General features: G+C 55.4%; 3 protein-coding genes across 4 annotated transcripts in view; 2 read left to right on the forward strand and 1 right to left on the reverse strand.

The window, feature by feature from the left end:
* The first annotated feature begins 14455 nt into the window (after window positions 1-14455).
* Window positions 14456-35848, forward strand: COPG1 (COPI coat complex subunit gamma 1). Its single transcript, XM_004613129.3, has 24 exons — window positions 14456-14612; window positions 15471-15523; window positions 16535-16615; window positions 16780-16851; window positions 16956-17035; window positions 19250-19325; window positions 19484-19576; window positions 20080-20166; window positions 21245-21402; window positions 21611-21744; window positions 22329-22396; window positions 22702-22890; window positions 23402-23497; window positions 24486-24729; window positions 24817-24892; window positions 27201-27304; window positions 28444-28569; window positions 29002-29070; window positions 29853-29995; window positions 30217-30388; window positions 31330-31427; window positions 31859-31997; window positions 32717-32815; window positions 35446-35848. The coding sequence occupies exons 1-24, from the start codon at window positions 14576-14578 to the stop codon at window positions 35574-35576; spliced, it is 2625 nt and encodes an 874-aa protein (XP_004613186.2). The 5' UTR covers window positions 14456-14575; the 3' UTR covers window positions 35577-35848.
* A 906-nt stretch (window positions 35849-36754) lies between these two features.
* On the forward strand, window positions 36755-52313 carry HMCES (5-hydroxymethylcytosine binding, ES cell specific). Of its 2 annotated transcripts, none has more exons than XM_055135614.1 (7): window positions 36755-36901; window positions 37132-37326; window positions 44166-44309; window positions 46808-46933; window positions 48241-48422; window positions 50025-50217; window positions 51339-52313. In XM_055135614.1, exons 2-7 carry the CDS (start codon window positions 37144-37146, stop codon window positions 51597-51599), a joined length of 1089 nt encoding a protein of 362 aa, XP_054991589.1. In that variant the 5' UTR covers window positions 36755-36901; window positions 37132-37143; the 3' UTR covers window positions 51600-52313. The 2 variants fall into 2 exon arrangements, with proteins under 2 accessions (XP_054991589.1, XP_054991590.1); XM_055135615.1 differs by having other exon boundaries at window positions 36764-36911.
* Window positions 52314-67710: 15397 nt separating this feature from the next.
* LOC129404251 (histone H1.10) overlaps window positions 67711-68713 on the reverse strand; it is a 1311-nt gene continuing 308 nt past the window's right edge. Inside the window, exon 1 of the mRNA XM_055135780.1 lies at window positions 67711-68713. This exon is cut by the window's right edge and continues 308 nt beyond it. Coding sequence (XP_054991755.1) covers window positions 68011-68640 — 630 coding nt within the window. The 5' untranslated portion in view covers window positions 68641-68713 and the 3' untranslated portion in view covers window positions 67711-68010.

The following is a 68713-nucleotide window of genomic DNA, read 5'->3' on the forward strand; positions in this document are numbered from 1 at the left end:
GAGAGGGAGAGTCTGAGCCTTAAGTTCCTCCAGGTCTTAAAGATCAGAGTAAGCAGGCCCAGGGCTGAGGCACCTGCCGCGCGTGCGGCTGGCCCTGGTTTGATCCCCAGCGTCTCCTGGTTCCCTGAGCACCATCAGAAGCGACGAGAGCAGGGACCAGCACCTGAGCACTGTCTGGTGTGGCCCCCAAACTCCCCCAACATGCCCAGAGTAGTCAATGATTAAAAAAAATATTTTTAAAGAGCTGGAGACTTAGTAGGAGAAGTGTGTGTGTGGGGGGGGTTATCTTGCACGTGGCTGACCTGGGTTCAATTCTAGGTACCACATATGGTCCCCTGAGCCCCGTCAGGAGTGACCCCTGAGCCCGAGCCAGGAGTGACCCCTAGTGCAGAGCTAGGAGCAAGCCCTGAGCACTGCCGAATGGGGCCTAAAAGCAAAACAAAACAAAACAAAACAAAACAAAAATACTTTTTATTTTTTTTATTTTTTATTTTTTTTTTTTTTTTTGCTTTTTGGGTCACACCCAGCGATGCTCAGGGGTTACTCCTGGCTTTGCACTCAGGAATTACTCCCGGCAGTGCTTGGGGGACCATATGGGATGCCGGGGATCGAACCCGGGTCGGCCTCGTGCAAGGCAAACGCCCTACCCGCTGTGCTATCGCTCCGGCCCCCAATACTCTTTAATTTTTATTTTGTTAATTGAATCACAGTGAGGTACACAGTGAACCTGGCACATTGGTGGTGAGAAATTTAAACCGGTGAAGGGAGAGATGTTGGAATGTTATATGACTAAAATCCACCACAAAAGAAAAATAATTTAGGGGTTGGAGCGATAGCACAGCAGGGAGGGCATTTGCCAACCCGGGTTCGATTTCCAGCATCCCATATGATCCCCTGAGCACCGCCAGGGGTGATTCCTGAGCGCAGAGCCAGGAGTAACCCCTGTGCACTGCCGGGTGTGATCCCAAAAATAAATAAGCAAAATTTTTTTTTTTTTTTTTTGGCTTTTTGGGTCACACCTGGCGATGCACAGGGGTTACTCCTGGCTCTGCACTCAGGAATTACCCCTGGCTGTGCTCAGGGGACCATATGGGATGCTGGGATTTGAACCCGGGTCGGCCGCGGGCAAGGCAAACGCCCTACCCGCTGTGCTATCTCTCCAGCCCCAGCAAAATTTTTTAAAAAAGAAAAGAATTTGAATGTATGGGGGCCACCAGCAGTGCTTAGGGACTGAATCTGAGGCTCCTAAATGCAACAGTGTCAGCCCTCTGGGTCATCTCCCTGGTCCCCAACAGGCATTAAAACATGGTAATATTCAGTTTTATATGTGCACTTATTTTCCTCAAGGAGAGGGAGATCTGGGGGGCTAGAGCAATAGCTCAGCGGGGAGGGAGTTTGCCTTGCACGCGGCCGGCCCGGGTTTGATTCCCAGCATCCCATATGGTCCCCTGAGCACCTCCAGGAGTAATTCCTGAGTGCAGAGCCAGGAGTCACCCCTGTGCATTGCCGGGTGTGACCCAAAAAGCAAAAAAGAGAGAGAGAGAGAGAGAGAGAGAGAGAGAGAGAGAGAGAGAGAGAGAGAGAGAGAGAGAAGGGGCTGGAGCGACAGCACAGCGGGTAGGGCATTTGCCTTGCACGTGGCCAACTTGGGTTCGATTCCCAGCATCCCATATGGTCCCCTGAGCACCGCTAGGAGTAATTCCTGAGTGCAAAACCAGGAGTGACCCCTGTGCATTGCCAGGTGTGACCCAAAAAGAAAAAAAAAAAGAGAGAGAGGGAGATCATTTCGTTCTCCTACTAGCCACCACAGCATGATGACACTGAAAGCATTAGGTATGTTGGAAGCTCTGGAGGGGAGGCTTAGGCACCAGGTGTAACGCTTCACCCCCATCTGTGTCTGGGAATAGAGACTCGATCTGGTGCTGGTAGGCAGCCGCATCGGGTGTGCGTGAGTGGGGGTGAAAGAAAAGAACCTCGTGACCCTCACAGGCCAGGAGAAATGCGCGAGTTGGCGCTGTTCAAAAATGTATTCAGGGGCCAGAGTGAAAGTCCAGGGGGCAGGACGCCTGCCTTGCACGCGGCAGACCCAGGTTCAATCCCGGGCCTCCCATCTGATCTCCTAAACATCAGCAGGAATAATTCCTGAGTGCAGAGCAGCAGTAATTCCTGGATACTGTCCCGTGTGGGGTGTGGCCCAACCACGGCCTCAAAAAAAAAAAAAAATTATTCCAGGCAGGGCCAGGAGAAATGGTTGGACAGGCTTTGCATGCAGGAGCCCCAGACAGTCTGTCTGCCCAGCACGGCCAGGAGCCACTCCCAAGTGCAGCGTCGGGGGCCGGGGCCAGAGTACAGCGGGCAGGGCGCTTGCCTTGCATGTGGCTAACTGGGGTTCGATCCTGGCACTCCACATGGTCCCCAAAGCCCTGCCAGGAGTGATCCCTGAGTGCAGAGCCAGGAGTAAGTCCTGAGCACTGCTGGGTGTGGCCTCCAAACTATTAACAACACAAGTCCAGAGTCGGGAGCATCCCAGAGTACCGCCAGCTGTGGCTCCCAAGCCCCACGTCACCAGAGATGCAGTCACTCGGGAACCCTCCCCACTGCAGGGATTCTGAGACCCAAGAGGACTGGGGCAGCGGCTGAAGAGCTAGAACAATGGGGAGGGCATTTGCCCTGCACATGGCCGACCCGGGGTCAATCCCCAGCATCCCACATGGTCCCCCAAGCACCTCCAGGAGTAATTCCTGAGTCCTGAGCCATACATAGCCCAGCAGGTAGGGCGTTTGCCTTACACGCGGCCAACCAGGGTTCGATTCCTCCGACCCTCTGGAGAGCCCAGCAAGCTCCCCGTGGCATATTCGATATGCCAAAAACAGTAACAACCAGTCTCACAGTGAGACGTTACTGGTGCCCACTCGAAGACAGTGACAGAGCCAGATGTAACCCCTGAGCATGGCTAGGTGTGACGCAAACAGGAAAAAAAAAGGGGGGGGCGGAGAGATAATACAGCATAAAGGGCTTTTACCTTGCACATTGCCGACCTGGGCTAGATCCCCAGCATCCCATAGGGTCCCCCAAACACCAGCAGGAGTAACTCCTGAGTGCAGAACCAGGAGTAACCCCTGAGCATCGCTGGGTGTGACCCAAAAGGCTGAAAAAAAAAAGAGGATATGAGACAACAGGCCTAAGAGAGGAAGCTACCCTGACACAGGCCTTGTGGGCGCGCCGAGCAGGAGAGAGAAAGGGAGAAGGCTGATCCGGGACCATTTCCACCCTGAGTGGTCCTTCCCCAGGTCCTCTCAGGGGGTGAGCCCGTCGGGAAGGGAAATGAGGCTTCAGAGACCAGGAAATTCCTCCCTGGCTCCCCTAGCGGAGGGAGTGCTGTGCAGATCCTGCCTCCCTCCCACCTCCAGGGCCTCACTGCGGGGGTCCGTCTGGCCCTGCATTCCAGGGCAGCACGGAGCCGGTCACGTTCCCTCCCGAGTCCCCCTCCCCCTGCACTCACTGGTCCTCTCTGGACCCACAACATCCCTGCAATGCAGGGACGGTGCCGCGCGGCCAGGCGGGCTGGGGGCGGAGAAGGGCTCAGGGTGAAGGTCTGCACCACGCACCTGTGACCAGGCCCGAGGGAGACGCAGCCTGGACCATTTCCTGGGGAGCCCCTGGCCTGGCCGGACAAGCAAACAGAGCCCCACACCTCTGGCTCTCGGCTGGAAACAGGGCATGGGTGATTTAAGCCTGAGATTGGCAGGTAGGAGGGAGAAGCTAGAGTGTTTCCCCACTTCCTGCTGGGGGGTTGCCCACCCCTGCAGCTCTGCTGATAGCTGCCCACCCCCCTCACCGGCTAGTGCCCCCGGGCCAAGTGCCCCACTCTGGAAAGGCCAACTCCTGAGACCTTTGGGTCCCCTCCCTGCGTGCCCCGAGACCTGGCTTTAAACTGTGTGCTTCTTTATTTTTATTTTGTTTCCCTCTGGAGCCACCTCGGGCACTGCTCAGGGCTTACTTCCGGCTCTGTGCTCAGGGATCACTCCCGACGCTGCTCAGGAGACTGAATCTGGGTCGGTTGCTTGCAACGGAACTGCCTTGCCTACTGGTGTCTCTCTGGCCCAGTGGGCTTTATTTTTAATTTCGGGGCCTCCTCTGGCAGTGTGCAGGGGCTATTCCTGGCTCTGTGCTCAGGGAAGGGTCACTCCTGGCAGTGCTCGGGGGACCATGCGTGGTAGGGCGCTTGCCTTGCACACAGCTGACCCGGCTTCCACCCCGGCTTCTCGTGGGCCCTCTAAGCAGCGCCAGGAGTGATCCTGAGCACAGAGCCAGGAGTGGCTTGAGCACTGCCAGGCGGGTGACTCCTCCAAACAAAACAAAATCAAACACCCCAAACAGACCAAACTAGGGGCTCTACTGGACATTCGTACGGGGAACCTTGCTCTCCACCCCACCGTGCCAGGGCCTGACCTACCTGCCCACTTCAGTAACTGATGTTCACGTAGCGAAGCAGGAATACCGACTACCATCTGTAGCCCCCTCCTGGTCTCAAATGCAGTTATTTTGGGGTGGGGAGGGGTTGGTTTGGCCACAACCCAGGGGTGCTCGGGCTTACTCCCAGGCCTGCACTCAGGGATCACTTTCAGCCGCGCTGGAGGGACCACAGGGTGGTGCTGGGATGCTCCGGGCTGACCGCACACAGTGCAACCAACCGCCCTGACCACTGTACCATCTCTCCGGCCTCCAGTCTCCTTCCTTTTAGAACTGAAGCATATTCTCTGCCTGCACAGACCACGTTTGGCGTATCCACTCACCTATCAACAGACACTACGGCGGCTTCCACCTTTGGGCCGCTGTGGACCAGACGGGATGAGTTTGTGCAAACAGCACCGAAACGCCACGCCTCAGGGTGGAGCTGCCAAGTCACATGCTGAGTCCATTGAAAATGTGTCTGAGGGGCCTGGAGCCATAGCACAGCGGGTAGGGCCTTTGCCTTGCGTGTGGCCAACCCGGAATCAGTCCCCAGCATCCCATATGGTACCCTGAGCACCGCAAAGGCAAAAAAAAAAAAAGAAAGAAAGAAAGAAAGAAAGAAAGAAAGAAAGAAAGAAAGAAAGAAAGAAAGAAAGAAAGAAAGAAAATGTGTCTGGGGGGGCTGGAGCAATAGCATAGCAGTTAGGGCATTTGCCTTGCACAAGGCTGACCCGAGTTCGATTCCCAGCATCCCATATGGTCCCCTGAGCACCACCAGGAGTAATTCCTGAGTGCAGAGCCAGGAGTAACCCCTGTGCCTGTGCATTGCTCGGTGTGACTCAAAAAGCCAAAAAAAATTAATAAGTCAATTAATTTTTTAAATGTCTTTAAAAATTTTTTTAATTTAAAAAAAAGAAAATGTGTCTGAGAACGGAACCATAGGACAGCAGCTAGGACTCATCTTACACACAGCCGACCTGGGGTTCAATTCCTGAGAACCCATGTGGTCCCCTAAGCCCTTTCAGTAGTGATCCCTGAGCACAGAGCCAGGAGTAAGCTCTGGGCACCACTGTATGTGGCTCTAAAAAAAAAAAGTGTCTGTTGTGGCCAGACCTAGTGATGCTGGGTGAGGGGCCACTGGCTGCCGTGTGCCCGGGGGCCCGGCAGTCCCAGGAATCTGCTACAACAGAAGGAGCAGCGCCTGCCCGGCCTGGCGGTGTCTCTCTCTGGCCCTATTTTTTATTATTTTATTTTATTTTTTGTTTGTTTGTGTTGGGGCCACACCTGGTGGTGCTCAGGGCTTACGTCTGGCTCTGAATTCAGGGATCACTCCAGGGGGCCTCAGGGGGCCATACGGGGTGTTGGGATCAAACCTGGGTTGTTTGTGTGCAGGACAAATGCCCCACCCACTGTGTTGTTGTTGTTATTATTATTATTATTATTATTTTGCTTTTTGGGTCACACCCAGCGATGCACAGGGGTTACTCCTGGCTCTGCACTTGGGAATTACTCCTGACGGTGTTGGGGGACCATATGGTTCGGGATGGAAACATCTGAAATACGGTGGTGGGAAGGTGTCATGGTGGTGGGATTGGTGTTTGCATATTAAATGTGATCAAATATTGTGAACTACTTTATAAAAAAAATTTAAAAGAATGATGGGAGAGAGGGAGGCATAAAGAGGGGACAGTATCTGAAATAAATATATTCATTAATTTACCCTCCACCTGCAAACCCTGAAGTCTGAAAGTTCATTAAGGGACCCATTGCTGACCTGTCCTATTCTTCAGTTGGGCTTTTGGTTTTCGAGCCACACCCAGTGGCGTGCCAGGGCTATTCCTGGCAGTACTCAGGGGTACCAGGAATGGAAGCCGGCTGGGTCAGCTGCATGCAAGGCAAGCGCCTACCCGCTGAACCAGGTCTTTGGATTTGGAATTGGGCAAGACCTGCAAGGCCCTGATATATCTGGGCTCAGGAGTCGCTCAGCCTGGTGCCAGCCCAGCCCTGCCACACGTGCCGGAAGTCGTGGGTGCCTTCCAAATGGAAAATGGATAAAACCCTCCGTCCGATACTCCCCTGATCCGTTTCTTGTTCCCTTGCAGGCAAGAATACTGATAACCCGTAAAACTGTAGGTGAGGGGCTGGAGTGATGTACAGCAGGGTGGGCACTCGCTCTGCGTGCAGCCAGCCTGGGTTCGATCCCTGGCATCCCATGGGGTTCCCCAAGCAACACCAGGAGTGATTCCTGAATGCAGTGCTGGCAGGAAGCCCTGAGCACAGTCGGGTGTGGCCAAAAAAGGAAAACAAATATTGGAAACAGAGGAGACCCCTGGAGAGCAGCTCTCCCGTGCTGTGTGTCCCCCCTCCCTCCCGAGACCCGCCCCCCCCCCCCCCCCCCGGGCCTGCTCTGCCCCATCTCGGTCCTTGGCTTCACGCAGACGTGACTCCAGGCGACTTTGGTTTCGGTGTTTCTCTTGCTCAATATCTCGGCGGCATTTGAGACCAGCCACCACTCCCTTTTCGTAACCCACGAGCGCGCACAAATGGCCGCATCTTACTCGCCTACTGTCATGTGAAAATCGCCCCAGAAACCCAGCTGCTGAGAACGCAAGGCGATACCGGCCTGGGCCCGGGAGGCAGGCGCCGGAGCCAGCGAGGAAGCGGCAGGTGCCGGCAAGGAGGCGGAGAAACAGAAGCCTCACACACGGCTCTGCTGGGAAGGGAAGATGCTAGAGCACCCTGGGAGACAGTCGGGGAAGCAGAACCAAAAGCCCCACCAGGGGGCTGGAGCGATAGCACAGCGGGTAGAGCATTTGCTTTTTGTTTTTGTTTTTCTGTTTTGGGTCACACCTGGCGATGCACAGGGGTTATTCCTGGCTTTGCACTCAGGAATCACTCCTGGCGGTGCTCAGGGGACCCTATGGGATGCTGGGAATTGAACCCGGGTCGGCCGCGTGCAAGGCAAACGCCCTACCCGCTGTGCTATCACTCCAGCCCGGGTAGAGCATTTGCCTTGCACGTGGCCAACCCAGGTTCAATTCCCAGCATCCCATAGGGTCCCCTGAGCACCGCCAGGAGTAATTCCAGAGTGCAGAGCCAGGAGTAACCCTTGAGCATCGCCGGGTGTGACTCAAAAAGCAATAATAATAATAATAATAATAATAATAATAATAATAATAAACAACCCCCCCAATCACTCTTGGTTAGGGCTTGGGGACCATATGGGGGCCAGGGATAAAACCAGGTCAGCCACGGGCAAGGCGAGAGATCTACAGGCTGTACTGTCACTCCACCCCCACTCATGATGTTCTTGGGAAAGCAAAATCACCCCCCTTGGCAAATACCTGGCAGTTCCCAAGACTGTCTCCTAGCCCTGAGGGGTCCTTCAAACGGGGCCCTGGCATGGGAAATGCGCTCCTGCTGTCTTCCCCCCATGCGAGTGGTCCCTCTGCCATCTCTGGTGAAAGCATTCCGGGAGCCTCTGCGTACAGGGGCACCTCAGCCCGGCGTGTGCGGCCCAGGCGGTGGGGGTAGGTGCAGAGATACTCGGTGGGGATGCCCCAAACCCTTGCTCTCCTGCAGGGGGGAAACCCCCGGGCAGGGCAACTTCTCTGCCCACTGCAGTGGCAGGACACCGCTCCGGTCACCCTCAGCCCTGCCACAAGACACGGAGCTCCCAGACACTCCCTCGGAGGGCGGGCGGGGGCTGGCGCTGATGCCTGGGAACCCAGGTCGGGAAGAAGGGGCTGGGGGGACCAGACAGGCCCTGGGGGTCCAATCCCGGGCTCTGGACTTGGTCCCGAGCACCACCGGGGTCACTCATGGACACAGAGCCCACCTCAACCCCCCACGAGAGACCGACTCCCCGTCCAGAGTTCTTTCACGATACACTCAGCCCCACACCAGGCACCTACTGGCCTTCAGAGCCTTTCGTGGGGCCAGTCCATGTGGGTTCAACCCCCGGCATCCCAGGTGGTCCCACAAGCATTGCCAGGAGTGGCCCCTGAGCACTGAGCCAGGAGTTAGTCCTGTGGACAGAAACAAACACAAGGGGATGCTGTCTTGTGGGGTTTATTTTTGTGGGGGTTTCATTGTTTTGTTTTGGGGACATACCCAGCTGTGCTCAGGGCTTTCTTCTGGCTCTGGGTTCAGGGATCACTCCTGCCAGAGCTCAGGGGACTGGATTAAACCCAGGTCAGCCCCATGCAAGACAAGCGCCCTACCCATGTGCTCTCATTCTGGCCTTTTTTTTTTTTTTTTTTTTTTTTTTTTTTTTTTTAGTAAGCCATCTGTGATCCATTTGTCATTGAAGAAGAGCAGATAGAAAGTTGTTCCCTGTCACTATTCCCTCACCTGAGCACCAACTGAGGGGCAGGTGCCAAGGACATGACAGGCCTGGAGCTGCCGCAGCAGCTTTAGGGACAGAGCTGACAGTAACCAGCGTGACAGCCAATTGCATGCCATTGGGGGCCATGAGGTGCTTTGGCCCAGCAGTATCCTGCGTGCTTCTGTGATGGGGTACTTCGGGAGGAGGTGAGCACTGAAACCCCTTCCTTTACCGCGGCGCATCCAATCAGCTGACGGCCCGAATGACGCCAGAGTGCTGAGTAAGAGGGAACTCCGCCCGCCTTCTAGCTCAAACGTCAGCATTTTACTTACCTCTGGCCTTGAACCGAAACACTGGCTTTTTCTGAGTCAGCCAGCTCACACGGAGCTACACCATCTGCTTCCCGGACGCAGACTGGGGACTTGGACCGGAACTGAGCCCTGGGCGGGTCTCCAGGTCGCTCAGTGCCTCTCCCTGCAGAAGGCTGGTGGTGCCCATCCCCCGTGGGAATCTACCGCCAGGAGGCCACGCCCCCCCACCCTCGGTCCTAGGATGCTGCCTCCCGAGAACGCTGACCAACACAAGCTCAACCTGGGCATCAAACTGCAATCTACCCTTTCCCTTTGTTTGCTCTTTTTCTTTCTTGGCTCTTGGGCCACACCTGGTGGTGCTCAGGGCTCACTCTTCGCTCTGCACCCAAGGGTCACTCCTGGAGGGGCTTGATGGGACCTGGGAACAAACCTACGTTGGCCACTTTAAAGAACTGTCATGATTGGGGGTTGGAGAGATAGTACAGTGGGTAGGGTGTTTGCCTTGCATGCGGCTGACCCGGGTTCAATTCCCAGCATCCCATATGGTCCCCTGAGCACCGTCAGGAGTAATTCCTTGAGTGCAGAGCCAGGAGGAACACCTGTGCAAAGCCAGGTGTGACCCAAAAAGAAACAAAACAAAACAAAAAAGAACTGTCATGATTCACTCATTTTAAATTTTTATTTCTTTTCATTGAATCACAGTGAGAAACAGTAACAAAGTTGCTCATGAATGGGTTTCAGTCACATTCAGCTCCATTCACAGTGTACATTTCCCACCACCAAAATCCCCATTCCCTCCTGCTCCCCCCACCCCCATGGCGGACAACTTTCTACCCTCTTTCTCTGCCTCTCTCTCTCCTTTGGGGCATTATGGTTTGCAATACAGGTACTGAAAGGTTATCATGTGTGTCCCTTTTTTTCCCTTTTTTTTTTTGAGGGGGGGTCACACCTGACAATGCACAGGGGTTACTACTGGCTCATGCATTCAGTAATTCAGAATTACTCCTGGCGGTGCTCGGGGTACCATGGGCCCGTATCGGATGCTGGGAATTGAACCCGGCTCAGCCGCGTGCAAGGCAAACGCCCTCCCCGCTGTGCTTATAGCTCCAACAGCCGCCCCACCCCGCCCCTTTCCAGCTGTTATTGTCATATTGGTCCCTTAGAAAACTAATCTCTTAAGACTATTATTGCCACCAAAGCAAAGGGACCCTGAGATTCTTATCCTGGGGACACTGAGGGCTGGCCAGGACTCTGCCACTGCTCTGAGTCATCCTGGTGGACAGCCAGGACCCTGCAAAGGGCTTCCCGCTCCTGGCAGGCGGCTGGGAAAGTACCTTCCGCCGCGCAGGCTTCTGAGAAACTAGAGAAAAAGGAGACTTGGCGCCACCACGCGGCCAAGTGCAGGTACTTCAAGGAAGGCTGGGAATGTCTCGGAGAGCCGCAGTTTTAGCGTGGGCCCTGCAGTGGCTAAGGGTGGAGGTGAGGATAATAAAAACAATCTCTCCCCTTTTTCTGGGTGGGGGAGGCAGGGTATGGCATATCCGGTTATGTTCAGGGGATCATTTGGTGCTGGAGATTGAACCTGGGCCTCTTGTATGCAAAACATGTGCTCAGTCCTTGGAGTTAGCAACCGACTCTGCTTTTTATTTTTTTTTAAAAAAGTAGCTTTTTTTTAATTGTGGAGCAAACTGACTTCTCAAGGTTTTATTATTATTATTATCATTTTATTTAACCATGCTTGCACAGAAATACAGACCAGCAGAAAATGAATTGAAGAATTTTAGTTACTATTGAAGAAGGAACCTGCATTCAATTTCCATTTATTCCATTTATTATACAATCTCCTGTAATATTATTTTCCAAGTGTGTCTTACAATAAGTATATATTTGTTTTCAGAATAGTCAGATTTTCTGTGGGGGTGTGTGCCAGAGCGATAGTATAGCAGGTAGGGTGTTTGCCTCACACGCAGCCGAACCAGGTTTGATGCCATGCATCTCATATCATTACCTGAGCACTGCCAGGAGGAATTACCCAAGTAACAGAGCTAGGAGTAACCCCTGAGCATCGCCCAGTGTGACCCAAAAAGACCAAAAAAATAATAACAATGGTCAGTTCTTTTTTTTTTTTTCTTTTTTGGGTCACACCTGGGGATGCACAGGGGTTACTCCTGGCTCTGCACTCAGGAATTACTCCTGGCTGTGCTCAGGGGACCATATGGGATGCTGGGAATCGAACCCGAATTGGCGCACGCAAGGCAAACGCCCTACTCGCTGTGCTATCACTCCAGCCCCTGGTCAATTCTTAATGGTTTGCAGAAGTAAGCAGTTTTCAGTTGTATCCACACTAGTTTCAGGAGCTTAAAATAGTAATAATGCATAATAATGTGCATTTGCTTAAGTTTTACTTATTATGTCCTTTGGTTCTTATTCCCCTGAAATTCCTAAGAATGACTTTCTGAGTGAACATCTATCATTTGACACCTCTTGGAATGAAAGTAGAAGAGACAAAGAAAGGATTTTTTTATTATTATTTTTTTAACTTTTTGGGTGCTCAAAGGTTATTCCTGGCTCTGCCCGCAGGAATTACTCCTGGCAGTGCTTGGGACAGCATAGGGGATACCAGGAATTGAAACCAGGTCAGCCATGTGCAAGACAGAAGCCCTACCTGTTGTACTATTGCTACAGCTCCCAAAGAAAGGAGTTTCTTTTTTTTTTCTGGTTTGACTGCTTCACCCTTACAAAAATGTGCATTTCGATGATCGTTAGTTAAACATGTAATCGAGTCCCTTGCAGCTCCTATCTTTATGCTTTAAAGTAACATTTAAAAGATACTCAAATACAATTAAACACAACAAATCATTGGTTTAATTTGAGTATACAAAATGGATCACAACCGATGGCCCTTTAAAAATATGTATAGGGGCTGGAGTGATAGTTCAGTGGGTAGGGTGTTTGCCTTGCACACAGCTGACCCTGGTTCAATTCCCAGCATCCCATATGGTCCCCTTAGCATCGCCAGTAATGATTCCTGAGTGCAGAGCTAAGAATAACCTCTGAGCATCACCAGGTGTGACCCAAAAAGAAAAAAAATTGTGTACATATTAATTAAAAACACCAGTTTTTGAGAAAAATGAGACTAATGTTTATGAAACTACAAATCTGGGGTTAAGTCCTGTGCCAGGTAATGTTTATATGCTTTTAGTTTGAAACCTCCTGGTATGATGTGACTCTGCTTTTTCTAAGAAAAGCTAAAGTGGGGACTGGAGAGATAGTACAGTGGGCAGGGTGCTTGCTTTGCACACAGCTGGCCCAGGTTCAATCCCCAGCACCCCACATGGTCCCCCACACCCTGCCAGGAGTGATTCCTGACCAGGGTCAGAGGTAAGCTCTGAGCATACAGCCAGGTATGGCCGCAAAACACACACCAAAATGTTTCGGGTCAGAGTCCAGAGCAATAAAAGCTTGCTTTGCACCCGACCAACCTGGGTTCTATCCCCAGCACTATACTGAGTTCCCTGAGCACCACCAGGAGTGATCCCTGAGCAGAGAGCCAGGAGGAAGCCCTGAGCACCACTGGGTATGGCCCCCCGAACAAGCAAAATGTTTAGGGACCAGAGCGAGAGCACTCCTTTCATGGAGCACCCCTGTTCAAACATGTAATCGAGTCCCTTGCAGCTCCTATCTTTATGCTTTAAAGTAACATTTAAAAGATAACATTTAAAGTAACATTTAAAAGATAAAGATACTCACGGGCACCACCGGGACCCGTGAGCACTGCCAGGAGTGACTCCAGAGCCAGGACAGAAATCGTACATGAGGGCTACAGGGCTTTGCCTTGCACACAACTGCTCCCAGTTTGGTCCCTAGCACCGCGTGGTCCCCTGAGCACCCCTGGGAGCCACCTGCCCCGCAGAGCCAGCACCCCGACAGCATCACTGGGTGTGGCCCAATATCCCCCTACCCCAAGTTAGAGGGTTTGGTTTTGTTTGGGGGCCACAACCAGGGGTTACTCCTGGCTCTGTGCTCAGGAATCACTTCTGGCAGTGCATGGGGACCACACGGGGTGTTGGGGATCAAACCCGGGTGAACCCGGCCTGCTGTACTATCTCTCCAGCTCCAGGTGTCAACAATCGAGATCTCCGCGGTTCTTCCTGCTCTCAGCCCCGATGCACGTTTAGCTCACCTCAATTACGAGTGCATGTGCCCCAGGATTTTCTCTTCCTTCCTCTCATTACGAAGTCTTCTGCAGAGGCTGAACGATAGAGCACTGTGGGGCGGGCGCTTGCCTTGCACGCAGTGACCCGGGTTCGATCCCCGGCACCTGATAAGGTCCCCTGAGCGGCTGACTGATGGAATTCCCTTAATCACCCCTCACCTGGGCATTTGGGGCGCTGTCCATCATTCAGCGGCAGTGAGTCCCTTCGTCTTCTTTGCGACTGGTGCTTCCAGCTAAAGGGGGGTTGGGGGGGTGCTGGGAAAGTGTCTGGCTGCGGGCCAATTTCTACTCTCCCCCCCACCCCCTCCCAGCCCGCAGCCCTCCCGCGCCTTCACCTGCAGGCCCAGGCCTCAGTGGCGCCAGCCCTCGCGGGCCCCAGCTCTCCTGGGCCCCTTCCCCAGCGCCCTGCCAACCCCGCGGCTCTGCAGGAGCAGCGGGCGCAGCGGGCACGCGGCGGGCACGCGCGCTGGCCTCGGGAGGGGTGTGTCCCGCGTGGGCCCGCAATCCCATGACCCCTGGGTGACTATTTGGTTTCCCCGGGTCGGCTCCTTCCCGGGGGTCTCGTTAGCGAGGCGCGCAATAGGAAGACCTCCCCCCCACACCGGCCCCCCAGGAGTGAGAAAGCGCCCGAGACGTTTCTCTGCGCATCTTCCCCGGGGCTCAGAGCCCTGCAGGGTGCAGGGGTGGGGCGTGGGGGCGTGGGCAGGCGTTAAAGCGCGACTTCAAACTCACGAGCATTTACTGAGCACCTACTATTGCCAACAGACTCCAGGGCAGCGAGTGGAACACAATGAAAGCAGGAAATAAATAAATAAATAAATAAATAAATAAATAAATAAATAAATAAATAAATAAATAAATAAATAAATAAATAGAAGCGGGTGCTGAAACGCCAGGCCGGGGGCGAGGGGTGAGAGTGCGGAGCAGGTGACGGTCACCGTCAGCCCCGCCGTGGCCTCGCCTGCCCAGCCCGTGAGGCCCACGTCGCCCAGCAGGGAGGCAGAGATGCCCGGTCCTCCCGCGCGGGGCAGGGGGGCGGCGGGTCTGGGACCTCCGCGCCGTCCCGCGGCGAGGACAGGGTTAAGCGCGGCGAGGCCCGGCTGAGCGCGGAGTGCGCCTGCGCGGGGGGCGGGCCGCGCCTGCGCACTGCGCCGGGCGACGTGGCCGGCCGGAAGGAGCCCGCTGCGGACCCGCCGCTGGACCCGCCGCTGGACCCCGCACCCGCCCCGCGCCCGGCCGCCGCGCTGCGCCTCCGCCCGCCCCACCATGCTGAAGAAGTTCGACAAAAAGGACGAGGAGTCGGGTAAGGCGGCGGCTGGCCGGGCCTGGTCCCTGCGCTGCGTCCAGCGGCGGGTCCTCGGCGGGGGCCCGGGACGCCCCCTGCGGGGGTCTCCGTCCTGCCCTGCCCCGAGACCCCGGCCCAGGCAGGAGCACGGGGAGCTGGTGGGCCGCGATCCCACGGCTGGCCAGCGGCCGAGCATGCCCCACTGCCCACCTGCCTAATCTCCGCCCGGCTTCCCTGGGTGACCTTGGACGGGTCACGGTGCATCACTGAGCCTCAGTTTCCCTCTCTGTCGGGACGGGGCCGGACCAGTTAACCTTCTGTTGCCTCCTCGGCCGCACCTGTTGGTCATCGGCCCGGCTGCGTTGCCGCTGGCCAGGCTGGGGGGCGTGGACCGCAGAGGCCCCAGAGGCTGTCATTCATTGAGCCCGGCACTGGGCTCGCCGACCGGGTCCTGGGGGTGGGGGGAAACGAGACTTTTAGGGCTGGAGTGATAGTACAGCGGGAGGGGGGGCGTTTGCCTTGCACGCGGGCGACCCACGTTCGATCCCCGGCATCCCGCGTGGTCCCCCGAGCACCGTCAGGGGTAATTCCTGAGCATCACCAGTGTGGCCCAAAAGGAAAAACAAAAATTCTCCCCACCAGGCACCGACGCCCACCCCAAGGGTTCCAGGAGGATGGTAGTGGGACTGCTGGGGAGGTGGGGGGCTTGAGGGTTGCGGGGTGGGGTGGGAGCGTAGCCCCCATGCACCGGAGTGGGAAGTGCTCCAGGCGGAGATCTGTAGGGAAGCCTCCACCTCCATTCCGGCCCCTTTGAGTTTGACGCAGCAGACCCCGCGCCCCAGCCTGTTCCCATTCTTCTCTGTGCTCTGGCTGCAGGTGGGGGCTCGAACCCGTTCCAGCACCTGGAGAAGAGTGCCGTCCTCCAGGAGGCAAGTCTCGTCTGCTCCGCCCTCCGCCGTGGCCCTCGATGCCATCGCAGCGGTGGCACATCAGAGCGTTGTTTTATAGAACGGGGGAGGGGGGGTCACTTGCCTTGTATACCCGCTGTACGTCCTGGCTTCCGTTCCCAGCACCCCACACACGCACACGATAATAATAATAACCATAAAGCACAGAGCCGGAGCCATAGAACAGCAAGTAGGGTGTCTGCCTGGCCCACGGCCAACCTGGGTTGGATCCCCAGAACCCCATCGGGTCCACCGAGCCTTCCAGGAGGAGTGACCCCTGAGCTCAAAGCCACGAGTAAGCCCTGAGCACCACATGTGGCCCAAGAAACAAGACAAAAATGATAATAAAGCACAGTAGGAGAGAAAGCTGTCTCTGGAGAGACTGGAGAACTTTGATCCTGGAGGATACGCTCGGGGCTGGGGAGACAGTACGGCGGGTAAGGCACGTGCAAGCTGGCGGCCCCAGTTCTAACTGGGTACCACGTACGGTCCCCTAAGCACTGCCAGGTGTGGCCCCAAAACTCAAAAACAGTTCATCCTAGGAGCCAGAGCGATACTACAGCAGGTAGGTGCTCCCCTTGCACGTGGCCAGGCCAGGATTGGTCCTTGTACCCCATCTGGCCCCTCCGGCACCGCCACGAGTCAGTCCTGAACTGTACAGTCACTTAGAACCAGCTGCAGTCCCCCCTCAAAGCAAAGCCAAACACAGAGCTCAGCGTGCTTACATGGGTGTTGTTCCTGACTTCTTTCTCTTAGCAAGTGTTAAGTGAGCACTGATAGGTGAGCCCAGCGCTGATTTGTATTCAGGGGGGATCGACCTCAGGACGCGTTGGAGGAAAGAAGGGGAAAGAGACCCCCCTCTCTTTGGAGGCACAAGCTTTCCCGAGCAAGTGTGTTTGTCTGCCCTGGGCCGCCTCAGATCTTGAACGTGCTCGAATGTGGGCGGGAGGGAACTTGACCCTTCCTCAACACTCCTCGGTTGCTCTTTTCCAGACCCGTGTCTTTAATGAGACCCCTGTCAACCCCCGGAAATGTGCCCACATCCTTACCAAGATCCTTTACCTCATAAACCAGGTAAGGGACGTGGCGGGGTGGGGAGCGCCTGGCGGGGTGGGGGCCCCGAGCCTCTGTGGGTCCCCTCAGCCTTGGCTTCTGCTGTGCTGTCGTTGGTGGCGTCCGTCTGGCAGGGGTGAAGAGCCCGTCGGGCCACACCGAGACTTCTTTCTCGGCTCAAACAGGGGGAGCACCTGGGAACCACCGAAGCCACCGAGGCCTTCTTCGCTATGACCAAACTCTTCCAGTCCAATGACGTAAGTGGCCGGCGCCGGCTGGCCCGGGGGCTCAGGCTGCCTCCGTGCCGAGGCTGGTCCGTTCTCGCTGGCCCTCACGATCCGACTCCCTGTGTCTCTCCCAGCCCACGCTGCGCCGGATGTGCTACCTGACCATCAAGGAGATGGCTTCCATTGCCGAGGACGTCATCATCGTCACCAGCAGGTGAGTCGCCGGCCCCTCGCCCTGCCGGGCCTGCTGCCCCAGGAGCTGTTCTCAGTGGACTAGGCCGGGAGGTCCAGTGTGACGCATCCCGGGCACTGCTGCCCGCCCTGGAGCTTAGGCACAAACCCGACTCTTTTTTTTTTTTTGAAGGGGCACTCCCAAACAGTGCTCAGGGACCCCTAGACCCTTCCGCACCTTCTGGCCCAATTGGGCAGGTGGAACAATGCAAGAACCGGAGATGCAGAACTGTTCTGGTCTGGCAGTGCCAGAGATTACCCGGCCCACCTTGGCGTTGCTCGGGGGACCATGTGCCAGGGGTCCCGCTGGGTTGGCCACATGCTAAGTGTGTCCCTCAGCAGCCTCCAGCATCTCCCTCACCCTGTTTCTTCGTCTTTTATTTATTAAATTTTTTTTTTTTTTTTTTTTTTTTTTTGCTTTTTGGGTCACACCCAGCGATGCTCAGGGGTTACTCCTGGCTCTGCACTCAGGAATTACTCCTGGCCGTGCTTGGGGGACCATATGGGATGCCGGGGATCGAACCCGGGTCGGCCGCGTGCAAGGCAAACGCCCTACCCGCTGTGCTATCGCTCCGGCCCCCTATTTATTAAATTTTTTTGAGCCACGCCTGGCGTTGCCAAGGGGTTACTCCTGGCTCTGCACTCAGGAATTATTCCTGGTAGTGCTCGGAGGACCACGTGGGATGCTGGAGATTGAACCGGGTCAGCCGCATGCGAGGCAAACGCCCTCCCCGCTGTCCTACTGCTGCAGTGACCTTGTTCTGTCTTAACCCAGCCGGTGTGGAACTTCCACACACTTTAGGCGACTCAGGGAAAACGAGACAGCGCGGGTGTGCAGGCAGCCTGGGGTCCAAGGGGCTCCTGCGATGTGGTCAGGCAGGGTGGTGGCTCTCGGCCGTAGTGAATGATCCCTGTCGGCGGGGCTGAGCTCTCGTTTTTTTCCCATCAGACTCTTAGGGAGCTTATGTAAATCACATCTTACTCTGAGAGTAGCCCACAGGGCTGGAGAGGTAGTTCAGCGGATCGGCGGGCGCTTGCCTGGCACCCAGTGGACCCGGGCTCAGCCCTCAGTGCTCCTTCGGCACACCTGAGTTCCATCAGGAGGGATCCCTGAGCATCGTCAGGTGTGGCCCCCAAACAGAAAAATTAACACCCTCTCCCAGGTGTCTGGTGGTTTCCTGTAGAATTCTGGGAACCAGTTTTTAAATTTTTTTTCTTTAAAAAAATTTTTTTTTTTTAATTTTGTTTGATCTTTCGGGCCACGCCTGGCAGTGCTCAGGGCGTATTCCTGGCTCTGCGGCCGTGAATCACTCCTGGTGCACTTGGGGTGCCACATGGGGTGCTGAGGATCGAATGTGGGTCGGCTGTGCGTGAGGCAGATGCCCTCTCCACCGAACCCGGGGCCTCTGCGGAGCTGCCAGCGTAGCAGGAGGTTACAGCAGAGCATGTCCTGGAGGGAACCAGAGGGCACCCAGCTGGAAGTGGGACCAGGAACGGCCCCCAGAGCCGTCAGAGCAGAGGCCAGAGGTCAGGAGGACAGGGCAGCCCACCTCGCCAGGCACGAGCTGTGGAGGACTCGATGCTTGGGGTGACAGTGGGAGGAGGCCTCAGGGACATCTGTGTGAAGGCCGTGCCCTGCTCAGCCTGACACGCCCTCGCAGCCCTGTGGGGCAACAGCAGCTGTGGGGGGGGAGGGGATGTGGGCAGCAGGAGCTACAGGGGAGAGCAATAGGGGCCAGAGGCATCCGGAGCTGCAGGGGAGAGGAGGTAGGGGCCAGGGGTGGCTGTAGCTGCAAGAGGAGAGGGTGACAGGGAGCTGCAGGGGAGAGGAGGTAGGGGCTGGGGGTGGCTGTAGCTGCAGAGGAGAGGGTGATGGGGAGCTGCAGGGGAGAGGAGGTAGGGGCCGGGGGTGGCTGTAGCTGCAGGGAAAAAGGGGATGGGCAACTGCAGGGGAGAGGAGTTAGGGGCCAGGGGCAGCAGGTTCTGCAGGGAGAGGGGGTAGGGGCCAGGAGTATCAGGAGCTGCAGGGGAGAGGGGGGAGGAGTTGTGGGCAGCAGGAGCTGCAGGGAAGAGCAGTAGGGGCTGAGGTTGGCAGGAGCTGGAGAGGAGAGGGGGCGGGGAACTGCAGGGGGGAGGGGCAGGGGCCGCGGGCAGCAGGCCCAGCTCCTGCCCGGGCACAGCGCCTTCTCCCCCTCAGCCTGACAAAGGACATGACGGGGAAGGAGGACAACTACCGGGGCCCGGCCGTGCGCGCCCTCTGCCAGATCACCGATGTGAGTCCGGGCCCGAGCCAGTGCCCGCTCCCCTGCTGCCCTGCCCCCCTCCCCCTCCCCTGCCCTCTGTGTGCCTCGGTGTTGCCAGGGGCCAGGGGCGGGCATCGTCTTCCCGTCCTGCGTGCCGGGGAGTGGCCGACAGCACCGTGTCCCCACAGAGCACCATGCTCCAGGCCATCGAGCGCTACATGAAGCAGGCCATCGTGGACAAGGTCCCCAGCGTCTCCAGCTCCGCCCTCGTGTCTTCCCTGGTGGGTGTCCCGGGCGCCGGGGCCGGGAGGCAGGAGGAACAGCACACCCGCTCTCCGGTCGGGCAGGGAACGGGCTTCTGCGTCCCCCACAGCGGAGGGCTCTGGGCCGGGCGGGGGCGGTTGGGGGCCTGAGTCTGCCCAGATTTGGTGAGCTTGAACCTGGCAAGAATATGTGCTGGGGGGGCCGGAGTGATAGCACAGCAGGTAGGGCGTGTGCCTTGCATACGGTGCCCGGCATCCTATGTGGTCCCCCAGCACCGCCAGGAGTAATTCCTGAGTGCAGAGCCAGGAGTAACCCCTGAGCATCGCTGGATATGGCCCAAAAAGCCAAAAAAAAAAAGTGCTGGGGCAGGGGGTGTGCAGGTGATGAGGTCCTGATCTCGGAGTGGGCCTGGGAGGCTCCACGCTGGACCAAACTGGGACCCAGCCCCCAGGGGACCCTCTGTGGGCTGTCCGGGACCCAGCCCCCGGGGGCCGCCCCTGACCGCCCTTGCTGTCCCCAGCACCTGCTGAAGTGCAGCTTCGACGTGGTCAAGCGCTGGGTGAACGAGGCCCAGGAGGCGGCGTCCAGCGACAACGTCATGGTGCAGGTGAGGCGCGTCCGGGCCCCAGCAGGGACCTGGCTGGTTGGGACGCAGACCTGGGGTGGCCCCGGCCGGAACAGTCTTAAGTCCCTCGGTCGCTGGAGTGTGGGTGATCTGGGGAGAAGGGAGTGTCCGATGAGAAACGGGGTGCGGAGACGTGGGAGGCTGGGGGTCGAGACCGCTGGCCCTGGCGGGAGCATCTCTGCAGAGCCTTGACCGGCTGAGCCCGTTTTAGGGTCTGTGGGTGGAAATGGCAGGGGCAGGGGGCGGGGCCCTTCCCGTAAGCCCCTCAGGACTGTTCGCAAGCCCGGGGGCTCCGTTCCCTTGTCCATCCGTCAGTGGTGGGGCCCAGGCCCAGCCGGGGTCAGACCCGGGGTGCGAGCTCAGGCACCACGTGCCCCCAGCCTGTCGCGCTGGTGTCTCCTGGGCGCCACAAGGCAGCGGACCCCCCGTCATAGGAAACAGGGATGGCGGCGTGACAGGGGTTGCTTCAGCCCGTCCTCGGGGGCGCATCATGCCGGGCCAGGCTGGATGCTGGGGCTCCCACATGCCAAGTTCATGCTCCCACCCTTTGTGCCCGCGCCCAGCCTCTGTAGGAGGGGTGACGTTTCTGCGCCCCAGGCTGGCTGGGGATAGTGCATCTGTCCGCAGGCTGAAACCTGGGGGTGTTCACGGCCCCTTCGAGCACGTTCCTGCCCAGGCAGCCTCAGCCCTGCAGCGCCCACCAGGAGGGACCGGGAGAGGACAGGGAATAAGACCGTTCCTCACCTCCCTGTCCTGGCCACACCAGCCCCGGGTCCCTGCACACAAGCCGGGGGCTGGATCTCCTCCCGGGGTCTTAGGCCTTAAGGCCCGGTGGTCTGTCAAGCCCCCGCTCACGCCCCCCGCCTTACTCGTTCAGGGACCCCAGGTCCCTTCCCATCCTTGGGTCTCTGGTGCCCGTTGTCCCTTCTACAGCTATCCCCCTGGTGCCGGGACTGGGGCGGGATTGAGACCCACAGACCCCCGAGCATCGCGCCCGAGGGGTCAGCGCGGCCCCTGGGCCCTGGCTCATGCTCCGGCCCCTCTGCCCTCTGCCCCCCAGTACCACGCGCTGGGCCTCCTGTACCACGTGCGGAAGAACGACCGGCTGGCTGTGAGCAAGATGATCAGCAAGTTCACCCGGCACGGGCTCAAGTCCCCCTTCGCCTACTGCATGATGATCCGCGTGGCCAGCAAGCAGCTGGAGGAGGAGGACGGCAGGTGGGGGCCTCGTCCGCCCGCCCCACCCCACCCCGCCCCAGCTGCAGTCTGTCACTCTCACCCCTGGGGTTTGACTCGGGGGTCACCCTGGCGGTGCTCGGGGGCTCTGTGCTTGGGCGTCATCCCAGCGGTGTCCAGGGGCCCCTGCAGTGCGGGGGGTGTAGCCTGGGCTCCGATGCTGAGCCCCCCGACCCCCGTTCTTTGGCAGCCGCGACAGCCCCCTCTTTGACTTCATCGAGAGCTGCCTGCGCAACAAGCACGAGATGGTGGTGTACGAGGCGGCCTCGGCCATCGTCGACCTGCCCGGCTGCAGCGCCAAGGAACTGGCCCCGGCCGTGTCAGGTGACCCCCGTGCCCCCTGCCCGGAACCCGTGGCCGCTGGGCCTCTGGCACGTCTTCCGCCTGGGGAGCCGGCGTGCTTTGGGGTCTGTCCCACTGCACCACTGGGCTGTGGGTGACTCTGTGGGCAGAGAGAGGGAGGCAGCGAACCTGGGTGCCCGCTCTCAGCAGTGTGTGCCAGGCTGCACGGAGAACACGGCAGACGTGCGCTTGGCCCTCGGCCTGGGGAGCCAGGCCTGCGGGCCTCAGGGACTGGCCTGGGCCGGTGCTGGCCGAGGCGTCAGTGTCCCCCGTGTCACTGGAAGCAGGCAGTCATGCGTTCGGAGCTGGCTGCACCTGGGACTCGGAGAGGAGTGTCTCAGATGCTGACGCGATCGGAAGCGGGGTGGGGCGGGCGGGGAGGGCAGGGCAGCAGTGGGGAAGGGCAGGCCCCAGGAGCGCCTCGGACCCCGGCTGTAGTGTCGGGGCGCAGGAACCTTCTGCGGTACCAGCAGCCTCTGTCTCTGAATGCGTCGGACGGGCCGGGGCTGGGGCCGTCCGTGTTTGGGCGAGGGGCAGCAGGGACAGCCTGGCCCGTCTCCCCACAGTGCTCCAGCTCTTCTGCAGCTCCCCCAAGGCCGCCCTCCGCTACGCCGCCGTCCGCACCCTCAATAAGGTGAGGGGCCCGGGGCGGGAAGGCGGCTGGCCCTGCCCAGGGGTGGGTGGGGTTGTACCACGCCGGGGGATAAGATTGACCCCTCAGACCAGGCCGAGCCCACTTGGTGACCTGGCAAAGTTCCTTTTCTTGTGGGGGCCACTCCCTGCAGTGCCCAGGGCTGACCCCTGGCTCTGTGCTCAGTGATTGCTCCTGGTGGTACTCGGGGGACCCCATGGGGTACCAGGGATGGAACCAGGGTCAGCCATGTCCAGGGCAAGCACCAGCCCCGCTGTGCTCTCTCCGGCCCTGCCCTCCCCACCCAGGTGGCCATGAAGCACCCGTCCGCTGTGACGGCCTGCAACCTGGACCTGGAGAACCTGGTCACGGACTCGAACCGCAGCATCGCCACGCTGGCCATCACCACGCTCCTCAAGACGGGCAGCGAGAGCAGCATCGACCGCCTCATGAAGCAGATCTCCTCCTTCATGTCCGAGATCTCCGACGAGTTCAAGGTACCCCGGGACCCGGCTGTGGGGGAGGTGGGGAGGGTTCGCTCCCTGGCACCCCAGAGGTCCCCTGAGCCCGGGGTCAGCACTGAGCCCCGCCAGGTGTGCGCCAGAATTTAAAACATAAAACTCCAGGCCAACCTGGAGCCGTGGGGAGGTTCCGCTGGGCAGAGCCGCAAAGTGCCAGGAGGCAGAGCGGGCAGGGGTGGCGGGAGGAGAGAATGGCGTGGCGGATGCTGTCTTCCCGTGGGGGTGGGTGGTTGGGGACTGGGGGAGTCTCGGAAGAGGCAGAGGCTAGTGACGATGGGGGTTGGGGTCACATTGAGTCCAGGAGCCTGTGGACGCCAGGTGGGGCCATCTGGGAGGCCCGCGAGGGGGGGCCCTTCGCCACCGGGCCTGAGGGGTCCCAGAGGCTGGATCTGGGGCTGTGGGGATAGGTGGGTGCCTCCCACCTGCACCGCCAGGGCCCGGTGGCGGGGCTGGTGCTCACGCGTGTCCGTGTGTCTGTCTGTTGTAGGTGGTGGTTGTCCAGGCCATCAGCGCCCTGTGCCAGAAGTACCCTCGCAAACACGCCGTGCTCATGAACTTCCTGTTCACCATGCTGCGGGAAGAGGTGAGTGGGGGCGCTCGGGGTCTCCCGGCGCAGGGGGAGACGGGGCCGTTCCAGAGGCGCCTCTTCCCGGGAGAACCCAGGCAGCCTGTTACCCAGCTGGTCTCTCTGAGGCCCAGGCCCCGGGAGACTGCCCCCTGGACAGTAGACACGAGCGGTTTCTCGAGTCGCAGTGATAATCAGCCCAACTCACACTGGCTGTCAAGGCACAGCAGGTGGCCAAGGCGTCTGGGCAGAGGCTGATGAGCAGCTGTGGTTTTCAGTCCTTGGGCCGCGGACCCCTGCCAGACCACGGGTGGCAAACCACAGGCAGGGCAGAGACGCAGCCTGCTCACGGTGGCAGATCACCGGGTATCATCCAGCTTACCTGGCCCCTGGTACCATGGCAGTGGTCCCCTCCATCTGAGGTTGGAATTCTGGGGCAGAGATGGCATCCAGGAACCTCCAACTCTGCTTTTTTTTTTTTTTTTAATACACATGTGACGTAACATTCACCAAGTTTCCTGGTCTTAAACAGGTAACCCGATGTTTGCTACTTTTATTTTTTATTTATGTTTTTACTTATTTTTTAATTTATTTTAATTTATAAATTAATTTAATTTTTCATTTTTGGGTCACACCCGACAATGTTCAGTGGTTGCTCCTGGCTCTGCACTCAGTAATTACCTCTGGTGGTACTCGGGGGGCCATATGGGATTCCGGGGATCGAACCTGGGTCGGCCGCGTGCAAGGCAAACGCCCTACCCGCTCACTCTGCTATCACTCTGGCCCCCGAGCTTTCATTTTCTGGGGGACCCCATCACTCATTTCCATAGCACCTGGGCTGCCCCATCTGCCTGTGACCGCAGAGCCGGGGAGAGCAGTCAGGACCCAAATGTTTCTAGGAAACCGTCTGCTGTTCGACCCCTGCATTCCCCAGGAAGGCCGGGCGTGTGTGTGTGGGTCCCCGCGGCCTCGCTGCCTCCTGGCTTAGCCTCGCATCCCCCGCCAGGGCGGCTTTGAGTACAAGCGGGCCATCGTGGACTGCATCATCGGCATCATCGAGGAGAACGCGGAGAGCAAGGAGACAGGGCTGTCGCACCTGTGCGAGTTCATTGAGGACTGCGAGTTCACCGTGCTGGCCACCCGCATCCTGCACCTGCTGGGCCAGGAGGGGCCCAAGACCAACAACCCCTCCAAGTACATCCGCTTCATCTACAACCGGGTGGTCCTGGAGCACGAGGAGGTCCGGGCAGGTGGGTCTGCGCCCCAGCCGAGCCCTGCTGGGGGCTGCGTCTCCCTGCCAGCGGCGCCCCGGTGAACGCCATGTGTTTCCCCGACAGGCGCCGTGAGTGCCCTGGCCAAGTTTGGAGCCCAGAACGAGGAGATGCTCCCCAGCATCCTGGTGCTGCTGAAGAGGTGAGTGGAGGCAGCGGCCGCTAAGGGCCAGCACTCTCTGTCCTCTGTCCTTCGTGAGAGGCAGGGAAGAGACGGATTTGTGGATTCTATAGAAATACATAAAGCATAGGGAAGGCGTCGCTTTTTAATTTTTTTTTTTGGGGGGGGTCACACCTGGCAATGCTCAGGGGTTACTCCTGGCTCTGCACTCAGGAATTACTCCTGGCGGTGCTCAGGGGACCATATGGGATGCTGGGGATCTGAACCCAGGTCAGCTGCATGTAAAGCTGTACTGTCGCTCCAGCCCCCAATGTCACCATTGTTGAGTGAGCCTTTTCTCCTTCCTTTCTTCCCTCCCTCCCTCCTTCTCTCCCTCCCTTCCTCATTCCCTTTTTTTTAACTTTCTGACCACACCCTTATTTAACCCCTGCTCTGCTCTTGATCACTCCTAGCAGTGTTCAGGGGCCATGCAGGGGTACTGAGATTCAAACCCGGGCTAGCCCCGTGCAAGGCGAGAGCTCTCCCCACTGTCCCATCTCTCCAGCCCCTCCCCTCCTCCTTTCTTCCCTTCCCTCCTCCCTATTCCTCGTCACTCTCCTTCCTTTCATGCTCCTGGGGTGACACCTAAGCAGTGCTGAGCGATGTCCAGGGTCCACTTCCGGCAGTAGCAGCCAGGTTGAGTGTCAGTGCTCAGGCCCAGTGGCTGCTCAGTGCCAGTGGTTCCGGGCTCTGTGCTGGGCTGGGATTCGGATGCCCGCGTGCCAGCTGTTCGCCCCTGGCAGCTCCGTTGTCTCCGCAGCCTCCTGCGTTTCTTCCCTTAGAAACAGCGTTACTGCCGGCGTGGAGTTCCGTGGTAGTGCACTCGCCTTGCGTGGCTGGGACCCTGGGCTCGATCCTTGGGACCGCAACACACACAGACAACACAGCCCGGCTTGATTGGGGCAGTTCATGAACCATACCGTTCACCCACTTAAAATATAAAGTACAGGAGCCTGAGTGACAGCACAGTGGGGAGGGCGTTGCCTTGCATACAGCCGACCCAGATTCAATCCCTGGCATCCCAGATACTCCCCCAAGCATTGCCAGGAGTATTCTGAGTGCAGAGCAGGAGTAACCTCTGAACACCACTAGGTGTGGCCCGAAAAAAAAGAAATTGCGAGTGGTGGTCTTTCATATACCCGCAGCTGTACAGCACCCATCACATGTAAGTTTAAAGCATTTTTACCTGGGTCAGAGTGATGGCACAGTAGGTAGGGTACTTGCCTGTACTTCAATCCCCGGCATCCCGCGTGGTCCCCTGAGCACCACTGTGATTCCTGAGCGCAGAGCCAGGAGGAGCCCCTCAGCATCACTGGGTGTGGCCCAAAACTAAAAAAAAAAAAGTGAAAAAAAGGTACTTTTATCAAATGGAAAGAAGACTTTTACACCCTTTAGCCGCACTCCCCACCCCAGCCTCCATCCCCACCTGTCACCAGCCACTGATCCACTTTTGTATCTGTGGACATTGCATGTAAATAAATACAGTCATCCTGTGGGTGGCCGTTTGTGGCTGGGGTGTCCTTCCTTCCTTCCTTCCTTCCTTCCTTCCTTCCTTCCTTCCTTCCTTCCTTCCTTCCTTCCTTCCTTCCTTTCTTCTCTCTTTCATTCTTTTCTCCCTCCCTCCCTCCCACCCTCCTTTCTTTCTTTTGTTCTTTCTTCCTTCCTTTCTTTTTATTTTGGGCCACACTCTGTAGTGCTCCTCCTGACTTTGTGCTCAGGGATCACTCCTGCTGGGCTCAAGGAATCAGAGATATGCTCCTGCCCCCCTGGTGGTGCTTGGGGAGCCACATAGGGTGCTGGAGATCAAGTGCAGGTCATTCGTGTGCAAGGCAAGTGCCTTACCCTGTCCTCTCTGTCTCTTCAGTCCCCATCACTAGCATCTATTCTGCTACTTACCTATTGGAGCGGGGGTTGTTTTGTCGTTGTTTGGGGGCCACCACCACCAATGATCAGGTGTTACTGCTGCCTCTGCACTCAGAAATTACTCCTGGCAGTGCTCATATCTTTTTTTTATTTTAAATTCATTTGTGCAAGGCAAGCGCCTTCCCCACGTGCTCTGATAATGTTCACGTGTACTGTTGGATATCCTCCCCCGGCCCCAGGGAAGAGGGTTCCAGGCTAGGGATAGAGCTGCTTCCTCCTTAGTCTTAGAGGCCCGCCTCTGCTGTGACCCCAGGGCCGCCTCTGGGGAAGCAGCTCTCAGAGCTCTGGGAGACTTGAAGCCTCACCAGAACCTGGGGGGCCTCCCACCCCCTCTGTCGGGCGCCAAAGTTCTGTGTCCTGGCCGCAGGTGCGTGATGGACGATGACAATGAAGTCAGGGACCGCGCCACCTTCTATCTGAGCGTTCTGGAGCAGAAGCAGAAGTCCCTCAATGCAGGCTACATCCTGAACGGTGAGTGCCCCCGCCCTCTGCATCCAGTCACTGTGGTAACGGGCTTCACTTAATCTAGCACCCCGAAGCAATGCAGTTGTGGTGGGGGATCAAGGAGGTCTTACATCTGCTGCTCAGACAGGTGGGTCTTGGCTAGGCAGGCACCTGAAACCATAGACCAAGCTCAGGAGTCCCAGAGCCTGTTTTATTTTGTTTTGATTTTTCTTTTTGGGTCACACCCAGCAATGCTCAGGGGTTACTCCTGGCAGTGCTTCAGGGACCATGTGGGATACCGGGGATTGAATGTGCAAGGCCATGTGCAAGGCAAATGCCCTACCCACTGTACTATCACTCCAGCCCCAGGCGTGTTTTTATAGGTATCTCTGCAACCTCATTATGACTTGCTACACACACACACACACACACACACACACGTGGTGGCATCTTAACAGTATGGCTACAGGCAGTTTCCTAAAATCAGTGTTTTCTTTTTCTTTTTTTTTTTTTCTGATTTTTGGACCACACCTGGCAGTGCTCAAGGTCTGACTCCTGGTTCTGTGCTCAGGAACTATCCTGGTAGTGCTCAGGGGACCATATGGGGTGCTGAGGATCAAATCTGGTCTACCACATTCAAGGCAGACAAACACTGCCCACTGTAGTGTTGCTCAGCCTCAAATCAGCATTTTCTTAGCTTGGGACAGTGATGTCCATCCAAGTGCAGACAGGGTGGGCATCTTTTAAAACTTTCCACCCACAAGGGAAAAAACCATCTCTTTAAACTATGTGCTATAAATCTTTGGGTTTTTTGTTTGTTTGTTTGTTTGTTTTTTGGCTTTTTGGTTCACACCCAGCAATGCCCAGGAGTTTCTCCTGGCTCTGCATTCGGGAGCCATAGAGGGTGCCAGGCTGAACCTGGCTCGGCCACAGCAAGGCACATGCCCTACCTGCTGTACTGTCACTCTGGCCCCATAGAATAAATTTACGTCACTGCAGACCAGGCGCTTTGTTTGCAAGTGTCCCTGCCTGGCCCTGTCCCCCCACGCCCATCCCAGGACAGGGCGTCGGTGAGAAAACAGCTCGGAGGGTGGCCTGGGTTTCTCTGCCATCCACCCCAGACAGTGACGCCCCCTGCCCCCCTCCCCCCCACCCCCGGCCTCCAGGTCTGACTGTGTCCATCCCTGGCCTGGAGAGGGCTCTGCAGCAGTACACCCTCGAGCCCTCAGAAAAACCTTTCGACCTCAAGTCCGTGCCCCTGGCCACCGCGCCCCTGGCGGAGCAGAGAACAGGTGAGCGGCCCTCCGGGACTGGGGTCCACGGGGAGGAGGGCGAGGAGCTTTGTGCGCATTCATGTTCCCGCACACACACGCCTGCTCGCTCTCACTCGTGCCCATGCATGTTCCCGCACACACATGCCTACTCACTCTCACACGTGCCCATGTATGTTCCTGCGCACACATACCTGCTCGCGCTCACACGTGCCCATGCATGTTCCCGCACACACACTCCTGCTCGCTCTCACACGTGCCCATGCATGTTCCCGCACACACACTCCTGCTCGCTCTCACACATGCCCATGCATGTTCCCGCACACACACGCCTGCTCGCTCTCACACGTGCCGTGCTACGCGTCGGAGGGTGTGGGAGGCCGCCCTGGTGACTGTACTGCGTCCACCCCACTGCCCCGCCCCTGGAGTCACCACGTGTCCTCGCCCCTGCAGAGACCACCCCCATCACAGCAGCCAAGCAGCCCGAGAAGGTGGCGGCCACCCGGCAGGAGATCTTCCAGGGTAAGTCGTGGACTCCAAGGGGTGGGGGTTGTGTGCTCGTTGAGTTGAGAGTTAGATTGACACTTACTGGGCCTTTTCTGAGAATTCTCTGCCCAGTGATTTTCAGGACACTGGCCAATGGGCACTGGCCTTGCAGGTCTGATGACCAGCGGCAGCGCCCATGGCTCTAGAGAAGGGTTTAATCCTCTTAATCTTTCTACTTGTGGCCCCTTCACCCAAGAAATGTTTCTGTGACCCCAGTTTAGAGTTTTGTTCCTTTCTTTTTTTTTTCCTTTGGTTTTTGGGTCATTCCTGGCAGTGCTCAGAGTTTCCTGTTGGCTTTGAGCTCAAGGGTCACTCCTGGTGGGCTTCAGGGACCCTGTGGGGTTCTGGGAATAGAACAGGGGTCGGCCATGTGCCAGGCAAACGCCCTCCCTGCCGTCCTATCACTCTGGCCCTGGCTTAGAGGTTTTGAAGGTGTGGGGGCCAGAGAGACAGCACAGGGGACAAGGCAGTGCTTGCCTTGCACACAGTTGACCCCAAGTTGATCCCAACATCACATGCGCCCCCTTCCCCGCCACCACCACCAGATTCCAGCAGGCGTGATCCCTGAGCATGGGGGTGAGCCTAGCTGGGACCCCGGGATCTCCCGACCCCAGGGAGGACCGTAGTCACAGGAGGGCGTGCTGCACGTGTCCAGAGGGCCACAGACCTTGAGCCCTGGGCATGAGTGCTCAGCAGAAACCGTCCCGGGGTGGGTGTGCATGGAGAAACGGTGGAAACGTGTGGCCTGCGGGTTTCAGAGCAGTTGGCTGCCGTGCCCGAGTTCCAGGGCCTGGGGCCCCTCTTCAAGTCCTCGCCCGAGCCAGTGGCCCTCACCGAGTCGGAGACGGAGTACGTCATCCGCTGCACCAAGCACACGTTCACCGGACACATGGTGTTTCAGGTGAGCGGGGGGCGCGGGGCGGCGGTCCTTGGCCTGGTGTCCCCTCCTCTCAGGGCCCCAGACCCGCACGGCATGCCGGGAACTGCTGCTGAGGGCCTGGCGCTCGAAGCCTTGGCCCTTGACCCTTGAACCTCGACGCCCTCTGAGTCCTGAGTGTCAGGGTGGAGCCGGGACTGTGCCGTCGGGGTGAGCTCTGAGCGCCCCTCTCTCGCCCCGTCCAGTTTGACTGCATGAACACGCTCAACGACCAGACGCTGGAGAACGTCACAGTCCAGATGGAGCCGACCGAGGCCTACGAGGTCCTCTGTCACGTGCCCGCCCGCAGCCTCCCCTACAACCAGCCCGGGACCTGCTACACGCTCGTGGCGCTGCCCAAGGAGGACCCCACGACCGGTGAGCCCCTCTCTGTGGCCACACCCCCTCGCAGGCGCCCCTGGGGGGAGGGGCAGTGGGTAGTTTGTGGGCCCGAGGTGTGTCTTCTCCCGATTTCTTTTTTTTCTTTTGTTTTTGGGCCACACCCGGTGGCACTCAGGGCTTACTCCTGTCTCTGCACCCCGGAATCAGTCCTGGCAGTACCTGCGGCCCCGGGGGTGATGCCGGGGATCACACCCAGGTCGGCAGCCTGCAAGGCAGACGCCCTCCCCACTGTCTTATTGCTCTGTGCCTATTCCTTCCAGTTTCAGCTCTTGATTTCTGCCCTGAGAACGTCCAAAAGTAATGGTGAAGTCGCCATTGCATTTACTACCATCTCATTTCCTCCTCCTAGAGGGTCCTGGGGGGTCAGTCGGCGTGAGGTCCCCCAGCCTGGCCCGCTGTGCAGGGCTCCCCCATGGTGTCAAGAAGGGCACGGGGTCAGCCACAGACTGGAAACACCAAATCTGCTCATCCCAGGAGCACCTGCCGCTCCCGTCCAGCCGTGGCCAGTGGGGTTGCCCAGCCCTGCGGTGCCTCTGCTTCTCTCTTTTTGGCTTGAAACGGTATAAAACAACCGTGATTGGGGGCCAGAGAGATAGTCCTGCAGCCTTACCTTGCATTTGGCCAACTGGGTTCGATCCCCGGCACCCCAGGTGGTCCCCCAAGCACCGCCAGGAGTGATCCCTGAACGCAGAGCCAGGTGTGTTCCTCCTGACTCGCCCCCAGGATCGTGACTCACGGAGTCGTTGAGAAGACAGTCGCTGCAGGCACTCCTGTCTGCCTCTCTGCACCCCAGGGAGGCGCCTTGAAGCCTGGCCGTCCGCAAGGGGGTGCCACCTAGCCAGATCTGGGGGTCAGGGTGCAGGAGCCTGTTCCTGAATGGCCAGAGCGTTTCACCACTGCGCCTTTCCTGCCTGCAGTGGCCTGCACGTTCAGCTGCGTGATGAAGTTCACGGTCAAGGACTGCGACCCCACCACCGGGGAGACGGACGAGGAGGGCTACGAGGACGAGTATGTGGTAAGTAGCGCCAGGTATGGCGCCGGGACTGCAGTGCCCCCTCGGGACGGGGGCGTGTCCTGACTGGTGAAGAACATGGTGTGTTTCGGGTTTTGTTTTAATTGAATCACTATGAGATGCACAGTTATAAAGAGCGGCTCATTGCGCCGCGGATAGCACAATTGCCTTGCATGCGCCGGCCCGGGTTCAGTCCCCGGCATCCCATATGTCCCCAGTCCCCCATCCTTGGTGCGGATCCCAGGCACCGACACCCTAAGTACTCAGGTGAGGACATTTTCCACTCTGACCCAGAGCTTGGCTGTGAGCAGCCCGAGGCCAGGGGCACGTCAAGTGCCGTGTGTCCCCCAGAGCCCAGCAGCTGCAGGCAGGGCTGAGCCAAGTGCAGCCAGGGCGTCGCCCCAGGGTGCCTATCTCCCACCCTCTCTCCCCAGCTGGAGGATCTGGAGGTCACCGTGGCTGACCACATCCAGAAGGTCATGAAGGTGAACTTCGAGGCAGCCTGGGACGAGGTCGGGGATGAGTTTGAGAAGGAGGAGACGTTCACCTTGTCGACCATCAAGACTCTGGAAGGTAAAGCCGGGACTGTCCCCCCAGCTTGCCCATCTCCAGGACCCCAAGGCTGCTTCTGGGTGCCTGTCCCCATCACTCGGCTCACTCCCACCCCTGTGTCTAGAGGCCACTTTGTTAAAAGTCTCTCAGATGGGCTGTTGTGCGAGTTCAGTAGGCAGGGTGTTGGCCTTGCCCAAGACTACCCGGGTTCGATCCTCAGCATCGCCCATATGGTCCCATAAGCCCCCCTCCCTCACCCCCCACATCCCCTGTAGTGACTCCTGAGCGCAGAGCCAGAAAGAAGTTCTGAGCACCACCAGGTGTGGCCCCAAAATGAAACAAAACAAAACAAAAAGGCCCAGCTTAAAGAGTTGAACACAGACTTTGCATGTGGGATACCCACCCAGATTTGGTCCCGGGTACCACATGGTCCCCTGAGCTCCACCTGGAATGACCCCCAGAGCTAGGAGTAACCCCCTAGCACTGCCAGGTATAGCCCCCAAACCAAAATTGTAAAGAAATTCTGATAACGGGGTTTGGGACCAGAGAGATAGTACAGCAGGCTGGTAGGTTGTGTTTTGCACAAGGCCAACGCAGCTTTGATCCCTGACACCCCATATGGTCCCTTGAGCACAGAGCCCTGAGCATAGACAGGTGTGGTCCCAGAACACAAAAAGAGAGGGGTTGGGGGCTTCCCGGGGTGGCACCTTTGTGATGCTGGGAATTCTCCCCTGCTGCAGAGGCCGTGGGCAATATTGTGAAGTTCCTGGGAATGCACCCGTGCGAGCGCTCGGACAAAGTACCGGACAACAAGAACACGCACACACTGCTGTTGGCCGGTGAGGAGCTTTGCCTGGAGCGGGGAGGGAGGGCGGGCGGGGCCAGGAGTGCCGTCAGCCTGCACGCCGCTCCCCCTGCTGAAGGCACTCAGAATCCACAGGGTGGAAAAAAGACTGTAACTGAAGAATGCACACGTGCACGCACGTACACACACCCCCTACTACACCCCCCATCTTAACCATTTCAGGCGCGCTCGCGCGCACACACACACACACACACACACAATCTTAACCATTTCAGGCGCACAGCCCAGTGAAATCCACACCATTGTGTGCCCATCACCCCCAGACATCTACAGACCTTTCCTGTCGACCTGACCCTAATGTCTGTTGTGTGACGCTCACTGACTGCATTGAACCGATCCGCCTTCTTGCTTTGTTTTTGGGTCACACACAGTTGTGCTCAATACTTATTCCTGACTTTGTGCTCAGGGATCATTCTTGTTGATTCAGGGGACCCTACGGGGTCCTGGGGATTGAACTCGGGTCAGCTTCGTGCAAGGCGAACACCCTACCCGCTGTGCTATCACTCTGACCTTGGATGCACTGGGTTTTAAAGGAATATCCCCCAAGGTGCCAGAGCAATAGTGCAGCACGGGAGGGCATTTGCCTTGCACGCGCTAGACCCAGGCTCGATCCCAGCACCCCATATAGTTCCCCCAAGCCTGCCAGGAGTGATTCATGAGTGTAGACTAGGAATAAGCCCTAAACACCACTAGTTATGGCCCCAAAATTAAAAAAAATAAATTAAAGGCAAGTGCCCTACTCACTGTGCTATCCTCCAGCCCTGCTCTCAGGTATTTAATTTATTTATTTTTGGAATTTTGAGTCACACCTGGTGATGCTCAGAGGTTTACTCCAGGCTCTACATTCAGGAGTTAACTCCTAGTGGTGCTTAGGGAACTGTATGGGATGCTGGGGACCAAACCCGGATCAAGCCGTGTGCAAGGCAAATGCCCTCCCTGCTGTACTAGCTCTCCGGCCCCTCAGATTATTTTAAAGCAGATTTCAGGCCAGATGCTTAGCTCTGCTAAGCATGGTTTTGAGCCCCAGCACCAAAAAAAAAATTTTTTTTAATCTTCTAAATAAGACAGATTCCAGAGAGAGCATCTTATATGTAAATGTTTCTGTATATGTATGTTTCTCGCAAAAAAAATTACTTTTTTTGAAAAATGGAAGGTAGGAGAGCTGGAGCAATAGCATAGCGGGTAGGGCATTTGCCTTGCATGCGGCTGACCCGGGTTCGATTCCCAGCATGCCATCTGGTCCCCCGAGCACCGCCAGGAGTAATTCCTGAGTGCAGAACCAGGAGTAACCCCTGAGCATTGTCAGGTGTGACCCAAAAATCTAAAAAAAGAAAAATGGAGGGTGGGAGCCGGAGTGATAGTACATGTGTGTATGCCTTGCACACGGTCGACCAGGGTTTGATCCCAGACATCCCATATGGTTCCCATATGTCAGGTGATTCCTGAGTGCAGAACCAGGAGTAACCAAAAAAACTAAATAAATTATTAAAAATAGAGGATGAGGGACTGGAACAATAGCACAGCGGGTAGGGAGTTTGTCTTTCACGAGGCTGACCAGGTTCCACTCCCAGCATCCCATATAGTCCCCTGAGCACTGCCAGGAGTAATTTCTTCTTTTTTTTTTTTTTCCTTTTTGGGTCACACCCGGCAATGCACAGGGGTTACTCCTGGCTCATGCACTCAGGAATTACTCCTGGCGGTGCTCAGGGGACCCTATGGGATGCTGGGAATCGAACCCAGGTCGGCCGAGTGCAAGGCAAACGCCCTACCCACTGTGCTATTGCTCCAGCCCCATCCAGGAGTAATTTCTGAGTGCAGAGCCAGGAGTCAGCCCTGAGCATTGCAGGGTGTGACCCAAAAAGCAAAACAAAAGAGAGAGAGGGTGATGGGGAGCCCGAAAGGCAGTACAATGGGCAGGACGCTTGCCTGGCACACAGGCACTGCCAGGTGTGTGCCCTGAGTGCAGAGCCAGGAGTGATCTCTCAGCACCACTAGTGTGACCCAAAAACAGAAACAAGGTTTTTGGGGAAGGGTAATGAGCAGTGCAGCCGCACCCTAAAAGCAACGAACGGTGCTGGAGCAGAGCGATAACACAGCGGGGAGGGTATTTGCCTTGCACACGCCAACCTGGGTCCAAGCCTGGCATCCCACATGGTCCCTCGAGCACAGCCAGGAGTGATTCCTGGTTGCAGAGCCAGGAGGAACCCCTGAGCACCGCCGGGTGTGGCCCCCAAACCAAAAAAATAAAAACATTGAACGGAATGGGAGGGGTTTTTGCCGAGTATTTATAAACAGAGCACAGAGTGAGGAGTTCTGCTTCACTGCCCTGCTGCTCACAGCTGACAGCCCTCACACCCTCTTCCTGGCCCCCAGGCTGGCAGACACCTGCACTGTGGTTTGGGGGCGGGGAAAACAGGGGCTGCCCCTTCAGCTGTGCTCTTAGACCAGCCAGCGAGTGGAAGCCCCAGGCGGGGGACCTGAGCCCCGCAGAGCTTGGATCACGCTGCGGGTATTAGAGCCTCCCCTTGTCGGTGCCTCTGCAGTGCACCAGACGCCCCCTCCGCCGCTGCTCCTTTCCTCACCTGTGCCCGTCCTTCCTTCCAGGTGTTTTCCGGGGCGGCCACGACATCCTGGTGCGCTCCCGGCTGCTGCTTTTGGACACAGTCACAATGCAGGTGACAGCCAGGAGCTCGGAGGAGTTGCCAGTGGATATTATCCTGGCCTCCGTGGGTTAAGAAGCATCCTGCAGAACTCGACCGGAACCTTCCCCCACCCAGAGAAGCCATTTACACTTCGCCCTGAACCCAGTCCCAAGTGGAAACTCCTTCCCAGGCCTCTATTTGAAACGATTATAAATCATGGAGGACTTTCTGCTGTTGTTCAGTTCGACCTTTGGCCCTCAGTCTTTTTTTTAAATATATAAATATATATAAAAGGGATGATTTTAGCGTAGCCTAGAACAGGCATAAGATGCCAATGAATAAAATGCTCTTTACCTCCTCTTGAATTGACAAGGAAACGGTCTGGTCCTTATGAATAAATTATTGAATGTATTTATTGAATGATTGCTACTCCTCCCAGACTCATCCTTAGGAATACCCACCTTCCCGTGGCGGGATCACCCCGCACCCAGGTGGAGGCAGCCCCTCTCCCACCTGTCTCTGGGGATCCCCCCACCCTCTCCTCAACCCCAACCCCAGGAGCAGTGTATGGTGTTGTATAGTTGGCAGGTGTTGGACTTCCTGTTTAATCCCGACATTCCCACCCCGTTGTTTCAGGGAATACGTGAAGGCCCAGAGGGTTGGGGGGATTACCAAGGTGTTCCCCAGCATGAGGACTGGAATGGAGTTTGCCTTTTGGGCCACATCCAGCGATGCTCATAGGCCACTCCTCTTGGCTCTGTACTCAGGAATTAGCCTGGTGGTGTGTTAGGGGGACCACGTAGGATGCTGGGGTCCAGCAAGCGTCGGCCACACGCGAGGCAAGTCCCCTCCCCGCTGTACTATCGCCCCAGCAAGTGGGGCAGCTGCAGGGAATGAGTTCCCGCCATTACGCTCCCACGTCCCACTGCAAAGAAGCAACTAAAGGGCGCCGCCGGGGCACGGGGGGAGAGAGAGGGAAAGACCCCCGGGAGGAGTGTTAGCCCCACGGGGTAGTAGGCGACCGCGAGGGGCCACTGTGAGGACCCCCGAAGCAACCACAGTTTCCTAGGGCGCTTTCACTCCGGGTCCTAATGCGGGAATGGAAGGGAACTGGGATCCCGCGCGCCAGGGCGCTCTGGGGGCGGGGCTTACGGTCCGGGACGTCCCCGGATTCCCCGCCCTCCGGGGGCGTGGCCTCCGACGCGACCGGAAAAGCTCCAGGGACGGCCCTTGGGGGCGGGGCCTGTGATCCCAGCCAGGAAGCCGCGGGTACCCTGAGGCAGGAACGTCCGGGAGCCTCCCTCCGCCGGGGGCGGGGTCGGCCTCGGGGGCGGGGCCTGGGCTGCGGCGCGCGGGGCCTGAGGCTGGACCTGAGGGAGCGACGCGGGCGGCCAGACTGCGCGGCGGGCCGGGCTGAGGTGGGGACAGGTGACTGGGCCGGGAAGGGGACCGGGCCGGGCCGGGCCGGGCCGGGCCGGGTAGGGAGGAAGCGGGCCGGCGCGGGGCCGGGTCGAGGGGGAGGCGGACCGGGTCGTGGGGAAACGGAACCGGGCCGGGCCGGCGCGAGTGAGGCGGGGCCGGGGGCCGCAGGGGGCAGGGCGCAGGGTGCCGCCCGGGCTGACCCCGCCGCCCGCCCGCCCGCCCGCAGGGACCGGCCACCATGTGCGGGCGCACGTCCTGCCACCTGCCCAGGGACGCCCTCGCGCGCGCCTGCGCCTACCGCGACCGGCAGGGCCGGCGGCAGCTGCCCGAGTGGCGGGACCCCGACAAGTACTCGCCCTCCTACAACAAGAGCCCCCAGTCCCACAGCCCCGTGCTGCTGTCGCGACTGCACCTGGAGAAGGTACTGCCTGTCCCGTCCCCTGCCCTCTGTGGCTTGCCGGGGGGCGGGGGAGGAAGGGTCACTCCCGGCGCTGCGCGGGGACCCCTGCGAGTGCCGGGACGGGCGGGGCAGCTGCGCCAGGCAACCCCCCCCCACGCCTTCTGTGCCTTCTGTCCAGCCGGTCCGGCCACTCCGCCAACTTGGGTCGCTGAATCCTTCCCCCTCAGTTTCGGCGGTGGGCACACCCGGCAGGGGGTCTCTCCCGGCTGGGCTCTGTGGCCCTTGAGGAGTTCTGGGACCCAGCCCAGGCCGGTGCAGGGCGAGCCGCCTCGCCCGATGCACAGCCTCCCGGCCTCCCGTCGCCGCCTTCTGATCTCAGAAGATGGCTTGGTCCTTGGTGCCGGCTCGCTGCCTCCGAATACCAGGCTCCTTAGTCTCCGTCCTTATCTTCTGTGAGTCTGAAATTTGAATGTTTTTTTTTTCTTTTTGGGTCACACCCGGTGATGCACAGGGGTTACTCCTGGCTCTGCACTCAGGAATTACCCCTGGCGGTGCTCAGGGGACCCTGTGGGATGTTGGGAATCGAACCTAGGTTGGCCGTGTGCAAGGCAAACGCCCTACCCGCTGTGCTATCGCTCCAGCCCCTTGAATGTCTTTTTCCCTTTGGTTTTTAGGCCACTCCTGGCAGTGCTCGAGGGGCCATGAGGTGCTGGGGAGCAAACCCTGGGCTCCTGCGTGCAGAGCGGGTGCTGCAGCCCTGCAGCTGTCTCACAGCGGTGTTGAACGTGTCTCTTAAGACAGCAGCTGCAGGGCTGCAGAGATACAGTGCATATAAGGCATTGCCTTCAGCTAGCCCAGATTTGATCCCTGGCACCTCATACGGTCTGTTGAGCATCACCAGGAGAGATCCCTGGGAGGGACCAGGTATGGCCCAGAAACAACAACAGAAAAGACGGCATCTTTCAAACCTCACTCATAATCAGAGCCATTTAGGTTGTTTCAGTTTTGGTTTTATTTTGTTTGTTTTTTTTGTTTGTTTGTTTCGTTTTTCCTATCACCTGCAGCAGCTCAGAAGCTGTTTGTGGCTCCGTGCTCAGGAGTGACCCCTGGCAGTACTCCCTGGGCTCTGCAGTGCTAGGGATCCAGCAGGGTTGGCTGCATTGCCCAGCAAGCACCTTAATCTCTACCGTCCCCACGTTTGATTAAATGAAATCATTTAACATGAAATAGTTTATTCATACCTCATTTTCAGTGGATACTTCCCCATTGAGACAGAAAAATTGTTAGTTTAATGAGTAGAAAATCAAAGTGAATAGCTGTGTGGGACCTTGATTGGGAAACAAAAAATAAAACCTGTTTCAAATGAAGGCATAATTTGAAGTACAATTAAAAGCGTTTGAGCTGGGGTCAGAGAGATAGTACAGTGGGTAAGACACTTGCCTTGCATACAGCCAACCAGATTTTGATCCCCAGCATCCTATGCAGCCAACCAGAATTTGGTCCCCTGAGCATCACCAGAAGTGATTCCTATGTGCAAAGAGCCAGGAGTAATCCCTGAGCATCATCGAACATACCCCCCTCCCACAAAAAGTGTTTGAGTTTCATTCTTTTTTTTTTTGCCTTTATACCACCTCTTTAGACTTACAGAATGAATGGAAGAAAAATTTTTCTAACAGGTGTAATAAGTGTGGGAGACACGATCTTCCATGCTACCCAGTCAGCTGAGCCTGAGCTGGGAATGGGGACTGTAGAGCCCCTGGAAAATGCAGGTCTCGGTTTTGTCTGGTATGAATTCACTGATGGAATTTTTTTTTTCTTTTTGGGTCATATCCAGTGATACACAGGGGTTATTCCTGGCTCATGCACTCAGGAATTACTCTGGTGGTGCTCAGGGAACCATATGGATTGCTGGGACTCGAACTTGGGTCAGCCCCAAGCAAGGCAAACGCCCTACCCGCTGTGCTATCGCTCCAGCCCCTCACTGGTATAATATTTGACTCCACAGCTTTATTTGCTTTTGGGGCCACACCTGGCCGTGTGCAGGTCTTACTCCTGTCTCTGAACTCAGGAATCACTTCTGGCAGGCCCAGGGTGCCATGTGTGGTGCTGAAGATCGAACCAGGTTGACCGTGTGCAAGGCAAGCGCCCCACCCTCTGTGCTGTCACTCCCTCCCACGACTTCAGCACATTCTGTCATCATCACTTAGGGCTTCCTAATATTTGTAAATAGTTAGAGTTCGTTTTTTTTTTTTAACCTGTAAATTTACTTAAACCTGTAATTTTAAACTGGTAAATTTACTTAAAGCAACAAAATTTGAACCATTGCACAAAGCAACAAAATTAGAACCATTTCAGCAGTTCATTAACCTGTCTTCTCTCAACGGCCAACAGCCAGCACATGCACATATTGGGCAGCATTTGCATTTGAAACCACTGATGAGCATATTTCTTCCTTTTTCCCTACCCCAGTGATACCAGCTGTTTTCGCCATTAGCCCAAATGGTTAGAATTGTTAAAAGATGACTAATACTGAGCCTCATTTTCATTATTTCTGCTTTTTTTTTTGCTTTTTTGCTTTTTGGGTCACACCCGGCGATGCTCAGGGGTTACTCCTGGCTCTGCACTCAGGAATCACGCCAGGCAGTGCTCAGGAGACCATATGGGATGCTGGGAATCGAACCCAGGTCAGCCGTGTGCAAGGCAAATACCCTACCCGCTGTGCTATTGCTCCAGCCCCTATTTCTGCTTCTTAACCACTTTCTTTTCATCATTCCAGTAGGGGGCAGCCTCATATTTGGGTTTATAGTAGCCCGGTGGGACTGGAGCCATAGCACAGCAGGTAGGGCATTTGCCTTGCACATGGCCGAACTGGGTTCAATTCTTCTGTCCCTCTCGGAGAGTCCAGCAGGCTACCAAAAGTCTCCCGCCCACATGGCAGAGCCTGACAAAAGCAACACGTGGTGTATTCAATATGCCAAAAACAGTAACAAGTGTCACAATGGAGACTTTACAGGTGCCTGCTCTAGCAGATCTGTGAACAGTGAAGACAGTGTTACAGTAGCTCAGTGACCATACTCACCTTAAAGGTGATCTTTGGACTTTGTAAGAGGAGGTTTTCTCAGTGTCCTCTTACTGACTTACTAAGAGGGATCTGTCGAGTGGGATCTTTCTGTCTGTCTATCTCTCTGTCTGTCTGTCTCTCTTTTGGGGGTAGTCAGGGCCACACCCGGTGACGCTCAGGGGTTACTCCTGGATCTGCCCCCAGGAATTACTCCTGATATACCAGGGATTGAATCTGGGTTGGCCATGTGCAAAGTAAATGCTTTATTTATTATGCTATCACTCCAGGCCCCCCTTTTTCTGTTGTTGTTCGTTTGTTTGAAACTTTCTTTAAACACTGTGATTAATAAAGTTGTTCATAATAAAGTCATTTCAGATATTCAGTATTCCAGCACTAATCTAATCCCACCACCATTGTGTCTTCCGTCCACCAATGTCCACAGCCACTGTCTCCCCACCACCTCCACCCCTGCCAGCCTGTCCCCTTAGCAGGCACAAAATAACTTTTTTTTTTATTTAATTTATTCTTTTATTGAATCACCATGTGTAAAGTTACAAAGCTTTCAGGTTTAAGTCTCAGTTATACAATGCTCGAACACCCATCCCTTCACCAGTGCACATATTCCACCACCAAGAATCACACCACCTCCCCATCCCCCATCCCGCCTGTGTAATTGATAAATTTCACTTTTCTTTCACTTTACTTTGATTACATTCAATATTTCAACAAAAAAAACCCTCACTATTATTATTTGGAGTTTCTCCCCCCTAAAGTCGGACCTGCTGAAAAGGAAGCATTTGATAATTTGTTTTCCATTGCTGAGAATGAAGAGATATGAGGTCAGGCGGCCGCACTAGCAGCCGCACGGTTTTGACAAAATAACTTTCAAGATGGTAATTACTCTTGGACTTATGGTGCTGTTAGGTGCTAGTTGAGTCTTCTGTGTTACTGTTTTTACTCATGGAGCTCAGTGGGCTTCTACACAGTTTCCCCATCAAATTTGCTATGCTCCTGCTGGGCTGTCAGTGCCGTGGAACTGGGAGATGTCGTGCACTCCAGGAGCTGTGGAGCTGAGACAGTTCAGCATCAGCATCAAGGTGTCTCAGCTAGGTCATTTTGCCAGCAGAAGTTGGGTGTGGATGGAGTGCTGGACCTTCCAGCAGGGTGGGGGCTTGGCCCACCTCTATTTCCAGAAGGCTTCTGGGGGCGCTGGGGTCCATATGTGGTGCCAGGGATCAAAGCTGGGGCAACTCTGTAGGAGGCAAGCACCTTGCCCACTGAACCATGACTCTGACCCCATAATTTCCTTTTTGTGATCTGTTTGGTGCATCTCCATGCTTTTTATTAGTGAAATAACTTTTTCATGAATTTGTGTGATACCAGGGGCAGTGTCCAGGGTGTGATACATACCTGCAGAGCAAGTGCTCTAGTGCTGAGCTACTACCCCAGCTACATTGTTGTGGGAGGAAGGTTAGAGGCTTTCCCAGGTGATGTGCAAGGGACCTCACATACATGCAGAGCAAGTGCCCTGCTGCTGACCTACACCCCTGGCTACATTATTTCGGGAGGAAGGTGAGGGGTTTTCCCAGGTGGTGCTGAAGGGGCCCAGGACCACCACTCCCAGTCATTCTTGGCCAACCAGGCTGGATGATTCAGTGTTAGCTCAGGGATCCAGGAACCACCAGGGACACCCCCATCTCACCCCGAGCATCACACAAAGTACTGCTTAGTATGCCTTGAAGCAAGAAGGCTATAATAATGTGCCCTACAGAGAAAATGCATGTGTTTTCACCACTTGACAAGGCATGAGTTACGTACAGCACTGTTGGTTGTTAACGGATGTTATGGGTTGTTAATGTTAATGGATCAACACTATTAAAGTAGTCTTTAAAAAAAAAACAACCCTAAAACAGGGACCGGAGTAATTAGTACAGCAGGTAGGGCTGTTGTCTTGCATGTGGCTAGCCCAGGTTCAGTCCCTAGCACCCCATATGGTCCTGGAAGCCCGCTAGGATTGATCCCTGAACACTGCTGGGTGTGACCAAAAACAAAACAAAAAGTACCTATTAAGGTGGTAGGCTGGGGATCAGCAGTTGAGAAGATGGGAACCTGGGAACACTGGTGGAGGGAAAAAGAAAGACACTGGTAGTGGGCTTGATGCTGTTTAAGGTCCAACTATGATTCACCTTGGAAATTGTGATTGTAAATAACCTTGTAAATTAAAAAAAAAATTTAATGAGAAAATAATTCTCATGTGAAAAGACTTTACAAGTAGAAGAAATTCTAAGAAGCCTGAAGCTAGAGCAGGTGTCAGAAAACTAGTGCCCTCAACCATTTTTAGGGGGGGGAAAGGAGAATTTTGAGGTGGCCACAGTGAGCAGTGCTCAGGGCTTACTTATGGCTCTGTGCTAAGGACACAAAGCCCGGCAGTGCTTTGGGGACCAGATTAGGTGCTGGGGATCAAGCTGTGTGCAAGTCAAGCCCCTGAAACCTATGTACTCTCTGGTCTCTGAAAATGATATTTTATGGAGCATAGCAATACCCATTTACTTATTCCTTTTTAGTTTTCGCTTTGTCCCAGCAGTTATGGTTGCCATAGAGATGCACGATGTCTGCAATACTCAGTCTCTGCCTTTGACAGAAATATTTGCTATCCTCTGCACCGTCACTTACTCCCCTGCAGTTCATGCACCCGGGCAGAGTTATTCGCCAGAGCACAGTCCATGTGAATGCAGTCAGTCTTGGAGTAGCTGGATTGCTTGGGTGCTTACTTGCTTTTATTGCCATGCTCGTCATCAGGGCCACCCACTTGATTGAGAGGCTCACACATTTGGTTTTGGTATACCAGCGATTGATCACTTCTATAATGGTACTAGGGATCCCAAATATCAGAGCAGCCACGCTCTGGGACAGTGTCAGGGATTGAACTTGGGGCCTGTGCTTGTGAGGCAGACACACTAGCACAGAGCTACCCTAAGCCCCACGATTTTGTTTGGCTTGGGTTTGGAGCCACATCTAGAGGCTCTGGTAGGCTATCACTCCCAGTAATTCTTGGAAGCCTTTATTTGTTTTTGTTTTATTTGTTTGGAATCACTGTGATTTCAGAACAACAGTTATAAAGTTGTTCATGATTGAGTTTCAGGCATAAAATTTTCCACCACCAGTGTCCCCAGTTTCCCTCCTGCCACCCCTGCCCAGCCTGCGTCTGTGGCAGATACTTCTCTCCCTTGTTCTTTTAGGCATTATGGTTTGAATACGGGGACTGAAAGGGTATCGTGTGTATCACTTTACCACCTTTCAGGACTCAGTTTTAGTCCAGAGTGATCATTTCCAGCTATCATTGTCATAGTGGTCCCTCTGTCCTATCTGCCTTCCTCTCCCCCTACCCACTTGTGGCAGGCTTCCAACCATCAACCAGCCCACCTGGTCCTGTTTCTGTTGTCTTTCGGTGTGTTTCTACTGTCTTTGGGCATTAGTCTAATACTATGTTGTTGTTTTTATATCCCACAAATTAGTGCAATCGTTATGTGTCTGTTCCTCTGCCTTGGACTCATTTTATTCCGAGTGCTACTCTCCATGTCCATCCATGTATAATGCAGTGCAAACCCCACGTATAGTCAGCCACATGCAAGGCCAGTGCCTTCATCCCTGTACTCTCTCTCCTGCCCCAATCTTTCCTTTTTTAATAATCATTTTTGGTTCTTTGCCTTCTGACATAATAATATGATGATGTGCTCCATTTGCTGTTCTCCATTTCACTATGATCTCTTTTGCAATGTTAACTCTTTCCCCGTGGCAGGGTGCAGATTCATCAGAGCGTGTTATCGCCCCCATGCGGTGGGGTTTGGTTCCATCGTGGTTCAAAGAAGACGATCCTTCCAAGCTGCAGTTCAACATGACCAACTGCCGCAGTGATACCATAATGGAGAAGAAGTCATTCAAGGTAGGAGCTGGACTAGGGAAGATGCAGATATTCTCTTATTTCTCCTAACAGAACTATTAGTGAGTATTGTATTTGTGAGAAGTAAGATTTTCTTCCCCAAGGTCCCAAAGTGTGTTCATGGGGCTGGAATAGTATAGTACAGTGGGCAGAGCGTTTGTTTTGTGTGCTGGTACCCAGGTTCAAACCTGGCATCCCATATGGTAGCTGAGGACCACCAGAGTAACTAGACCATTACCAGATGTGCCCCAGTCCCATGAATAAACAAAACCAAGTGTGTTCAGAGTTGTTAATGTAATATGATTATTGCTTATTACATTGTTAAAGTAACATTGAATGCTCATCTATTCCTTGAATGTGTAACAGTTTAAAAGTGGGAGCCAGAAAGATAGTACAGGGGGTTAGGTATTTGCCTTTCACGCGGCTAACTCCCTAGTGTGATCCTTAGAGCTTCTGTGGTTCCCTTAGCACTGCCAACAGTGAACCCCCCGCTCCTGACCCTTCAAGCACAGAGCCAGAAGTAAGCACTTGAGCAACACCAGGTGTGGCCCCAAACCAAAAAAGTGGTTTAGAGCAAATGTATTGGACCAGCACATGGTACAGGGTTGAGAGTCTTGCCTTGCACAAAGCTGACCTCTCTTTGATCCCCAGTGTATGGTCCCCTGAGCACTGCTTGGTTCCCAAAACAAAAACTGTAAAAGAGTTTTACTGTGATCTCTTGTGTTCTGTAGGTTGACAGGCTCAACTAAACAGTTTTGTTTGTTTTGGCCATACTTGCCAGTTCTCGCGTTCTGGTCCCAGCTTGATCCTCAGGGTTTGCTCCTGAAGGCACCCGTGTAACAGTTGGTACTGGGGATGCAACCTGGGGCTCCAGCATGCAGAGCATGCACACTGCAGCCCTCTGAGTCATCGCCCTAGCCCTCACCCTAACAGTTTTCCTGCAGTTTGGAGATTTTCCTGAAGTTACCATTAGATGACACTCAGACTGGTGTCCAAGATGGCTGTGTTCAGTACCCAAATGTCTAACCACAACCGGGATGATCAGAAGTCTAGAAACCTTTCCAAGCAGGGGTGTCAGGTACTCCGGTTTCGTTTCCTACACAGTGTCTGGCTTACACCAGAGCTCGTGTTCCACAAGAGAGGCCAGAAGGAATAAGGTCTAGTGACCCAGCCTTGGGCATTCTCAGCCTTTCTTCTACTGCTCTGTCATTCATGCAGAGCCAGCCCAAACTCTGGGTGCAGGGTACGACCCCTGGGACTCAGGGTTCATTATTCCATCAGCTGTGGTCACCAGCTATTGCATGAGCCCATTTTTTAGAGCTATTGTCACTATGTGCATTGTCTGATCTTGCATCCTCTATGGAATGGGAACTTCATAAGAAAAGTGGGGAACACAGTGGAGTACTACTTAGATGTAAGAATACTATTTAGCTCAATCAGAAACTACTTTTTAACTGTATATCTCAATGTTAAAAAAGTCAACAAAAAAAATAAATAATTTTCTTTAAAAAAAGAAAAGATGGAATTAGGATCAGATGAATAGATAGTATAGTAGATAAGTGCTTTGGTGCTTGTCTTGAATGCAGCTGGCCAGGATTTGATCCCTGGTACTACATATGGTCTGCTGAGCCTGAGCACTGCCAGATGTGGACCCTGGCACATCTGGGGTCAAATGTGCCAGATGTGCAAAAAAAAAAAAGACAAAACCGTGCCGTTTGCTGCCACATGGGTGAAACTGCTGCAGTGTATCTTGCTGAGTGAAGTTAGCCAGAAGAAAAGCGTCAGATACACAATGATTTCTCTTGCGATATAAAGAAGCATACTAAGAGAATCACAAAAGGCCAAAGGTGACAGGCCTGAGAATTGCTGTGGGCTTCTGGGAGTTAGGGGAACAGGATGAATGGGGGTGGGTACTGGGCCACTGGTGATGGAGGATGTTAGACACTGGTGGAGAAGTTAGCGAAGGAACATTATGTCCATGAGACCCTACCAGTAACAGTATTATAAGTCACAGTGCTTAAAATAAAATTCTTTAAAAAGGAAAACGGGAGCTGGAGCAATAGCAATAGGTAGGGCGTTTGCCTTGCACGTGGCTGATCCGGGTTCGATTCCCAGCATCCCATATGGTCCCCCAAGCATCGCCAGGAGTAATTCCTGAGTGCATGAGCCAGGAGTAACCACTGTGCATCACTGGGTGTGACCCAAAAAGCAAAAAAAAGGAAAGCAGGGGCTGGAGTGATAGTACAGCAGGTAGGGTGTTTGCCTTTCACGCAGCAAACCCAGATTCAATCCCCAGCATCCCATATGGTCCCACGAGCCCTGCCAGGAGTAACCCTGAGCACACACCAAGTGTAACCCAAAAACAAACAAAATAAAGCGCAACAAAGGAAAATGAAGCTACTGTTCTTAGGTCACCTGGGATAAACATCTGTGATTTTAACTCTAGGCCATGAAGTTTGATTCTGTCACTAAGACCAAGTCTTGATCACATTATCCCACAGGTGCCTCTGGGGAAGGGAAGGCGCTGTGTGGTGTTAGCAGACGGGTTCTACGAGTGGCAGCGAAGTCAGCTGTCCAGCCAGAGGCAGCCCTACTTCATCTACTTCCCCCAGACCAAGACAGAAAAGGTATGTTGGCAGCCTGGTAGATACTCTAAAGTGCACAGAGGAAATATGCCAAAGGCATCTTGGGCTTCCTTCATAGTTTAACAACAACTTTATTGAGATAAAATTCATTTTTGGGGGTGGAGGGTGTTTGGACCACACCCAGCAGTGCTCAGGGCTTTTGCGTCTTTGTGGTGCTGAGGGGTGAACCCAGATCTGCTGTATGCAAGGCAAGTGTTGTATTTGGGGGATGGAGAGATAATAGAGTGGGCAGGTCACTTGCCTTGCATGAGCTGACCCAGGTTCAATCACCAGCACCTCATATGGTCCCCGATCCCTCCAGGAGTGATCCCTGAGCATAGAACCCTGAGTACTGCTAGGTGTGGCTCAAATAAACAACTGAAAAAAGGTATAATTCTGTAGATTATCGTGCTCTTACTGTTAGCATGGTGACTTTTCAGCTTTCTGTATGCTTAGGATTGAAATGAATCTTTTATTTTTTTTCAACTTTTATATATTTTATTTTCATAAAGTAGTTCACAGTAGTTCATTACAAATAATATTCAAGCACCAGTCCAAAATGAATCTTTTATTGTTGTTGTTTTGGCCACACCCTGTGATGCTCAGGGCTTACTCCTGGCTCTGTGCTCAGAAATCACTCCTGGTGGGCTTGGGGCCCATATGGGGTGCTGGAGATCAAACCCTGGCCGGCTGCATGCAAGGCGAGCACCCTGCCACTGTCCTACCTCCCTGGGCCCTTGAACTGAACCTTACTCAAATGGCAAGGAGAAGTTGCATGAGGAGGAAGGGTGGGAGAACATGTTGGGGCTGATGAGACATGGGTACAAATTACATGGAGCCTTCATGTATAAACCACTAGGTTTGGCTCCTAGTTGGTGAAGGCTGGGGTGCTGGGAGTGAGTCCCCAGTGAGTCTCAGGCAGTATTGTGAAAGCATGAGTTGTTGTAGTCTTTGGTGGCTAGGTATTTCCACCAAACCTCTTTGGCAGCTGAGTCACAAGGTGTTACAGAGACTCAGGCTGAGGACCAGAGTGATAGTACAGTGGTGGGTGGGGTGCTTGCCTTGCACATGGCTGACCTGGGTTCAATCCCCAGCACCCCATATGGTCTCCTGAGACCCTCTGGGAGTGATTCCTGTGCGCAAAGCCAGGAGTAAGCCCTGAGCACTGCCACGTGTGGTACAAAAACAAATAAGAAGGCTGAGGCTGAATAGTTCTAGGATTTCAGGGTCTTGAGTACTTGTATAGTAGCAGCCAGCCCTTGTGCAGGTGACTGCTGGGCGTCTCACCTACCTGTTTTTTCTGCCTCCAGTCAGGCCACGTTGATGCTGCAGAACAGCGTGAGGACTGGGAGAAAGTGTGGGACAGCTGGCGCCCCCTGACCATGGCTGGCATCTTTGAGTGCTGGGAGCCCCCTCAGGGAGGAGACTGCCTGTATTCCTACACCATCATCACTGTGGACGCCTGCAAAAGCTTGAGTGACATCCACCCCAGGCAAGTCACACTCTGAGGCCTGGGCCCAAGGAATTCACACAAGGATCTGTCTTCTTTGCATTTCGATAGGTGGCTTGAGGAGTTCAAGGTTACTGTGTGTATACATTTGGAAAGTGGGATGCTAAGATAGTTGCTTCACAAAGTCCAGTTCCTATCAGTTTGGGCTACAGGACATGCACTCCTGAAAATCACCAGACCCTGTTTTTCACCTGACCCGTGAAAAACACAGAACTGTATCCAGAGCAATAGCACAGCAGGAAGGTACTTGCCTTGCACGTGGCTACCCTGGGTTCCATCCTCAATACCCCATATGGTTTCTTGAACCCTCCGGGAGTGAGCCCAAGTGTTTTCACCTTCCCTGCCCCCCCCCAAAAAAAAAGAACCAAAAAGCACTGAATAGGTGGAAATGGGAAAACAGGTACCAGGAACAGCACTTCAACAACTTTGTCAAGGACTGGAGAGATAGTACAGCAATTGGGTATTGGGCTTGATCCCAAATACCGCATATGATCCCACAAGCACCACCAGGAGTGATCCCTGAGGAGTAGCCCTGAGAATCGCCTAGTGTGGCCCTTCTGCCCCCACTCCCCTCCAAGAAACCCCTACAAGAAAAAAAAATTTTCCATTTGCTTATATTCCTTAGTATGTTTGTGTGTTTTGTGCGGTTTTTTGTTTTGTTTTGCTTTGTTTTTGTTTTGGGGCCACACTCAATGATTCTCAGGGGTACTTTTAGCTCTGCACTCAGGAATTACTCTTGGCAGTGCTTGGGGTACCATATGGGATGCTGGGGATTGAACCTGGATTGGCCACATGCAAGGCAAGAGGCACCTTTTGGGCTGTACTATTGCGCCAGCCATGTTTGTGGGTTTTGTTTGCCTGCTTGCTTGCTTTTGGACCACACCCAGTGGTGCTCAGGTCTTGCTCAGGACTTACTCCTGGCTCTGTACTCAGGGATCACTCCAGTGGTCTGGGGAACCTTATGGGGTACCAGAGATCAAACCCAGGTCAGCCTGTGCAAGGCAAGCGCCCTAGCCACTATTCTATCACTTCAGCCCGCTCCCTAATGTTTTAAGCTACAAAGACTAAACACGTTTGCTGTGTTAAACAGACTGTTTTGTTTTGTTTGGGAGCCATACCTAGTGGCACTTGAGGGCTGCGTGTAGCAATTCTTGGGTGTCAGGGGACCATGCTGTGCCCAGGCCTCTCACATGCAGAACTTACACACGAGCCCTTTAAACTATCTCCCTGGCTGTGAACAGTTTTATTTAATATGTAGAAAAATTCCCAAGTGCAAAAGACTAGCCTGACACAGCTTGGCAGCGGAGGGTGCAGTGGGCTGGGGTGGTCGTGAGCATCTGTGACTCATGCAAGGGCAAGGTCACATTCCACTGAGCGAGTTGTCTGTTCATCGTGGGATTCTCTCCGACCTACCGAATCACAACCCTGCCCCGGTGCTCTCCAACTGTCCCTGCTGCCTCTCCTGTTGGGAGCTTCTTGCCGTGAGAATGGCACTCAGGAGCACTTGACAGGAGGGTCCCCTGATCAGGATTTGTGCAGGAGGCTGACTTTCTCTTCCCGCCCCCACTGTGTCCTGCTGCCCAGGATGCCTGCCATCCTAGATGGTGACGAGGCCGTCTCCAAGTGGCTTGATTTTGGGGAGGTCTCGACTCAGGAAGCCCTGAAGTTGATCCACCCTACAGAGAACATCACCTTCCACCCCGTCTCCTCCGTGGTGAACAACTCGAGAAACAACACCCCCGAGTGTGTGACTCCTGTCCACTTGGTGGTGACAAAGGTAGGTGTCTGCGGCCTTTCCTTGGGGATCTCTTTTTTTTTTTTAATAAGAGCGCTCTTTTTTTTTGTTTGTTTGGTGGCGAAGAGGGGCAGTCACACCCAACAGTGCTTAGGGGCTACTCTCAGTCCTGTGCTCAGTGATCACTCCTGGTGTTGCTTGGAGACTGGGCAGAGCCAAGGATTATGTCCTGTGCTTGGCCCTGTGACCTAGCTGCCTGGACCCTCTCTAGGCCTGAGCCAGGGCTGCTCTGGTGAGTCTAAATTTTGTGGCAACCGCAAGAACAAGCCCCCTTTGCTGTTTTTGAGTTTGCCACACCCACAGTCCACCTTTTTTTTTAGCTCTAGTTCTCTGTACTCCTGCACTCCTGACACTTTAGCTCATGCTTTTTTTAGCTGTCTCTGGAGATGTAATTACATGTTCAGTTTGCATTTGACACTGCCACATTTTCAGCATGGTTTTTGCTTCAAAAGAATCAATATTCTGGGAAGATAGAGACGGTACAGGGATTGAGGTGCTATCCTTGCATGCTGCCACCCCTGGTTTGCTCCCAAGTACCACCAGCAGTGATTCCTAAGCACAGAGCAAGTAGAATGCTTTGATTAATGCTGCAAAAAGACCCGAACCCCACTCCAGCTCTCGTTTTGACATTTTCTGTGGTCAGGACCTTGGTTCAGATCCTGCTACCACATGTCCCCTAAGCACCACTGGGTATGACCTTTGCCCCCCACAAAAAAATAAAAGTTGACATTCTGGAAAGAGGGCATTAAACAAATTCAGAACCAGCAGTTCAGGGTCGGGTGCCCAGTGTAAGAGAGCAGTGCCCACAAAGAGAGACTCAGGAGGCTGTGCAGTGGAGAAAGCCTGTTCCGTCTAGGGGCTGCGACCCTAACCATGGTGGCTCTGGGAAGCCAGATCTCTCCAGCTTCAATGCCCAGTGCCAGGCCTTGTTGCACTCCATTAGGTTCTCTTTTTCCTCAAGAACACTTCATTCCCCTGATCGGGATGCTCAGTGGCACTTCCCTCCCTGGGCGCACACGCTCTCGCCCACCTCTTCTCCTGTGCTTTGCTTGCAGGTGACACAGGCTGGGTGCACTGAACCTTTTTTTCTTTCCCCCCCGCAGGAGCCTAAGGCTAGTGGCAGTAGCCAGAAGATGTTAGAGTGGCTGGCCACAAAATCACCCAAAAAGGAAGACCCCCTGGCCACAAAATCACCCAAAAAAGAAGACCCCCAGACACCACAAAAGGCAGAGTCAGATGTGCCCCGGTGGTCCAGCCAGTTCTTGCAGAAGAGCCCACTCCCCGCTAAGAGAGGGGGCGCAGGACTCCTGGAGCGATGGCTGAAGCAGGAGGAGCCCCTGGCCAAGCGGCCTCACAGCCAGTAGGGCGGGCCTTGCGGACACCACGGCTGCCCAGGGAGACAAAGACCATCGCATTCTGCATTAAACATGGTGCCCGTGGCCTTAGATTGTATGGTGGGTAAGGCCAGCAGCTGACTGACCCAGGTTTGATCCCTGGCACCCCATATGGTCATCCCAGCCTGCCAGGAGTGATCCAAGTGCAAGAGCCAGGAGTAAGCCCTGAGCGCTTCCGAATGTGACTCAAAAACCAAACCAAGACACATGGTTGCCATAAAAATGTCTTAATTTACCTTGGGAGGTAGTACGGTGCTAGAGAAGAGTTGTGGTTGCATGGAACAGGTAGCCATCCTGGATGTGACGGGGGTCTCTGCCATCACTACACCTGTGGACCTTCCTGGTGGGGCTACCCCTGGCAGGAGCTCTCAGCACTTACCTGGGGCCACTAATGAAACAGGTGTTCTCTGCTTTTGTGGGAGCCTTTTACTTACCAGTTTTTGTTTTGTTTTGGGCCACACCCAGCAGTGCTCAGGACTTAACTCCTGCCTCTATGCTCAGGGTTCATTGCTGGTGGGCTCGGGGAACCATATGGGGTTCTGGGGATCGAATCTGGGCTGGCTACATGCAGGTCAAGCACCTTACTCACTGTCCTATCGCAAGGGCCCCTCCAGTCTTTTTGAATTGTTTTTCAAAGCAATGTAGATTTTTTTCTGAATAAAGTGTATTTGATAAACTCTCAAATGTTCAGAAAATGCTCCTGGTGGGGATTCTGGATCTTAGTATTCTAGGACATTCATCTAATATCCAAATAGATTTTTGTGGGCAGGTGCCTCTGGGCCGAACTGGAGAGGAAACTGTGTTTCAGGAAACAGTAAACACGTAGCTTTGTATTTCAGTCTCTCCTGGCCAGAAAATGCTGCTTGGCTTGAGGGAGGGTATATTTGTTGATTGTCTTTTCTCTCAACTCCTAGAAATGGTCAGAATCCTTTACCTTACAAACAGCCCTAGTGCCGGGCAAACAGGAGGGGCGAGGGGCCCCAGGGTACCTCGACCTTGCCTCCCACCTTACCTATACGGATCTGGGTCAGAAACTCCAGGCCAGCCTGCCAGACCCTCAGGGAGCAGGAACAGATGACAGCATCTGCTCCAGCCCTGTAGTGCCCCCGTGGTCTGCCCTGCACCTCCTCCTTGGCACTCACTCACCTCCTAATTAGAGATTGAGGTGATTATTGTCTCCCCTGGTCATAAGTTCAATGAAGAGGAGGACTTTTTTTTTTTTTTACAGTTTTTTGCTTTATTTTTAAATTTTTTTTGATGAATTTCACTTTATTTTCTCTTCACCTTGATTACGTTCCATATTTCAACACAAAACTCACTATTGTGGGAGTTATATCCCCAAACAAGATAACCCTAATAAGGAGGCATTTGATAATTAGTTTTCATTAAAAGATTGTATGTTTTCAGGTCTTAGAAAAGGTTGTGCGGCCGCTAATGCGGCCGCGCGGCTCGGATGTGTCCCAGTCCCGAATCCTGGAGCCGTGTTAGTTGCTGCTCAGTGTCGCCAGGGTTCCATCTGGAGAAGGTGTGCTGGCGGCACCTCCTCCTTCCAGCCCCCCGGTGTTGCTGGCCCCGATTCGGGTCCGGAGCATTGTCCGGGCCGTGTTGCTCACCAGAATGCCTCTATTTTTTAAATTTTAATGAGTCACTGTGAGATACAGATTTATAAACTTTCCTGATTGCGTTTCAGTAAAGCAATGTTCAAGTACTCATCCCTCCACCAGTGCCTATTCTCCACCACCAATGTTCCCAGTATCCCTCCCCAACCTTCACCCTTCCCACCCCTGCCTCAGTGACAGGCACATTCCCTCTTACTCTGTCTTTTGGGTGTTATGGTTTGCAATACAGGTATCAAGCGGCCACATGTTTGGTCCATAGTCTACTTTCAGCACGCATCTGCTATCCCCAGCGATCCCTCCAACCATCATTTACTTAGTGTACTTTTCTCCATCCCAGCTACCTTTTCCCCCAGCGCATGAGATCAGCTTCCAAGCTGTGGGGCAATCGGCCTGACCCTTATTTCTACTGTCCTTAGGTGTTAGTCTAGAGGAGGGCATTTAATCACCATTTTCTCCCCTTAAAAACAGCGATGCTCAGGGGTCACTCCTGGAGGTGCTCAGGTGCGTTCCATGGACTCGCAGTGGCATGCAAGGCCGGCGCCCTAACGTCTGCGGTCTGTTGCTGATTTCCTCCGGGTGCCAACACGCGTGCAGACGTTTACTGAGTTTGGACGGCTCCACAGGGAGTGGCACACAGAACCAGCGGGCCTGGCAGTCGTGCCCGGGCTCAGGTGTGCCCTAAGGGATGCAGCGAGCCGGGACCCAGGCCCGAGAGGCGGGGAGGAGCCCTTCCCCGCGGGGAAGTCGCCAGGCCCACCAGCGCCGATTAGCGCCTTCTTTGCGGGGGGGGGGGGGGCGGTTTCCAGAAGAAGGAGTCTTCAAATGCGGGCGAGCGGCGGGCGACGAGGGGGACCGGAAGAGGGTCCCCAGGCTCCCCGCAGCAACAACTGCACAGCCCGCTCCGGGAGCCGCCTCGGCGTAGAGGCGGCCGCCGGCGGGGCGCGCGCCCGGCCCTATGCAAATCAGGGATGCAGTTTCCACCAATGAGCGCGCGCTGCGCCGTGACCGGGCCGACACCACGCTGCGCCTGCGCGAGCCGGGCCGCCCCTCAGTCCCGGCTCCGGTCCCCCGCGCTCTGGGCTCCTCATCCGGAACCCCGCAGCGAAGAGGCGGGGTTACCGTGGCGGCTCAGCACCCCCAGCTGGAAGCGGGGGACGCCTGCTCAGTGGCCTCGGATTTGGGCTGCTGCGCTGATTTGAGAGAGTTGTGGGCTTTATTAAGAAATCTTAGGACTGGGGGCAGGAGCGATAGCACAGCGGGGAGGGCGTTTGCCTTGCACGCGGCTGACTCGGGTTCGATTCCCAGCACCCCATAGGGTCCCCTGAACACCGCCAGGAGTAATTCCTGAGTGCATGAGCCAGGAGTAACCCCTGTGCAAGGCTGGGTGTGACCCAAAAAGCAAAAAAAAAAAAAAAAAAATCGTAAGACTGAAGGAACAGGAACGGCACAACCGGCAGGAGCCAGAAGCACAGAGCCAGGAGCAAGCTCCGACGACGACTGGGGGTGCCGCCCCCCGCCAAGAAAAAAGATAGTCACATGACTATTTTATCATTTTATCATATTTACTTCAAAAACTGCAATAAGCAACAACAAATGAAATCTCTCAGCGTAACCCCCTCCTTTAGGGGGAGTTTGGGGGAGTATGCTCAGGGGTTACTTCTGGTTCAGCACTCAGGAATGACTCCAGGATGTCTTGGGGGGAGCAGGGGAGGGAGACCGACCATACGGAATGCTGGGGATCGAACCCAGGATGGCCACATGCAAGACAAACACCCTCCCTGCTGTACTATCGCGCTGGTTTAATGGGCATTTTTCTCTCTGAATTTTTCTCCTTGACTGGGTTATCATGTCCTGGCGCAAGCTGTGGAATGACCAGAGAGGGAGAGAGAGAGCTCAGAATAAGAGAGTTTATTAGGGGGCTGGAGCAAAAGCACAGCGTGTAGGGCATTTGCCTTGCACGCGGCCGACTGGGGTTTGATTCCCAGCATCCCATATGGTCCCCGAGCACCTCCAGGAGTAATTCCTGAGTGCATGAGCCAGGAATAACAACCCCTGTGCATCGCCGGGTGTGACCCCCAAAAAAGAGAGTTTATTATGAACTCAGTGCTGAGAACCCCAAGTGGAAAGTGAAATAGACTTGGAGCCCTGTTTGCTGAGAGGGTATTTTAGGAGGGGGCTACAGTCCACATACATCCTTATCAGCCAAGCAGGGATGCAGAGGTAATAAGCAAAAGAAAAATGAGGCATCCTTCCTGTATGAATGGCCACCCTGTGCCCAAAATAAAAAGTCATTGTCAGTATATCCTGGCCGTTTGGTGCGGCCTTCATGTGCCAACTCCTGTGCACTCCCATATACCTGGTGGGCCCATAGTCCGGTTGATTGGGGTCGTAAAAAGGAAAGCTTCCTCCTCCCATCTCTTGTTAACCTAGGGGTCAGTTGCAGTTTCCCAGTTCTCATTACATTTTCTTAGTTCTCATTACGGTTTCATCACCCTCATTCCATACAGTTTCTTTGTTATCCTTACATCCCCGCTCTCCTTGTCACTTCGGTAGTTCGTCTAAGGTATCCGTTCTAGGGGCTGGAGCAAAGCACAGCGGGTAGGGCGTTTGCCTTGAACGCGGCTGACTCGGGTTCGATTCCCAGCACCCCATAGGGTCCCCTGAGCACTGCCAGGAGTAATTCCTGAGTGCAGAGCCAGGAGTAACCCCTGTGCATCGCCGGGTGTGACCCAAAAAGCAAAAAAAAAAAAAAAAAAGTTATCCCTTCTATCCAAACTTTCATAGTGCTGCTTCGCCACCATCAATGTTACGGTGTCAATTCCTCCGGACACAAAAGTGACCAGCCGCGTAAAACACAGGGCCTTAGCAGCAGCAGGAGGCAGGGGGCTGCCAGGGGGCACGACCAAGGCAGTAAACGGCATCCAGCCTCCTAGCCCGGACCAGAAAAAACCTTGCCCTTTTTCCACCTGCCTCCGGCTCTGTTCCAGTCCCTCCTGTAACTGCCAGATCTTATCTTCAACTATTCCAGATCTGTGAGCATCAGATTAGCACTCTCCCCGAAGAAAAAGGCACACCCCGCCTCTCGAGCAGCGAGTAATTCTAGTCCTCTCCTGTTTTGTAAAACCATGGCCGCCAGAGATGGGGCTTTAAAGTCCAACGCAGCGTCGGCCAACGGCTGCATGTTCTCAATGGTGTGGCTGGACAGTTCCCGGTAGGGATGGACGATGTTCCCATTCCTGCCCCTTCTGTTCCTATGCCCGCCAAAACATCGTAGCAAGTCCCTTGGACCAGAGTACAGTATTGAAAAGTCCCAGAGCAGTGGTGGCAGGGGAGCTGGCCGTCTCCAGCCGCCCACAGTCCCTGTCTCCGCCAGGGACCCTACAGTCTGTCCTTTCAGTAGGACCGTAGTGAGACAAGGGCTTGTCTTGTGACCCCCTTACAGTTGCATTTGACTAGATAGCAAGTGAGGTTGATGAAGTGGAAGAGTGCCGGCTTGCCGTGCTTGAGCTTCCTACAGGGGTCCCAAGTTCACCTAGTGAGCACATTAAGCTGAGCCCACCACAGTCTAAGTCTTAGGGGGAAATCATGTTCATCGCCCCCGGTTCTTCTCTAGCGGAGTTTAAGGGGCTATTTCCTCTGGGCACGGGATGTCAGAAGACCTCATGGCTGCCCACCAACTAGATGGTCAGATTTCTTCATCGAATCCCTGAATGAACGATTTGAGGCTCTTCGTGTGCCTGAAGCAAGCAGATATTGGGCTGCACTAGCACGCGACAGGGACAAATGGAGACGTTACTGGCGCCCACTTGAGCAATCGAAGATCAACGAGGTGACAAGTGATACAAGTGATTTCCTCTGGGTGCCTGTGCATCTGCCACCAGCCAGTACCGGGAGGGGATGGCACCTTCTTCAGGCGGCTCCGGTATAGCAAGGTTTCAGCCCGACAACCTCGGAGGCTGTCGGGATAGACAAACCACGACATAAGGTCCTTTCCACCTGGGTTCCAGGTTCTGGGGCCTGTGTATCTTCACCAATACCCATTCTCCAGGTGCCGCTACAGGTACTCGTGGGGCTGATGGCCGCGGGTCATGCTCGGCGTTTGCTTGTCTAACGACCTTCCCGTTTTCCTGCAAGATGGACGGCATTCGCCCTAAGATCTGGGTCAACTCATCCAGGCTGTCTAACATAACGTCTGGGGTTTGCACTGGACCTAGCGGTGGGGGCCTCCGAACATAGTCTCAAAGGGTGTAAGTTTATTAACACAGGGTGAGCATCGGACTCCTAAAAGGTGCAGGCAGAGCATCACCCACCCCCTGCCAGTTGCCAGGGCTAAGTTAGCTAGGGTCTCCTTAAATGTCCGCGTCAGCCTTTCCCCTTGGCCTGAGCTCTGGGGTTTATACGTGCGATGCCGTTTCCAATCCATCCCGAGTGCCCTGGACACTTGCTGCAAAACGTCCAGAGCGAAGGCCGGGCCGTTGTCTGAGCCTCTGGGGAGGGGTATATCCCACCTGGGCACAGTTTCCACTAGACTCTCCTGGAGCCTGCAGAGCCTCACTGACCTTAAATTAGCGGGGCGCCTGGTGGCCCTGTGGAGACACCCCAGGAGACACTGGCCATAGGACTGGAGACACTCCCTACCGTCATGTGAGTTGGGGTCCCAATCTGGGCGTGTGATGGGAAAACAGAGGTTCCAGATGACTTCCTCAGTGGTCAGACACCCGTCTGGCCCTGCACCCCCTTCAGTGCCTCCTGCCTAACCCGGTCCCTTTCTTTAGTCACAAATAAGACTGTAAGGAATTGGTCACGGTCTTCCCAGGTGGGCTGGTGTGGGTGGGAAATAGATTCTAATAAGGAGATGAGATGAGAGGTATCCTCTGAAAATGGGGCATCTGTGCCTTCCAATTAAAGAGATCTGGGGGGGGGGCTGGAGTGATAGCACAGTGGGTAGGGTGTTTGCCTTGCATGCGGCTGACCTGGGTTCAATTCCCAGTATCCCACATGGTCCTCTGAGCACCACCAGGGTTGATTCCTGAGTGCAGAGCCAGGAGTAACCCCTGTGCATTGCCAAGTGTGACCCATAAAGCAAAAAAAAAAAAAAAAAAAAGATCTTGGTAGAAAAGGGCTGACATCCAAAAGCTGAGTTGGAACCTGTCTCCAGCTGCCTGGTATCAGGGTATCTGCCTCAGGGGAGTCCGCCAGCTCCTGTCCATATGCCAGGGGTCCCCTCACACTGGGGTGGACACTGGGTGGTGGTGCTGGAGCAGGGAGGAGCAGATCCTCTAGGAGGTCTGGCTCAGGACCGCGGGGGTCTGGAGGTTTCTCAAAAGCCTTCTCCTGAGCCTCGTTCCCTGCATTGCTTTTCTCTTCCTCCAGGGAAGATTTGTTGGCAGGGACAGGCCCCTTGGGAGATGGGGAAGTTCCAGCCAGCAAAATCTTTGAGGAAAAGCAGAGTTTGAGTCAGGTGGGGCGAGAGTCCGCTCTAGAGACCCATATCGCTACGGACGGCCTGGACGCACGGCCAGGACCTGCCACTTCCCGGAAATGACTCACTGGACTTGGTAACAGAGACTGAGATCAACTGAGCCCTGGCCCGGCCAGGAGACCCCACACCGGGGCCATTCTGACGTGAACCGGTCTAGGTCCCCCCCGCCCCCAGCACCTCCCCGTCTTTCCCACACATCCCAGGGGTCAATCATGGCGCCAAGCACTATGGAATTCTTGGATGTCCGGGTGCCCGTAGTTGACCTGGTGGAAGAAGTCCTGTCACTGTGCCAGGGAATGAGCATTAGGCAGCCAAGGAAAATATAAGGAACAGAGAAATAGAAGGTAGGTGTTGGCCTTTGGGGACCGAAAGCCCAAAATATCCAGAGCATTCCACAGACCTCTCTGGGAAATCCGGCCTCTGGGAACTTCTGCTACATCCAGCGTTCCTGTTTGTAGGACCAAATAACAAACGAGGGTCTCCCTGAAAGTGTTCACCCCTCAATATCGTTACCTGCGTAATCCTGATCCAGCGGCTGGGATGTCTGACGTTCAGTGGGGCCCAGGGGTAGAAAGAATTAGCTTTTTGCAGAAATGAACAGAATGGGTCAGAGGGAGAGAGGACGGGCAACTCTCTGGTGCTTGCCCAGTGGGACCCCTCGTGGCATCTTAAGGTTCCCTTGGCATTGGAGTACAGGCATAGCCCCCCTGCCCGGCTCCTCCATTGCGGGGCAAGTCTCTTTCTTCAGCCGTTACAGGATCCAGGGCACCGTGAATTGGAGCCCTCTCAGACCCCGTAGCCAAAGCCATGAGCCCTTATTCAGTCGTTCTCCAGTCACTCACTCATTCAGAACTCACACCAAAGGTGAAAGGGGAATGAATAAAGACAGACAGCGCGGGACGGGATAGTGAGTTTATTAGAAGCTCAGGGCTGAAGCGATAGCACAGTGGGTAGGGTGTTTGCTTGGCACGCGGCCAACCCGGGTTCGATTCCCAGCATTCCATATATTCCCCTGATCACCGCCAGGGGTGATTCCCAAGTGCAGAGCCAGGAGTGATCCCTGTGCAATGCCGGGTATGACCCAAAAATAAAATTTTTTTTATTTAAAAGCATGGTTTACAAAGTTGTTTATAATACAGTTGTTTTTAATAGGCATTTAAAAGTCCAACACCAGTTCTATTACCAGTGTGACTTTCCTTCTACCATTATCCTCATTTTCAGGGTTTTATTTGGGCCTTGGGGGTCACACCCAGCAATGTTCAGGGGTTATTTCTGGGTCTGTACTCCTGAGCAATGCCAGGATGTCAGGGATCGGACCCAGGCCAGTCGTGTGCAAGGCTAGCACCCTACCCACTATCCTATTGCTTTGGTCCCATTGTCCCCATTTTCCCAACGACCTCCAAACCTGCCCCTCTCTCAGGCACAAAATAATGTATTTCATATTGCTTATTATAACTAAATGACTAATAGAATTATCAAAATACATTTTCTTTAGTAAAAGTGGTTTTATAAAAGAAAACTTATGAAAATTATATCTCACCATGGGATCATGAAGTCCTTGTCTGAGGGTTTACTAAGCTGTTGGTTGCCAGCTGAGCCTTCTGGGTTTTTGTTGAACAGAGTTGATGCCTATGTTACTTTCCATATAAGCTGATGTGCTCCTATTGGGATGTCACTGTCACTGTCACTGTCATCCCGTTGTTCATCGATTGTCACTGTTGTAAAATTTGGAGGTGTCATGTGGCAGAGAATGTGACCACGTGCTCCAGAAATTCCAGAATACGGACCTGGGCCGTGAGTTGACACGGGGGCTAGTGGAATGTGGGTGTGGCCACCTGCATTTCTGAAAGTGGGAGGCGTGGGAGAGGGGGGAGGCAGCCCTGAGCACCTCTGAGTATGGCCCAAAAACCCAAAAAAGAAAAAGAAAAACCAGGGGGCTCCTGGCCTGGGAAGAATGTCTCAGCATGGAAAGTTTTTTTTTTGTTTTGTTTTGTTTTTGCTTTTTTGGGTCACACCCGGCGATGCTCAGGGGTTACGCCTGGCTCTGCACTCAGGATTACCCCTGGCGGTGCTCAGGGGACCATATTGGACGCTGGGAATCGAACCTGGGTCGGCCGTGTGCAAGGCAATGCCCTACCTGCTGTGCTATCGCTCCAGCCCCTCAGCACGGAAAGTTTGGACGCCACCCTACTTGATGTGGGGAAGAGCCCCGAGGGGATGTGATGGGAACAAGGGCGCACTAGGGGGGTGTAGCTGACTCCCACCTGGGCCTGCTCAGTCGTCCTCTGCCCGCTGCTGGGCCCAGGTGAGGAGCCGGGAGGGGAAGAGTGAAAACTCCTTCACCCAAGGGAGGATCTTTGGCTGAAGTGGTACAGGAGAGTCCCCGGGACACGTGACACCTGAGCCAAGTCCTCACTCCTCCTGGACATTTTCGCAGCTGACCACCAGGAACCCAGAGCCACACACACTGACTTTTGGACCCCCCCCCCCACCACCTCTGCGCTGGTGTCGCCTGAGGACTGGCAGGCTGCAGAGGTCACAAAAGTTCGAAGGCAGTTTGGAGGAATTAAGAGCACGAAGGAAAGAAGTTCAGTGCAGATGAGCACAAAAATAATTATAAAGGTCAGGCAGTCTGGGCTAAGAGGCTGACCCCGGCATCGAAGGCAGGCGGCCAGGGCACAGGAGAGCTGGGAGATGAAGGGAAGCCCTCTCTGAAAGGTTGGTGACACCCTAATGACAATGATGACAAGTTGATGCCCTGGGGCAGACTCTGGCCTTCTCAGCCGTGGCCTTCTTTGCCCAAGCCCCTCCAGGTTGGGGGAGGAGAAGGCGGCAGGAAAAGCCTCAGGGAAGATCTAGTGATTCAAAGGAGGCACAGTGAACTCACAAGATTTGGTTTGGCCCTTATAGAATTTTAATTGTGATAAAATACACACCAATATACAGCACAAATGTGGGGAAAAAAAAAACAGTTAGGTTATTGTGCATCCACGCACTAGAGCTCCATCTTTTTTTTTTCTTTTTGCTATCGCTCTAGCCCCCGCACTAGATCTCTATCTTACAGAGCAAGCGCTGTCCAGTAAACAGGTAACCATTCCATGCCCTCCTAGCGTCTGGAATCCATTCTTCCTTTGCAAACTTGACTATTTTAGCTATTTCATATAAGTGGAATCATACAGTATTTGTCTTTTCTGTGACTAATTTCCCTTGGCATAGTCTGCTGCAGATTCACGTGCCATAACAGAACAAGTCAGAATTTGCTTCCTTTTTAAGGCTGAATGATATTCTATTGCATGGATAGACCACAATTTGTTTATCCATCAGTCTTGATTTTTACAATTTTGTTTTTTGCAGTGCCAGGGATCAGACCAGCTCTCATTATGCCAGGCCAGAGCTTGGCATTGAACCACATCCCTGACCACTCATCTAGCAAACACTTGGGTTGTTTCCACCTTTTGGCAATTGTACTAGTTTTTTTTTTTTTTCCGAATTGATACGTCTTTGATCATGGAATACAAGTATTCCATCTGTTTTCAATTTGGGGGGAACATAGTCAAGAGTAAGTTCTGCTTCATCTGGTGAGTCTGTTTAAGTTTTTGAGGGGTTGCCGTATTGTTTCCACGGAAGTGGCATCGTACACAGCTAATAGCAGCACCTGGGGTTCTGATACCTCACCTCTTCTCTCAGACTTTGTGGATCCCAAGATACACAAGCTAGCAACGCCACAGACAGGTTTTATTCAGGGCGGGGAGGGAACAAAACAGAATATGCAAGGAGGGGGTGTTTCCACAGAGACAGCCTGTACAGCCTAAGATTTTTGCTTTCGATCCCCCACCTGTAAGTCCTCTGGAACGGGAAACCACGGGCAAGTGCAAGGAATTACGGTTCTGTAGTGTCTCCTCTGTGCTTTTCGCTCCAGTCTCCTGACCTACTTCATGGATCCTGAGCACTGAGGCTGCTGACAGTTTTCCAGCACAGAACACGCAGTAGGTGCGCGTCGAGAGCACTTTGAAGCCCACGTTTCCAAAGTGGGCGGTTTCACAAAAGTTTCTAGGTTTCCACATAGAAAATTCTCAGAAGGTGCCTCCATTGCCCCAGCGCCCCGGTGACCACTGTCAGGCCGAAACGTTTCCAGGAAATGTTTCTGATCCTTTCGGGAAGAACGGGGCACTCTGGCCGCACTGAGCCTGTCACCTCGCTGCTCCGTGACACTTTCCCGTGTACCTGTGCGAGAGCCCCTCACGGGGTCCCCTCTCCCTCTCTCCCTCACCAGCCTGCTGACGCCTGGGTGACTCTGACGACGTGGCAAGCTTGGCTAGGTGGAACTACTGGGAATCGAACCCTTGTTCACGCGGTTCCCACTCAGATTCTTAGTAGCCCTGGGGGCCCTGTGGCGCTTACCCCCCTCACTGGGGTGAGGCAGTACCTTGGCCCACAGGCCTCTACATTCCGAAGTTCCCTACCTCCTCCTGACACCTGCGTCTGGTGTGTGGCCTGCAAGGTGGCTCCTTGTCACCACCACCAGGCAGGCAGGGGCACCAAAACCGGCCGGCTCATGACCCCCGACAGCCTGGGTCCCTCCAACCCCGGCATCGGTCAGGGGGAGCCAACCTAAGACACTGTGTAGTCAGCCCCCCAGGCCCCGCAGCACCCCAAGTCTGCACAGGGGCTTGGTGGGAGGGGACAGCAGCCTGCTAAACGCACCTGGCGCTTCCGCCTAGGAGCCGCCCCCAGGGCCAGTGTGATGTTTTTGTTTTTTCAATTTTTTGAGCTATGCTTGGTGATACTCAGGACTTCCTCCTGCCTCACTCCAAGCAGTGCTCCTGGGACCCTATAGGATTCTGGGGATTGAGCCCTGGGTGGCCCTCCCCGCTGTGCTCCATTGCTCCAGCCCCTGAGCCTGAATGATCTCGAAATTTCCTACCTGGAGGCTGCCCATGTCCACATTCTTTTGCGTGTGGAGCTCATGTCTGACCTGTGTGTGCAGAGCAAAGGACAGGGCAGGGCCTGGACCCCGGACATGGTCATCTCCTGTGTGTGGAGCATGTAGAACTCATGTCTGACCTGTGTGTGCAGAGCGAAGGACAGGGCAGGAGAGCCTAGGACCTGGACGTGTCACCTCATTTTCCCCTTTTGAAGTCACGTGAAAACAAGGGGCGGGGGATGCTTGCTGCAAGTGGCAGTGTCACAACAGCTACTGTGTCCCCATTCACATCACCCGCCGCCTGGCCTCCAGGGACACAGGTGTGGACCCCTTGGACTGAGGGCTCCCACCTCTCAGCTGTGTCTGCCTTAGTAGAGGCCCCAGAGGCCACCAGGCTGCGCCTGGGTCTGGAGACCTGGAGGACAGATCAGGAGAGGCTGGGAGGTTTCCCCAGCGCCGGGAACTGTGGCTGAATTTCATTGGTTATGACAGTCATCATCATCATCATCATCCCGCTGATCGTCGAATTTCTCGAGCGGTCTCAGTAACGTCTCCATTCGTCCTAGCCCTGAGATTTTAGCAGCCTCTCTCTACTCGTCCTCCCAACAATGCCACATTAGAGGCTCTTTCAGGGTCAGGGGAATGATTCTTTTTTTGTTTTGTTTTGTTTTGTTTTTTGGGTCACACCCAGCAATGCACAGGGATCACTCCTGGCTCATGCACTCAGGAATCACCCCTGGCGGTGCTCAGGGGACCATATGGGATGCTGGGATTTGAACCCGGGTCGGCCGAGTGCAAGGCAAACGCCCTACCCGCTGTGCTATCACTCTAGCCCCTCAGGGTCAGGGGAATGAGACCCATCATTGTTACTGGTTCTGGCATATGAATACACCATGGGGAGTTTTCGAGGCTCTTCCATGTAGGCAGGAAACTCTCGGTAGCTTGCCAGTTTCTCCCAGAGGGAGAAGTAGGCTATAAGATATCTCGCGGCTACAAAGGGGCCGCGCACTTCTGGGAGATTGCTTTTAAGTCTCTGGGTTTGGCCGTTGATGGGATTACACGGCAGTCCCTGGGTGTGACCGCCTAGCTACTGGAAAATGGGAGATCTGGGCGGAAGAGGCCCAGTCCCGATCCAAGCAGGCTTGGAGGTCTCAACGAGACCTTGGAGGTTATGACACTAAGCTAGCAAATAAAGGGAGGCTGGACACTCAGGGGTGCCAAGCGAGGGAGGCAGAAAAACCTGGAGACTCAGGTCTGACGCAGGGAGGCCAAAACAGGCCGCGAAGCAGATGTGCAAGTAAAAGGAAACACTTTTAGTGCCATTTAGGGAAGATCCATCTGAAGATGGCGTAGAATTGTGCCCCAGATTTAAAAAATCTGGTGAAACCCAAAAGCCTGACCTCCATCTCAGTGGTCTGGCCCTCCCCAAAGCCCTTTCCGGGGTGAGGGGTCCTGGCTACGCTCCTGTTTTCCAGACAAGCCAAAGTCCCCGTCCTTGTCTTCTTGCTGCACTGTGGTCCCTCCCCCCAGAAGGCTTTGTCTCTGGCCCTGCAGTGTCAGGGCCTCCGACATTCCCACGAAGTTTAAGACTCCTTAAAGCCAAAAGTTGAGCCTAGGAAACCCAGGAAAGTACCTGGTGGCTCCCAGGGTCCCCAGCCCCGTGCGGGAGTCGTGCGAGGGGGTGCCGGGGCAGAAGACAGGCTTTGGAGTCAAGTACGGCAGGTCCAAGCCCTCCGGCTCCGCTGGCGAGATGAGGCCTGTGCAATGACCCCAGTGCGCACGTGTGCCTGCCAGTGCGGGCACATGCCAAGTGCTCACGTGGACGGCTGCTGAAGCCGGAGGTTCAGTTCACGGTGCATACTAGGGACTTGGGACTCGGGAGGTGCCACTGGGCTGCAGGTACTGAGTCCAGCAAGCTGGGGGGAGGGGCAGGGCCCCAGCCGAGTTGCATACCAACAAGGAATTTCAGAGAAAGAAAGGGTGGCACGAGAACAAGGCCCAGGAGGCAAGCATGGAGGGACGACTGCATCAAAGGAGAGAAAGATCGCAAGGGACAGACAACTGATTCAAACTGACTCACGGAAAACCACTTTCTGAGCTCAGGAACAATTGTGTCTGGGCAGCTTCGGGGGCGGCTGGATCTGAGCACCCCACTGAGAGTCAGGTGTCGCCAGGCATGGGTCTCCGTTTCTTTGGTGCCAGCTTTCTGACTCGGCTCCTTCTAGAGGTGGGTTTCTTCCCCGTGTGCTGACCAACAGTCATTATTCCCGCGTCCTAACCTCTTAGTGATGTTGCGGAAAGAGCACCCATTCTAAGGCGTTCCAGAAAAGTCTCAGGATTGACTCCCTGTGCCCGCTGGGGTCAAAACTTTTTCTGACCCAATCATTGTGGCCAAAATGTACAAGTGACACACAATCATCTCGTGGCTGCTAGACCTCTGGTCGCTTGAGAGCAGGAGACGGGGCGGTGCATCCCCAGGAAACAGGCGGCCGGGAGGTGAATAGGGTCATTACCAGAAGGAGCAGAGGCCCGCCCCCGTGACGGCTGGTCCCAGGGCACTGGTGGTCCTGGAAGCGGCAACTGCAGGGGACAGCAGGTGCCGGGCAGCCAGGGAGTGGCCACATGTCCAGGGGAGAAGTGTAGCAACTACACCAAATGGGAGCCCACTGGGAGCCCCAGGCCCTGCAGTGGGCAAAGGGCAGTTTTGGGCGAAAAACACAACAATTTCAACTTGCCGAGAAGACACGTGGCAGCCGGCCTGTGCGCAGCAGCGAGGGCACGGGCCAGGGAAGGACTCAGAACAGGTTCAAGATTCAGTGGCTGGGAGGGAAGGGCACGTCTGTGCACCCACAGGCTTCGAGCTGCCTCTAATCCTCCCTGCATTTCAGGGTCACCTGGGAGAGGCTCAGGCAGCCCCAGTGGACAACGGGGAAGAGCCCTGGTGGCTTTCCAGCTGGGCACTCTGGGTTGGGGAAGGGTGGAAACCAGGGACATTGGACTGGTAGTGAGCTCCGACCCCAGGCCACCCTAAGGCCTGGGGGCTTCTCCCCAGGGTGTCCCACTGTGGGACTGGGCCTGTACTGGCATGGGGCCCCCAACACCCCTATCAAAACTGCAGATGAAGGTATTCCTGAATGCACTCGGGCCCGGGCTGCCAGGGGGGAGCGGGTGCTCAGCCTGGCACAGCAAGCTCCCCGCTGTACTGCGCATGCTCTGCCCGTGGCTGTCCCCGGTGCCGGAGTGGCCCTAGGGCCCGAGGCAGGGGCAGAGGGGAGTGGACACCTCATCAGTGAGAGAAAAGTGTGCCGTTGGGGGTGGTTGAGTCATTTCCTGAACAAAGCCCCCTCCCGCCTCCTGAACCCTGTGCTGGGAGGTGGTGGCTGCCCTGCTCTGGGCAGGGGTACCAGCAGGCTGGGGTGGGGGGGGTCCCCTTCCCTACCCATCTGCCCTCTTTGAGGGATCCAGAGCTCCACCCACTTCCATTTTCTCTTCTAACCTCAACCCAAGTCTGCCCTTCCTAAATGTGCTCGTAACCGCGACTCTTGGCTGCCCGCTGCCTCCCGGGCCATCCCGGTCGATTCTACCACTGCCCCCAAGGCCTCGGTCTAGCGCCCCACAGGAGCGGCCGGGCCGGGGTGGGGAGCAGGAAGACACCCCACTGACGCCCGCGGCCCTCAGGGTCCCCTCCCCAATTCCGACCATCTGCAATCATCAGGTCCCGCTCTGGCCACGCAGGGCAGAGTCCTGCGATCCCTCTGAAGCTCAGTGAAGGCGGCGAGCAGCCGCCGGGCCAAGACCAGGCCTCCTGGGGTCCCGCCAAGGCCTGGAGGGCCCGCGGGAGCGCGCGGGCCCTGCCCGTGGCCGACCGGGGAGCAATCCCCGGCCCCCCGGCTGGTCCCCCCAAGCCCCGCCCAGCGTGATCCCCTGACCCCGGAGTGCAGGGCCGGGTGTGGCCGCCAAACAAAAAGAAGCGGGGGTGGGAGGGCCCCGATGCCGCCGCCCGCGCGTCCCGCCCGGCCCCCCACGCCACCTCCCCGGGAAGGAAACGAGAGCGGCTCCAAGGTTTCAACGATTTATTGTGCCCCCACACCAAGGCCCGCGGCAAGGAGGGGCCGAGTCCCGCACCCCGCGGCCGCGGTCCGCGCCGTTGGCGCCCAGAGGCCGGTCACCATGGCGACGGCCGTTGCCAGGGGCGAGAGCCAATAGGGGCGTCGCCAGGGCCGGTTCAAAAATCGAAAGCAAACAACAACGAAAAAACCCGCGACCCCGCCGGGGAGGGGGAGGGGGAGGGGCGGGGAGCGGGCCCGCGTCCCCCCGGCCCGCGCCCCGCACCCCGCGGCGCCGGGCCGGGCGCGCTCACTTGCGGCGGTTGGGGACTTTGGGGACGCTGGGCTTGGCCGCCTTCTTCACCTTCTTGCCCCCCGCGGCCGCCGCCTTCTTGGCCGCGCCGCCTTTGTCCTTGGGGGCGGCCGCCTTCTTGTGCGGGCGCTTCTCGGCCGGCGGGGCGGGCGCGGGCGCCTTGTCCGCGCGCCGGGGCCCGGCCGCGCCCGGGGCCGCCTTCTTGGCCTTGTGCGCGGCGGGCGGCGGGGGGCCGGCGGCCCCCGGGGCCCCGCGCCGCTCGCCGCCCTCCAGCTTCTTGCGGTTGAGCTTGAAGGAGCCGTTGGCGCCGGTGCCCTTGACCTGCAGCAGCGTGTCGTTCTGCACCAGCGCCTTGATGGAGTACTTGAGGTAGGTGCGCCCGTTCTGCTGGTCGAACCACGCCACCTTCTTGGCCTCCGCGTAGATCCTGGCCAGCGACGAGCCGTTGCGCTCGCCCAGCCGCCGGATGGTCTCCACCACCAGCTGGCTGTACTTGCCCGGCTGGTTCTTCTTCTTCTTGTTCTTCCTCTTCTTGGCCGGGGTCAGCGGCGCCGAGCCGCCGGCCTTGGCCGCCTTGCGGGCCGCCCCCTCGGTCAGCGGCAGGGCCTTCTCCAGCTCCACCGACATGGTGGCGAGCGGGTTGGTGGCGGGCGGGGCGCGGAAGCCCGGGGGCCGCGCGGGGAAGAGGAAGGCGAGGGCC

The sequence above is a fragment of the Sorex araneus genome, chromosome 4 (assembly GCF_027595985.1).
Source record: "Sorex araneus isolate mSorAra2 chromosome 4, mSorAra2.pri, whole genome shotgun sequence".
Taxonomy (NCBI): Eukaryota; Metazoa; Chordata; class Mammalia; order Eulipotyphla; family Soricidae; genus Sorex; species Sorex araneus.

What these genes read in the sequence shown, in the direction of transcription:
- HMCES (XM_055135614.1), top strand. Translation starts at nt 37,144, where the DNA reads ATGTGCGGGCGCACGTCCTGCCACCTGCCCAGGGACGCCCTCGCGCGC. An exon ending in TGGAGAAGAAGTCATTCAAG is followed by an intron (nt 44,310 to 46,807) that starts GTAGGAGCTGGA and finishes ATTATCCCACAG; the next exon opens with GTGCCTCTGGGGAAGGGAAG. An exon ending in TTGAGTGACATCCACCCCAG is followed by an intron (nt 48,423 to 50,024) that starts GCAAGTCACACT and finishes CCTGCTGCCCAG; the next exon opens with GATGCCTGCCATCCTAGATG.
- COPG1 (XM_004613129.3), top strand. Translation starts at nt 14,576, where the DNA reads ATGCTGAAGAAGTTCGACAAAAAGGACGAGGAGTCGG. An exon ending in CCGCCCTCGTGTCTTCCCTG is followed by an intron (nt 19,577 to 20,079) that starts GTGGGTGTCCCG and finishes TGCTGTCCCCAG; the next exon opens with CACCTGCTGAAGTGCAGCTT. An exon ending in CCTGGCGGAGCAGAGAACAG is followed by an intron (nt 28,570 to 29,001) that starts GTGAGCGGCCCT and finishes TCGCCCCTGCAG; the next exon opens with AGACCACCCCCATCACAGCA.